General features: G+C 39.8%; 1 protein-coding gene and 1 pseudogene across 2 annotated transcripts; both read right to left on the minus strand.

Annotated features, from left to right (window-relative positions):
* Positions 1 to 24539: 24539 nt before the first annotated feature.
* Positions 24540 to 53873, minus strand: LGSN (lengsin, lens protein with glutamine synthetase domain; the record flags this gene model as incomplete). The annotated part of the gene is made up of 5 exons (XM_082633833.1): positions 24540 to 25739; positions 28081 to 28247; positions 37126 to 37323; positions 39844 to 39973; positions 53844 to 53873. 5 exons carry the CDS (start codon positions 53871 to 53873, stop codon positions 24540 to 24542), a joined length of 1725 nt encoding a protein of 574 aa, XP_082489959.1.
* Positions 53874 to 65445: 11572 nt separating this feature from the next.
* LOC309811016 (Krueppel-like factor 4) lies at positions 65446 to 66901 on the minus strand (annotated as a pseudogene). The gene has a single exon. The product of its transcript is annotated as a Krueppel-like factor 4 (transcript).
* Positions 66902 to 72089: the final 5188 nt, after the last annotated feature.

A 72089-nucleotide genomic window follows, 5' to 3' on the forward strand; every position in this document is an offset into this window, starting at 1 on the left:
CTGGAAAAGGCAGGAAGAACCCTATCCTAGAGCCTTTGGAGAGACTTCCATCCTGAAGCACCTTGATCTCAGATGTCTGGTCTCCAGGACTAGGGGAGGATGAATTCCTGTTGTTTTAAACCACCCAGCTTGTGGTCATTTGTTACAGAAGCCACAGAACAGTCACACACACCCTGCTCTGTAGGAACCTGGAAGTGCAGGTCTCACTAAAGGCCGACAGAGGCTGGATTGCAGAACCCTTAGAGTCAGCACTGAGCCCCAGAAATCCTAAAGCAGTGGCTGGACACCAGAATGTTGAGGGGTCAGTCGGAAGCCCATCCCCAAGGGTGCTGGCTGCACACGGCCTCCCCAGGTTTTTACACCTGTATATGTTGGGGATAAGGATTTCCATCCTGATTCAGGACCTCTGATGTCACCCTTCACGTTGCTAATTAAGAACCACCTAGTTACACAGAGGAAAACCCTATCAGGGCACTTGCTCCAGTGGTAAACATTTCTGAAGTTGGTCAGAGGTGGGGAATCATCTCCCATGAAGCCAGCAGCCCCCCCCCCACTGCAAGGAGCCTCCTCATTTCAAAGCTGGGGGACTGTGCCGAGGCATATGTGAGTCATCGTGAGCTGAGCCCCAGGCCAGCTGCTGCTGAACTGTTCCCACCCTTCCCAGGTAAAGCACCTGAATATGTACAAGGACTTGAAAGCCTAGAGGAAGGGCCGTGGAACCACACCAGCGACAGCACACAGGCCGACTTGGTGCCTGCAGGCCAGCCAGGATGGTCCTGGCCCTGGGCGCTCTTCTGGAAGCTTTCCACTTCCCTGCCTGAGATACCCCTCCTGTCCCAGCCCCCACTGCTTTTTTCCTTCCTCACCTCTGCCCGGGGAGAAATTCCAACGGTATGTACTGGTGACACATCCTCTTCTTTAGCAGGTGGCAGCCTGGCAACTCCTGTGGAAAGTCCAGCAGAACCCCACTCACACCGGGCCACCCACAAAGCCATGGCCTCTCACTCCTTCCCACCAGCCCAGCCCCGACACTGCTGACGGGGCAGAGAATATGGCGTCAGGCACAGCTGCAGGGGCTTTTGCTGCCTGGAGGGGTGTTTATATTGACCTCAACCCTGTGAGGTACCTGCTCAGGTGAGCTCCATATCCTGGGATGGGCCTGACCATGAGAGCCCCAGGGGCTGCTGGGTACCTGCTCCCTGGGAGGGGCCTGACTACGAGAGCCCCGTGGGCTGCTGGGTGCCGGCCCAGGTGATCTCCATATCCTGGGAGGGTGCCTGGCCATGAGAGCCCCGTGTGCTGGGAGTGGGGGCGTGTATGAGCATCCTCTCTGTGCAGCCGGCACAGAGTTGCTTAGCAACTTTCCTGTGGGCAGTGCTGGGATGAAATGAGAACCAGGAGATGCCACAGACCCCCTGAACCCCTGTCCATTTAGAGTGATGAGGTCAGTAGGTGGGTGCTGGCCACTGTGCTGCATAAGAGAGGCCCCACAGGTACCTCTTGTGTCTTCCACCTGACACCATGGAGGCCTCCCCAGGACAGAGCAGACAGCCTGCCTGGGTCAGGTGGGAGCTCCTGGTGACCCTGCAGGAGACATGAGAGGGATGGACCAGGCAGGAGTGGGTGGGAGCCCAGGCAGAGCCATAGGGCTCAGGGCCGAGGGGGCCTTTCTGGGTCTGAGCTGAGAGTGGACATGCAGGTGGTGAGTGTGATCCAGGAAATCTGCTCTGGTGATGTGAGGCTGCATCTGCTTCAGAGTGACAAGCCTTCTGTATGATCACAAAACAGGATAGTGAGACGGATCCTGTTAGAAGAAGGTAAGTGAATCCCCCCAAGAGGAGGCTCTGTGAGTTGGTCCTGGGAGGGGGGTGAAGGGAACAGGCGTGGAACCTGTGGGGAGTGGGCAGTTCCCCTGGGCGGGCGGTGGGTGCAGACCCCACTCTGTTGTCCCACATCTGTGCTTCTGGCTGCATTACTTGGCTTCTCAGAACCTCAGCTTCCTGGTCTGCTCGTGGGGTGATGGTGGCATGGATTGACTAGCAATTTGCTCAGAACAGGGTAGGAAGGGGTCTAATGGAAATTCCATGGAACACCGTCAGTATGGGAATCACGGGTCCTGTTTCCCGCAGGTCTGCCTTCAGGATCGGGAGAGCAGATCGGAGCAGACTTACTGCAGAGCCTGGGGACAGGCTCCGTTTGGTGGCCCCCCTGTGTCCTGAGTCTCAGAAGGAGCAGCTCCAGCGGGCAGTAGCAGCTTCATCCCACACCTGGGAGCATCCAGACCTCAAGGCCCAGCAACCCCAAGCCCTGTGTCTGGGCCCCCAGGAGGCAAACGGGACAGGCCGGCCTCCTCCTCGGCCCTCTTCCTGCCCAGAACATTTGGGGTCCAGGCCCTCATTAGGGAGAAGCAGGAATGGGGGTGTCCCATGTGGGAAGAGGACACGGAGCAGCTTGTGCACGCGGACGTCCACACTGGGAACGTGGGTCGGTGGGACGCGGGCACCAGGAGGGGCAGATAGTGGGCCTGAGGAAGCAGGGCTGGGCCGGGGGTCCCGCGGGGGGAGGGCGAGTTTTGCCTGTGCCGGGCCTCAGACTCCACGGGGCTTCCCTCCCCTGGTCACTGGGGAGGAAGGGCTGAGCAGCGTTGGTGGAGGGACCCCTCACGTCCCCAGGCCCTGGCAGCATCAGCCCTTCAGGCTCTGGGTCGGGGAGCCTCAGGAGTGCAGGTCCAGCTGTGCCCACAGGGAGGCCTGGAGGGGTCGGGCGGGAAGCACTGGTGTGGTCTCGCCTGTGCAGAAGCTTCCGAGCCAATGTCCAGTGGGAGCTCTCACCTCGCACGTGGGTTTCAGGTCCACAGCTCAGATCACCTTCTAGCCGCTTGGTTTGTTTTCTAGACACAAAGTCCTAATATCTCCTACGTCCACTGCTTGTGAAAAGGCACGTCTCACCTGGCACCAGGTGCTGCCTCTGGTCCCTCCTGACTGGACACCCAGCAGCCAGGGTCACCGCGTCACGACTGTCCGGGGGTGTCAGGCGTGGGGGGACGAGAGCACACGGTCCAGGCCCACGAGGGGCCGTGCCGTCCACGGAGCCAGCGCTGTGGCTGTAGGTGTTCCCTGCCCCCACCCCACGGGCAGAGACTGCCGCCCCCTTACAGACTGTTCCCAAGTGACGTCACGTGGACCCTGCTTGGGCCCCAGCCTGGCGAGGCACTCTGCCTCAGCGGGGCAGGTTTCCTTTTTCCACGTGGGTTCAAGTAGGCAAATAACTAAACCAAAGCCCAGACCACCACAGCACAGGCTCTGTTCAGTGGCCAGAGAATGGAGAAGCGGGAACTAAGTTCACAGATCAACTTCTCGCCCTCCTGGAGAGAGCGGCTTAATTTTAAAGAGTGAAGACAAAGGGAGGAGGAGCGAGGCTAGTGATGGGATGAAGAGGACTTCTGGGGAAGGGGCGGGGCTTTTCCCAAGGGGGCGGGGCACCACCTCCTTTGACCCGTTTCTGATCCTTCATGTCCAGTCATGGCCACCGGTAGGTGTGTCACTTAATATGCTGATATAGTAAATTCAACCTGTGATGAGACTCAGGGTCTGTTGGAGGTCAGATTTGTTGCCATCTTGGTCCCAGCTGGTTCCATCTGTTTGTTTGTTTGTAGCGTCCTTTCTTATCTCTGGACCCCTTAACATAAATACTTAGGTGAACTCCTGCTGAAGTTGGGGGGTGGAGGACAGCCCTGTGAAAGGTGAGTCCATGGGCTTTGAGCAAGGCCTGGAGCAGCTCTGACAACAAGAGGAGGCTGAGACGGGTGGTCAGTCTGACGACCGCACTGGAGCCTGTGGTTGGCATGCAGAGGTGGTCAGCTGGGGCACGCGTCAGGGAAGGTTCTCCGTGTTTACACAGAAGATGCAAACGTGGGTCCAGATGCAGAGATGCCTGCAGATGCCGCTACAGAAACCCCTGATTCTTTCCTGAGAAAACTTCTGGGTGGTCATTCAGGCAACAGGGCAAACTGCTTGCTCTGGAGGCCCTTGTGGGGAAGTGGGGACTTAGCAACAGGGGCTCAGCCTGCATAACCCCGGAAGCCCTCCCAGAACAGCTCCAGAACTGCTTCTGGAATGGTAAGCAGAAGTGGGTCTTCCACCTACTAGACGTGGAGGAGAGGGCTGGGGTCTGCAGGGCCGCCCTCACTTTCAGGGACTGGCTGGAGGCTCACAGGACTTGGCACATGCTCATGACTTGTGTCCTCACAGCTGAGATGGGTCACAGCACGCAGTAGGGATGCCCAGGCAGGAGGGCCCCTGCTCCAGTCACCTCATGACCCTCCATGCCCCCTCCTTCCCTCGAGGGTCTCTAGGGTGTCTCTTCCCCCAGCGATGAAGGGCAGAACCACGACAGTCACCCGCACCCCCGTGCCCCCAGGGAAGCTCATTAGAGGCTTTGCACCTGGCTGGGGGCTGGTCGCGTGGTGTTCTCTGCCCTCACCCTCCAAAATGCCGGTGCCCAGAAGGGGAGCCGGGGTTCAGCATGAACCACATGGTTTGTGCACACAGTACAGGCGCAGGGGGCCGCCCCTAACGGGAGGAGGGAGGGTTTAGATCAGGCCCTGGAGCTGCTCACCAGCTGCATTAGCTTCCCGGGGCAGCTGTGACGAACGACCACAAATGGAGGCTCAAAGCAACAGAAACCTGTCCTCTCTCAGTCCTGGAGACCAGACGTCTCAAGTCAAGGTGTCCCAGGACTGCGCTCCCTCCAGAGGCTCTAGGGGAGGGTCCTGCCTGCCTCTTCCAGCTTCTGTGGGCTCCAGGCATCCCTGGGCTTGTGGCCGCATCCCTCCCGTCTCTACCTCCGTCTTCACGTGGTGTCTCCTGTGTGTCTGTGTCTCTCCGCTTGTCTCTTAGAAGGACACTGTCACTGATTCAGGGCCACCCGGATCCCGGATGATGTCATCTCCAGATCCACAACTAATTATACCTGCAGAGACCGTACTTCCAAATACATTCTCAGATTCTGGGGGGCATGACGTGGACATAACTTCTGGGGGCCCCCATTCAACCCACTATAGCAGCAAGTTCCCAGATGCCAGCTGACCTTCCTCAGGACAGCATCAGGCTGGTGATGTTCTGTGTTTCCTCACGGAGTTGTCTCTTGTTTCCTGTGGTAACAGTGAGGTGGGGTGGGGGGCACTGCCAGCTGACCTCCCGGTCATTCCAGGGGCCATGCTGACGTGTCCTTCCCGGGAGGGTGCGAGCACGGCCAGGGCTCCCTGGGAATACTCCACACTGACCGCTCGGTGGTCAGACACCTGCATGGCTGGACCGGTCCCCACACCTCTGCAGCTTCTACCACGTCCACAGCCTGGTGGACTCTGTGTGGGCCTGTGACCAGGAGGTGTGGACCGGAAGGCTCAATGTGAGCCCTCCTGCCTGCCACATGGCCTCCAGCCCACCACAGGCCCTCCAGTCCTGCCATGGACAGCCCCATCCCATGAACCCCCAAGAGGCCTTCTGGGAGGGGTGAGAACTTGGCCATGAAGAAGGCAAGGCAGGCCCTAACTGCAGCAGGTGAAGGCAAGGACTGGGGGTGCTTGACTATTTGTCCCCCAAAGACCTAGGATGTGGGCTCTGACTTGATGGGTCCACCTCCACCTGGGCCCACCTGGGGGGTCTCTGCAGGGAAAGTGCATCCTTAGGTGATTTTCCAAATCTCCCCACCACCAGCGTCACCCTCTGGGCCCCCCTGGCCCCATTAATAGTCTTTAAATAGCATCTCTCATACATCAGGCCTGCGTGGGAGATTTTAATATCGTGTGGGAGTCCAGTGCCCAGCGCCCATGTGTCCTGTGTGTCTTGGGAGGGGAGGGAGCCTCTCTCTCACATTCCTGCCCCAGTGCACCTGGGGTCGGGGGCAGCAGACTCAGGCTCTGCTCTGGCAGAAGCTCCCTTTCTGTTAACAGGTCTTCCCCCACTCCTGTTATCCTCACTGGAGGCTCAGGAGGCCACAGCATCAGGGCACCTCCAGCACCAGGACTCCACCCTAGGGAATTTCTCAAGAGCAGGGACCAGGCCTGGGGGCTGAGGGGAGGAGGGAGACAGCCTCTTCAGGATCGCCGGAGCTAGGAAGCCTCCTACGCAGGAGGGCCTTGGACTCAGCTTAACTACCACCTGGGGTCTCCTACCCCTCCCCTGGTAGGGGGGCCCTTCAGATTCCAGGGCCCCAAGATCCTCCCCACCGATTTCTGACCCCAACTGCAGAGTTGGGGACCCAGAGACCCCCTCCCCAGCTTCTTTTTTCTTGGAGGCTCCCAGAATTCCCTGAAGCTGTTATACCCAGGGTTTATTATGGTGAAGGATGCAACTTAAAATCAGTGAGGACAGGGGGGACGAGCAGGGTCCAGCCTCCTCGGCTGTGGCAGCCCAGGGAAGCCCACCTGAGTCCTGAAGTGCAGGGTTTACTGGGGTCTGCCATGTCAATGTGGGGACCGCCATGTTGCCTGACCTTGGCCTCCAGCCCCCAGGGGACTAAGGAAGCCCCACCATGTATCACGCCATCAGCAGAGACCAGCCTGGAGTGAGGCCCACGGAGCACAGACACTCCCGTCAGACTCAAGGTGACATCCTAGAGCCAGGACAGAGGCCCAGCCTCTCTGTGGGCAGGTGAACCCACACCACCAGGGCCCTGGTGCAGTGCCCATTCTATGTGGTCAGCGTGGGTGCACACAGGTCAGCCAGTGTCTGTGTCTCTCAGCCTGTGACCACAGACCACACTGTCCTGCTCTGCTCACAAGAACGAGGCCAATGGAGGGATGACGGGGGTGGGAAAAAAGCCAGGTCCTGGTCAGGCTGGGTGAGAAAGCATCCAAGGAGCGAGAACCCGGCTGCCCTTGCCTGGTGAGCCGAGAGCTGATGTCCACCCTGTGGTCAATCCCTCTCCCCACATCCCGAGGTAGAGCTGCCTTTCCTGCACCCTGGGGCAGGGTCATGCCTTTGTATACAGCAGGATGCACAGCAGTGCATGCAGCAGGCCTGATGCCTGCCCTTGTCATGCACTTGGGGGCTTGGTGAGGGTGGAACATCCCGACAGGACGTGGGCCGACCCCGGGGAGGATGTAGGGGTGAAGCGTTTGGGAGCCTCTGGAGGGGATGCTCACCTGTCTGCACAGGTGGACTGAGGACACAGACTGAGGATGGCAGGCGGAGAGCCCAGTCCTGGGTCATCCCTGAGGCTGGACGAGGGGTGTGGAGCTGGGGGTGATGGCGGTGGGGACGAGGGGCTGATCACAGGACAGTGCGGAGAGGGACAGTCCGAGGCAGTGGGGAAGGTGAAGACTGTGCCCAACGGGAGGACGGAGAGACCAGCAGGCGGAGCTGTAGGCGTGGGTAGCAGGGCTGCTCCCCACAGGTCGGTGCCAGAGCCCTGCACCATTGGAAACCTCACAGTGTCCGGACAGAACCCCAGAGGATGGGGGCCGGATGGGCAGGAATAGTTTGGAAAAGTCACCTTATCTCCACATATCCTGGGGGAGGGGTTCCCCACTCTTTCCTTACAGTCTCCGCACCTGGAGAAGTCAGCACACTCAACAGCCAGTCGTGCACGACTGGAAATTTGTCCCGGAGGATGAAGGGGAAGGGGGGAAAAGAATGAAAAACAAGCTCTGCGTGCTTGGACAGCACATGCCACTCTAATTTCCCATCAGGAAGAGGAATTTCCCAAAGGCTCAGGCCGCCCCTGTAACCAGAATGGGGCTTGAAGCAATCCTGCCACCTTGTGGCCGGTTTCAGAAACAAGTTGAAGACAGTTGCTCAGGGGCACTGCAATCCACCACGCTTGCAGTGTTGTAAATGACAACTATCGTGGTAAAATGGCTTGGGGTAAGTAACGGAAAAGGACTTGAAAACAAGGCAGGATTGCAGGAACTGGATTGCAAGAGGTAGATTGGACTCGCCATTAAAGCATATGAAAGCTGCTCAACATTGCCTATGATTCAGTTGGCCAAAAAGGGCGTACAGGTGTAAATCCATACGCCCTTGTGCCAACCAAACATGTGGGAAATACAAATCAACACTACAAAGATGTATCATTTTGCCCCAGTCAGAATGGCCACCCTCACAAAGTGTAAAAACAAGAAATGGAGGAGAGGACGTGGAGGAAAGGGAGCCCTGCTACACTGATGGCGGGAATGTCGATTGCTAACAGCCACGTTGGAGAAGGGTATGATGTTTCCTAAAAATTCTAAAAACTAGAGCTACAGGGACTTCCTGGTGGTGCAGAGGTTAAGAATCCAACTGCCAAGGCAGAGGACAAGGGTTCGAGCCCTGGTCCAGAAAGATAACACATGCTGTGGAGCAACTGAGTGTGTGCCACAACTACTGAGCCTGTGCTCTACAGCCTGTGAGCCACAACTACGGAGCCCATGTGCCACAACTACTGAAGCCTGACGCCTAGAGCCCAGGCTCCAAAAGAAGACAAGACACTGCAATGAGAAGACCACGCACTTCAACGAAGAGTAGCCCCAACTTTCTGCAACTAGAGAAACCCCATGCGCAATAACAATGACCCAACACAGGGAAAAAAGATTAATTAATTAATTAAAAAACAATAGAGCTACAGAGCATACGGCACTTCCACTCCTGGGTGTATATCTTGGGATAACCATAAATCGATAGGACACAGGCACTTCAAATATTAGTGCAGCACTTTTGCAGGAGCCCCGATTTGAAAACAATATAAATATCCTTGGAAGGAAAAAATGGATAAAGAAGATATGGTACTTATGTACAACAGAATAGTACTCAGCCATGAAATTAATGAAATAAGGCCAGTTGCAGCAAATCAGGTGGACTTAGGTACGATCATTCTAAGTGACCTAAGTCAGACAGAAAAAGACTTTTCATAAGATATCAGTTATAGGTGGGATATCAAAATTGTGACACGTGAACTAAATGACAAAAGAGACACAGAATCACACATTTAGAAAACACAATTATGAGAGGGGGGAAGATGGTGGAAAGTAAGATGCAAAGATCACCTTCCTCCCCACAGATACATCAGAAATATATCTACATGTGGAACAACCCCTACAGAACACCCACTGAACTCTGGCAGAAGACCTCACACCTCCCAAAAGGCAAGAAACTCCTCACGTACCTGGGTGGGGCAAAAGAAAAAAGAATAAACAGAGACAAAAGGATAGGGACGGGCCCTGCACCAGTGGGAGGGAGACATGAAGGAGGAAAGGTTTCCACACACTAGGAGCCCCTTCGCGGGCAGAGACGACGGGTGGTGGAGGGGGGAAGGTTCAGGGCAGCGGAGGAGAGCGTAGCAACAGGGGTGCGGAGGGCAAAGCAGAGAGATTCCCACACAGAGGATTGGTGCCCTCAGGCACACACCAGCCCGAGAGGATTGTCTGCTCACCCACCGGGGTGGGCGGGGCTGGGAGCTGAGGCTCGGGCTTCGGTTGGAGTGCAGGGAGAGGACTGGGGTTGGTGGAGTGAACACAGCCTGGAGGGGCTAGTGCACCACGGCTGGCCAGGAGGGAGTCCAGGAAAATGTCTGGAGCTGCCAAAGAGGCGAGAGACTTTTTCTTCCCTCTTTGTTTCCTGGTGCGTGAGGAGAGGGGATTCAGAGCACTGCCTAAAGGAGCTCCAGAGATGGGTGAGAGCCACGGCTAACAGTGCGGAACCAGAGACGGGCATGAGATGCTAAGGCTGCTGCAGCCACCGCCAAGAGGCCTGTGTGCGAGCACAGGTCACTATCCACACCTCCCCTCCCGGTAGCCTATGCAGCCCGCCACTGCCAGGGTCCATGGATCCACGGACATCTTCCCTGAGAGAACGCACGGCGCACCTCAGGCTGGTGCAACATCCTGACAGCCTCTGCCACCACAGGCTCGCCCCGTATCCGTACCCCTCCCTCCCCGCCGGCCTGAGTGAGCCAGAGCCCCCGAATCAGCTGCTCCTTTAATACCGTCCTGTCTGAGCAAAGAACAGGTGCTCTCAGGCGACCTACATGCAGAGGAGGGGCCAAATCCAAAGCTGAGCCCTGGGAGCTGTGCGAACAAAGAAGAGAAAGGGAAATCTCTCCCAGCAGCCTCAGGAGCAGTGGATTAAATCTCCATAATCAACTTGACGTACCCGGCATCTGTGGAATACCTGAATAGACAACCAGTCATCCCAAATTGAGGAGGTGGACTTCGGGAGCAAAGATATATATTTTTTCCCCTTTTCCTCTTTTGTGAGTATGTATGTGTATGCTTCTGTGTGTTATTTTGTCTGTATAGCTTTGTTTTCACCATTTGTCCTAGGGTTCTGTCCGTCCTTTTTTTTTTTCTTTTTTTACTTTTTTATATTTTTTTCTTGATAATTTTTTTTTATTTTCATAACTTTATTTTATTTTACTGTATTTCTTATTTTATTTTATCTTCTTTCTTTCTTTCTTTCTTTCTTTCTTTCTTTCTTTCTTTCTTTCTATTTATTCTCCCTTTTATTCTGAACCTGTGAATGAAACCCTCTTGGTGCTCAGGTGACGCATCAGTGCTGTGCCTCTGAGGTGGGAGAGCCAAATTCAGGACACTGGTCCACAAGAGACCTGCCAGCTCCATGTAATATCAAATGGTGAAAATCTCCCAGAGATCCCCATCTCAACATGAACACCCAGCTTCACTCAATGACCAGCAAGCTACAGTGCTGGACACCCTATACCAAACAACTAGGAAGACTGGAACACAACCCCACCCATTAGCAGAGAGGCTGCCTAAAATCATAAGGCCACAGACACCCCAAAACACACCACCAGAAGTTGAACTACCCACCAGAAAGACAAGATCCAGCCTCATCCACCAGAAAACAGGTACTAGTGCCCTCCACCAGGAAGCCTACACAACCCACTGAACCAACCTTAGCCACTGGAGGCAGACACCAAAAACAACGGGAACTATGAACCAGCAGCCTGCGAAAAGGAGACCCCAAACACAGTAAGTTAAGCAAAATGAGAAGACAGAAAAACACACAGCAGATGAAGGAGAAACGTAAAAACCCACCAGACCTAACAAATGAAGAGGAAATAGGCAGTCTACCAGAAAAAGAATTCAGAATAATGATAGTAAAGATGATCCAAAATCTTGGAAATAGAATGGAGAAAATACAAGAAACATTTAACAAGGATCTAGAAGAACTAAAGAGGAAACAAGCAATGCTGAACAACACAATAAATGAAATTAAAAATTCTCTACAAGGGATCAATAGCAGAATAACTGAGGCAGAAGAACGGATGGTGACCTGGAAGATAAAATAGTGGATGTAACTACTGCAGAGCAGAATAAAGAAAAAAGAATGTAAAGAACTGAGGACAGTCTCAGAGACTTCTGGGACAACACTAAACACATCAACATCCGAATTATAGGGGTTCCAGAAGAAAAAGACAAAAAGAAAGGGACTGAGAAAATATTTGAAGAGATTATAATTGAAAACTTCCCTAACATGGGAAAGGAAATAGTTAAGCAAGTCCAGGAAGCACAGAGAGTCCCATACAGGATAAATCCAAGGAGAAACACGCCAAGACACATATTAATCAAATTATCAAAAATTAAATACAGGGCTTCCCTGGTGGCACAGTGGTTTAGAGTCCGCCTGCCAATGCAGGAGACATGGGTTCGTGCCCCGGTGCGGGAAGATCACAGATGCTGCAGAGAGGCTGGGCCTGTGAGCCATGGCCGCTGAGCCTGCACGTCTGGAGCCTGCACGTCCGGAGCCTGTGCTCTGCAATGGGAGAAGCCACAACTGTGAGAGGCCCACGTACCACACAAAAAAAATTAAATACAAAGAAAACATATTAAAAGCAGCAAGGGAAAAACAGCAAATAATACACAAGGGAATCCCCATAAGGTTAAGAGCTGATCTTTCAGCAGGAACTCTGCAAGCCAGAAGGCAGTGGCAGGACATATTTAAGGTTATGAAGGAGAAAAAGCTACAAATAAGATTACTCTACCCAGCAAAGATCTCATTCAGATTTGATGGAGAAATTAAAACCTTTACAGACAAGCAAAAGCTAAGAGAATTCAGCACCAGGAAACCAGCTTTACAACAAATGCTAAAGGAACTTCTCTAGGCAGGAAACACAAGAGAAGGAAAAGACCTACAATAACAAACCCAAATCAATTAAGAAAATCAGAATAGGAACATACATATTGATAATTATGACAATGGAGTCACGACGACCCAAAACCTATGGGATGCAGCAAAAGCAGTTCTAAGAGGGAAGTTTATAGCAATACAATCCTACCTTAAGAAACAAGAAACATCTAAAATAAACAATCTAACCTTACACCTATAGCAGTTAGAGAAAGAAGAACAAAAAACCCCCAAAGCTAGCAGAAGGAAAGAAATCATAAAGATCAGATCAGAAATAAATGAAAAAGAAATGAAGGAAACAATAGCAAAGATCAATAAAACTAAAAGCTGGTTCTTTGAGAAGATAAACAAAATTGATAAACCATTAGCCAGACTCATCAAGAAAAAAGGGAGAAGACTCAAATCAATAGAGTTAGAAATGAAAAAGGAGAAGAAACAACTGACACTGCAGAAATACAAAGGATCATGAGAGATTACTACAAGCAACTCTATGCCAGTAAAATGGACAACCTGGAAGAAATGGACAAATTCTTAGTAATGCACAACTTTCTGAGACTGAACGAGGAAGAAATAGAAAATATGAACAGACCAATCATAAGCACTGAAATTGAAACTGTGATTAAAAATCTCCCAACAACCAAAAGACCAGGACCATATGGCTTCACATGCGAATTCTATCAAACATTTAGAGAAGTGCTAACACCTATCCTTCTCAAACTCTTCCAAAATATAGCAGAGGGAGGAACACTCCCAAACTCATTCTACGAGGCCACCATCACCCTGATACCAAAACCAGACAAAGATGTCACAAAGAAAGAAAACTACAGGCCAGTATCACTGATGAACATAGATGCAAAAATCCTCAACAGAATACTAGCAAACAGAATCCAACAGCACATTAAAAGGACCATACACCATGATCAAGTGGGCTTTATACCAGGAATGCAAGGATTCTTCAATATATGCAAATCAATCAGTGTAATACACCATATTAGCAAATTGAAGGAGAAAAACAATATGATCATCTCAATCGATGCAGAGACAGCTTCCAACAAAATTCAACACCATTTATGATAAAAACCCTGCAGAAAGTAGGCACTTAGAGGGAACTTTCTTCAACATAATAAAGGCTTTATATGACAAACCCACAGCCAACATCGTCCTCAATGGTGAAAAACTGAATCCATTTCCACTAAGATCAGGAACAAGACTAGGTTGCCCACTCTCACCACTATTATTCAACATAGATTTGGAAGTTTTAGCCACAGCAATCAGAGAAGAAAAAGAAATAAAAGGAATCCAAATCGGAAAAGAAGAAGTAAAGCTGTCACTGTTTGCAGATGACATGAGAATTGCATATGACATGGCATACACAGAGAATCCTAAAGATGCTACCAGAAAACTACTAGAGCTAATCAATGAATTTGGTAAAGTAGCAGGATACAAAATTAATGCACAGAAATCTCTAGCATTCCTATACGCTAATGATAAAAAATCTGAAAGTGAAATCAAGAAAACACTCCCATTTACCATTGCAACAAAAAGAATAAAATATCTAGAAATAAACTACCTAAGGAGACAAATGCCCTGTATGCAGAAAATTATGACACTGATGAAACAAATTAAAGATGATACAAATAGATTGAGAGATATATGATGTTCTTGGATTGGAAGAATCAATATTGTGAAAATAACTCTACTACTCAAAGCAATCTACAGATTCAGTGCAGTCCCTGTCAAACTATGACTGGCATTTTTCACAGAACTAGAACAACAAATTTCACTATTTGTATGGAAACACAAAAGACACCGAATAGCCAAAGAAATCTTGAGAAAGAAAAATGGAGCTGCAGGAATCAGGTGCCCTGACTTCAGATTATACTACAAAGCTACAGTAATCAAGACAGTATGGTACTGGCACAAAAACATAAATATAGATCAGTGGAACAGGATAGAAAGCCCAGAGATAAACCCACGCACATATGGTCACCTTATCTTTGATAAAGGAGGCAAGGATATACAGTAGAGAAAAGACAACCTCTTCAATAAGTGGTGCTGGGAAAACTGGACAGGTACAAGTAAAAGTATGAAAGTAGAGCACTCCCTAACACCATGCACAAAAATAAGCTCAAAATGGATTAAGGACCTAAATGTAAGGCCAGAAACTATCAAACTCTTACAGTAAAACATAGGCAGAACACTCTATGACATCAATCACAGCAAGATCCTTTTGGACCCACCTCCTAGAGAAATGGAAATAAAAACAAAAATAAACAAATGGGACCTAAGGAAACTTAAAAGCTTTTGCACAGCAAAGGAAACCATAAACCAGATGAAAAGACAACCCTCAGAATGGGAGGAAATATTTGCAAATTAAGCAACTGACAAAGGATTAATCTCCAAAATTTACAAGCAGCCCATGCAGCTCAATATCAAAAAAACAAAAAACCCAATCCAAAAATGGGCAGAAGACCTAAATAGACATTCTCCAAAGAAGATATACAGATTGCCAACAAACACATGAAAGAATGCTCAACATCATTAATCATTAGAGAAATGCAAATCAAAACTACAATGCAGTATCATCTCACACCAGTCAGAATGGCCATCATCAGAAAATCTACAAACAATAAAAGCTGGAGAGGGTTTGGAGAAAAGGGAACCCTTTTGCACTGTTGTTGGGAATATAAATTGATACAGCCACTATGGAGAACAGTATGGAGGTTCCTTAAAAAACTAAAAATAGAACTAGTATATGACCCAGTAATCCCTCTACTGGGCATATACCCTGAGAAAACCATAATTCAAAAAGAGTCATGTACCAAAATGTTCATTGCATCTCTATTTACAATAGCCAGGACATAGAAGCAACCTAAGTGTTCATTGACAAATGAATGGATAAAGAAGATGTGGCACATATATACAATGGAATATTACTCAGCCATAAAATGAAATGAAATTGAGTTATTTGTAGTGAGGTGCATGGACCTAGAGTCTGTCATATAGAGTGAAGTAAGTCAGAAAGAGAAAAGCAAATACTGTATGCTAGCACATATACACGGAATCTTAAAAAAAAAAAAAGAAAGAAAAAGGTCATGAAGAACCTAGGGGCAAGATGAGAATAAAGATGCAGACCTACTAGAGAATGGACTTGAGGATATGGCGAAGGGGAAGGCTGAGCTGGGACAAAGTGAGAGAGTGGCATGGACATATATATACTACCAAACGTAAAATAGATAGCTAGTGGGAAGCAGCTGCATAGCACAGGGAGATCAGCTGGGTGCTTGTGACCACCTAGAAGGGTGAGATAGGGAGGGTGGGAGGGAAGGAGAAGCAAGAGGGAAGAGATATGGGGACAGATGTATATGTATAAGTGATTCACTTTGTTATAAAGCAGAAACTAACATACCATTGTAAAGCAATTATACTCCAATAAAGATGTTTTAAAAAGAAAGAAATTTAGCACTTTGTAGAATTTATTTAATTTATAGATGTTTTAGAGGTTTTTATAATCTGATTCATTTACATCAACCTCCAAATAAGTAACAAATTATAGTTAGATTTTTTTATCCTTTCATGGTTTCTTAAATAGTTAATATTTCTTTTTTAGTCCTTTTCAGACTATTTATTCCAAATACATTGCAGAGTAATCCAGAATTTTTAAAACCTGGATTAATTTCAGGCATCCCATAATGCATGTAATGTTTCCACAGTTTCATATTCCTAATGGCTCTTGAATATACCCATAGATGTCAGTAATATTATATATTTTCAATGCTCCTTTCTCCTCTCCCCACTGATATTGAGCCTGTACTTAATATCTGTTGACTTAAATATATTCACATGTAAGCTATGTGATTGTAAATGCATATGTTATTAGTATTTTAATACATTGTTTATTTTTCAAGTATAATTGACCTACAGCATGACATTAGTTTCTGGTACACAGCATAGTGATTTGATATTTCTGTACATTTCAAAATGATCATCATGATAACTCTAGTTATGATATGTCACCATACTAAGATATTACATAGTTATTGACTATATCTCCTACACTGTACACTTCATACTCATGAATTATTTATTTTGCAACTAGAAGTTTGTACCTCTTAATCTCCATCACCTATTTCTCTCAAGCCCCCACTTCTCCCTTTTGGCAACCGTCTGTTTGTTCTCTGTATCTATAACTCTGATTCTGTTTAGTTATGTTTGTTCATTTGTTTTGTGTTTTTTAATTTCACATATAAGTTAAATCATACAGGATTTGTCTTTGTCTGATTTATTTCACTTAGAATTATACCCTCTAGGTCCATCCATGTTGTCACAAATGGCAAGATTTCATTCTTTTTTATGGCTGAGTAACATCCCATTGTATATATATACCACATATTCTATATCTATTCATGTATTCATGAGCACTTAGGTGGCTTCCATATGTTGGCTATTTACAAATAGCCAAGCTATTTACAAATAATGCTGCAATGAACATAGGGGTGCATATATCTTTCCAAATTCATGTTTTCGTTTTCTTTGGAAAAATACCCAAGAGTGGAATTGCTGGATCATAAGGTAATTCTATTCTTAATTTATTGAGGAATCTCCGTATTGTTTTGCACAGTAGCTGCACTGATTTACATTCCCACCAGCAATGCATGAGGATTTCCTTTTCTCCATATCCTTGCCAACATTTGTTGCGTTTTTGATAATAGCCATTATGACAGGTGTGAAGTGATATCTTATTGTGGTTTTGCTATTCATTCTTCTGATGATTGGTGATGAATCAAGTGATCATATTTACCTTAAAAGGAAAAACTCTAAAAAGGAAAGAAAAGAAAAAAATTCTCATTGTGTGCTAGGTTCTACTCAATTCTCTTTTCACTTTAATTTATACCTTCTCCCTTCAGGTAAGCTGCCTGTTTTTTAAAGAAACATCAATGTACGTTCTTATGTGTTATTCCTTAAGCAGACATAGAGAAGTATCAAATTCTTTATGCTCTCAGTGAATGCAGACTTCTTGTAAAAGAAGATTTCTGAAGATGGAACAAAATAATTTCAGTTTAAATCCCAGGGACTTAGGGATTTCAATCAGGTATTTTAATATTCCAAAAAATGGTAAAAAACTTTTATGGCTTAAATTACTATTCTTCTCTGAGAAAAGTTCTGAATGTAATATAAATGCTATTATAGCATGATCTTCCTTTTTGATGAGATTTTCTGGCCTGTGTGGAGTAGCTGGCAGATAGCTATTACCTGAAAAATCCCACATCTGGTTTGCTGAGATTTGTTTGTATTCAAACATATTGAATAAAACTTAGTGAAACTACTTTAAATTGAAGTACATATTAACAAAAAAGAAAAGGTCCGATTATTTAGTTATCTAGAAAAAGCACCTACCTGTTGGTGCCCAGAAGCCCTAAAATTGAAATTGAAACATAACATTATTTTTAGTGACTCTGCTGGAACTCTACAGTGAATGGTGTTTCAGTATGTAGCACGGAGACCATGAGACTCAAGGGGTGGGGCCTGGATTCACCTGCTAATTGTCTCCATACTTAACTTCTCTGAGTCTTACCTGTCTTCCTATTAAAATAATGAGCATACTATTCTCATGAAATTGTAGGGAGCATCAAATAAGGCAGCTAATGAGAAAGCACCAGTGTGATGTAGCTTAATAAACTGGTACAAATCTACATCTAATATAGACATTAACTTGTTCTACTTTTCTGATTAAAGAGCACTCCCTGCTTTCCCCCTTCCCCCTGATCAAAGTGTCTTGTTCTTTCTGTGTCCTTTTATAAACTGTTTTCAGTCAGGATTCTTTTTGCAAATTCTAGCTAGCTTAAGCAGACAAGGAATGTATTAACAGATATTAGATAATTCACAGAATCTGGGAAGGTCAGAAAATCAGGTTTGGAAGATAAGTCTGACTGCTCCGAGAGGCCCTAAGTGACCGCCACTGTGGTGCTTTGGGACCACCTAGAGGGGTGGGATAGGGAGGGTGGGAGGGAGAGGCAAGAGGGAGGAGATATGGGGATATATGTATATGTATAGCTGATTCACTTTGTTATAAAGCAGAAACTAACACAGCATTGTAAAGCAATTATACTCCAATAAAGATGTTAAAAAAAACTGGATTAGTTTCACACATCACATAATGCAGTTAATGTTTCTGTAACATTATGGAAACATTACCCCTGGGTAAGCCTGAGGGATGCCAGAGTGACAAGAGTCCAAGGATGCTGCCCCTAAGACTCTTGCCACTGTGGCCTCCCTCAGGCTTACCCAGAATGGAGCCCACAAAGTTTGAATGATTGCATCTGATTGACAGTCTTTGCACCATAGCTGTGAGAGAAACTGGAAAGATGAGGTTCTGACTTCTACCTTGCAAGACAGGAGACAAAAGGAGGGAAATTCCACAAACATAAAAAGAAACGAAATTGAGTTATTTGTAGTGAGGTGGATGGACCTAGAGTCTGTCATACAGAGTGAAGTAAGTCAGAAAGAGAAAAACAAATACCGTATGCTAACACATATATATGGAATCTAAGGGAAAAAAAGTCATGAAGAACCTAGGGGTAAGAGGGGAATAAAGACACAGACTTACTAGAGAATGGACTTGAGGATATGGGGAGGGGGAAGGGTAAGCTGTGACAAAGTGAGAGAGTGGCATGGACATATATACACTACCAAATGTAAGGTAGATAGATAGTGGGAAGCAGCTGCATAGCACAGGGAGATCAGCTGGGTGCTTTGTGACCACCTAGATGGGTGGGATAGGGAGGGTGGGAGGGAGGGAGATACAAGAGGGAAGAGATATGGGAACATATGTGTATGTATAACTGACTCACTTTGTTATAAAGCAGAAACTAACACACCATTGTAAAGCAATTATGCTCCAATAAAGGTGTTAAAAAAGAAAAAAAGAGAAAGCCATTGAAGGGTTCTGCTCGGCAAATAAGCGTGACTATTTCACCCTGATCTCTGTTTTTTATGATCCCCATCAAGCTGATCAAATAGTGTTTACACATGAGTTTCTGAAAACAGAGGAAGCTAAAGAAGTTCACCTAATTGCAGAAATTTTAGCGCCAATAACAAACCAATCAGTGATTCTTTCAGTTGTCCCCATCTTTATTTCTCACTCTCTCTGGGTTCGTGCATGTGTGTGAGAGTATTATACAATACTATAGAACTGTATTATGCCTATAGCATATAAGCTGCTTGATCAATCAATTGGTTAAACAGTTATTGAATTTCAGAGTATGTGCAAGGAATAAAAAATATAATTATGAACAAGATCTGTGCCTTTCCTTCTTGGAACTCACATTCTAATTAGAAAATCTATCATGTAAACTACTAATTATAGGCAACATGAGAAGAGCTTTAACAGGGAAGATTCAAGGCACAGTGCACATATGTAACATTTAGAGATACAAGGTTTTGTTTGTTTGTTTGTTTGTTTTTTGCTGTACGCGGGCCTCTCACTGTTGTGTTCTCTCCCGTTGTGGAGCGCAGGCTCAGTGGCCATGGCTCAAGGGCCTAGCCGCTCTGCGGCCTGTGGGATCCTCCTGGACTGGGGCACGAACCTGTGTCCCCTGCATCGGCAGGCGGACTCTCAACCACTGTGCCACCAGGGAAGCCCTAGAGATACAAGTTTTAACACCTGTAATAGGAAACTCAAGATTAAAGGTATTGTCCCATAATACCCATATTACAAATATATTGGTAACCTATTTTGTCAGTTGACTGAAGATATGTCAGTAGACTGTTATGTGTCACTGATAAGTTCAGACTTTACTGTGTGCTTTCAATTTTTATTCATATTAAAGTCTTTAAATCTCTCATTGCCTTCAAATAACTGTTTCAAGCTTCATTGTTATTCAGACAATCACTGTAAAATGAAATTTTAGATCATAAAATGTCCTTGAAAACAGAAGCTTCCTACTATGATACTGATATTTCTTTTCTTGCCTTATTAGAGTCTTTAGTTTATACTTCTTATGTGTACTCACTTAACAACCAGCCTTAAATTCAGTAATCACATTTTCCCCTAATCTTTGATTAGAACAATTATAGTAATTGAAAATAAAGGAGTAATTTCGTGAAGAGATTCATAAAATTTCACAATTTGTATGGAAACTCAAAAGAACCCGAATAGCCAAAGCATTCTTGAGAATGAAAAATGGAGCTGGAGGAATCAGGCTCCCTGACTTCAGACTATACTACAAAGCTACAGTAATCAAGACAGTATGGTACTGGCACAAAAACAGAAAGATAGATCAATGGAACAGAATAGAAAGCCCAGAGATAAACCCACGCACATATGGTCACCTTATCTTTGATAAAGGAGGCAGGAATGTACAGTGGAGAAAGGACAGCCTCTTCAATAAGTGGTGCTGGGAAAACTGGACAGGGACATGTAAGAGTATGAGATTAGATCAATCCCTAACACCATACACAAAAATAAGCTCAAAATGGATTAAAGACCTAAATGTAAGGCCAGAAACTATCAAACTCTTAGAGTAAAACATAGGCGGAACACTCTATGACATCAATCACAGCAAGATCCTTTTGGACCCACCTCCTAGAGAAATGGAAATAAAGACAAAAATAAACACATGGGACCTAATGAAACTCAAAAGCTTTTGCACAGCAAAGGAAACCATAAACAAGACCAAAAGACAACCCTCGGAATGGGAGAAAATATTTGCAAATGAAGCAACTGACAAAGGAGTAATCTCCAAAATTTATAAGTAGCTCATGAAGCTCAATAACAAAAAAACAAACAACCCAATCCAAAAATGGGCAGAAGACCTAAATAGACATTTCTCCACAGAAGATATACAGATTGCCAACAAACACATGAAAGAATGCTCAACATCTTTACTCATTAGAGAAATGCAAATCAAAACTACAATGAGATATCGTCTCACACCAGTCAGAATGGCCATCATCAAAAAATCTAGAAACAATAAATGCTGGAGAGGGTGTGGAGAAAAGGGAACACTCTTGCACTGCTGGTGGGAATGTGAATTGGTACAGCCACTATGGAGAACAGTATGGAGGTTCCTTAAAAAACTACAAATAAGGGCTTCCCTGGTAGCGCAGTGTTTGAGAGTCTGCCTGCCGATGCAGGGGACACAGGTTCGTGCCCCGGTCCAGGAAGATTCCACATGCCATGGAGCGGCTGGGCCCGTGAGCCATGGCCACTGAGCCTGTGCGTCCGGAGCCTGTGCTCTGCAACAGGAGAGGCCAAAACAGTGAGAGGCTGGTGTACCGCAAAAAACAAAACAAGACAAAAAAAAAAACCCCCACCAACCCCAAACCCTTTCCCTGTTTGTCCATATTTGTCTTGGTCTCCCCTAGAGCTGTGAGTCCCAGCAGAAGGCTTAGCACACAACAGATGTTCAATAAATGCTGTTGAATGACTGCCCAGCCCTCTTAACCTAGACTAAGACAGTAGAAGCATCAGAGAAAGTCTCTTCAAAAATAAAAAGCCTGTGAACGGATAAGTAGGAAAGAAACATATAACAGAACTTGTATGTCTACTCCAATTTTTCTTTAGCTCTGAACCTTCTTGGCCAATGTTTATTTTTTGTTTGCCTTAAAAAATAAGAATATATATATATCAGCACACCCTAAAGGAAATCTCTGTGAAGATTGCCACACCAGTTTATATTATAAACCAATGGGTAACACATGGCTGAATATTTTCTGTCAACTCACTACTGTGTACTGAACACCGAGCATGATGTTCCCAGTTACATAATTCCCTCACACTGCCATCCTGAATATTGTGGGGTTTTTTAGTTATTTTGCTAATATCACATTCTAGGAGAAAAAAAAGGCTACAAACACCTTGATTAACAGAGTTTTTATGCCATTTTTTACACATTGTGGTAAAACTAAGCCAAAGCACTAGACATGTTTCATGAAAGCCCATGAGCTACATAAGGGGTCTGAAAGAAAAAGGCACAATGTAAGATCTGTGAGTTGAAGTTTTATTTAGGGTCTTACTGTGGACTATAGCCTGGGAGACAGCCTGTCAGACAGCTCTGAGGAACTGCTCCAAAGAAGTAGGGAAGGAGTCAGGATATACATGACTTTGGGCTATGGAATAAATGTAGTCAACCAAGCATACATCTCAGTAAAAGATTACCTCTAGTCACAATGAACAGGTAGTTAAGTTAATGATTTTGTGCTTTTCTATGCATGGGAAGATACAAGAATCTAGTTTCATTAAAATTCTTCCTCAGATATGCATCTGTCTAAAGGCCTGTTTTTCCAAAGCACATTTCATCCTGTTTTTCGTCCTGAATTCCTTCTGGGGTACATTGTTGGTCAGGGACTGCAGTGGCTAAAGACTTGATCCTTGTAGAACTGAAGGGTGGGCAACACTCTTTGCTGTGCAGGTCTATACAGCTCTGTTAGGGTGGGGGACAGTGTAACTTTTTTGCACGTGTGAATCCCTCTAATTCAGACTCTCCTAGAATAGAAAGGTTGAGGAACTGATCTTTCACTGGTTCTTTTATCTTTATTTTTTCATCCCCAAATCCCTCACCTTTTCCCCACACACTCAGACACACACACACACGCACACATGCACACACACACATACAATCACACTCACACACAAGCAAGAAAGGTGATTTTTGTCCAAGTAACAAAGACACAATCTCATGGTGCCTTAAAAGAGATAGAAGTAAAAATCTGCTAGAAAAAAATCAGGACAAACCTTCCACCCCGTTAGCACCCTTTACAGCTCCATTCCTCAGTGCATCACTCTAGCCACATCACCTGCAGGTTAGTCGGCAGGAAGGTGAGGGCAGAAGGATGGGGAAAGGATGGGGAACGGAGACTCTGTCCTTGAAGGAAGTTTCCTAGAGCTTCCATACAACACTTCAACTTGCATTTCTTTGGTGTGAACCTAATAACATGACCACACTCCGCCACAATGAAACCCCAGACACGTTTATATGTCACTATTGAGAACGGAGGGGAGAATAGAGACAGGGAGACAACCAGTAGCTCCTCCCCCATAGAATGTGTGGGGTTTCATTCTCTGGAGTGTTCTTGCATGTTCCTTTCCTTCTCCACACCCCCTACACTACCATTCTCTCTACCCCTTAATCCACTCAAAAAATATTATTCTTATGTATCCATACATACTTCTCCTGCTCAAAGGAAAGAGGGTGAACAATTAGAAGAAGACAGGCTGACTTTCAGTATTAAAGCTACTGAGTACCATGGATTTGAGTTAGGAGGATCTGAGCCATATTCTAATCCTGTGCCTGCGTGTTTGCTCTCTCAGCTAAGACCACAGTTGGTTTTAATTGAACATAAAATCTCCTATTTGATTCTAAGCCGTGGAATAGGGTTTTTATTTGCTAGTAAGTGGATTTTGAATTTCCTCCCCAAAGAAGCTAAACTTTGCTGATAGTTACAATAGTATCTCATTCACACAAAGGTCTAGAACATTTAAGATTCTCTGGGGAGATACCAACTTCTGTGGGCAGGGGACTCGGTAATTTAAAGACAATTTTAGCTGAAAACATTGCCCTGGTTATCAAGGCAGTTGTTTTCATGCTCCACAAAGCACCAGAGGTATCTTTGAAATCTCCAGTTTCAGAGCAGTACAAACGAGGCAGAGCCCACCCACCGCAGCCCATCCCCATTCCATCCGTATTTTATGAATTCGGCTTCTATATGAGATACTGTTTAAAGAAACATTTTCACTACTTTTAAATATTTGACCTCATTGTTCCCAGCTCAAAATCTATTTCTTGTGGATTTGTTTCTTGTGGACATTACAGCTTTGAAATTCCTTGGCCTTTTAGGAGCTGGTGATGAAGGGTAGAAAGAGAAGGGACATATGTGAAAACTTCTGCTAACTTGTCATCATGACATATTTTTGTAAAACTTAATTAACTCATTTAGAAGCATCACAATGATGCTTGCAAAATAGACCCTCAGAATGCGTTGATGAGTGAGATTAGCGGATATCTTTGTTTTGCTGGCAGTCACAACCTATGTGTATGATTGAAATTATTTTGGTTTTTTTAGTCATTTAAATTTTGCATTCTAATTCTTAAGTCTTTTTAATTGTGTGAATATATTTGTTGCTCCCACAAAATTGAATATTCCTATCTAGGTCAACATACGCGGAGGCAATGACCACTGAGTGACAAGGTTTGCTGGTTTTCACGTCACAGCTGCACCACAACTTTATTGTTTGTTTCTGAATCAGAATCCTCTCAGCAACCCCACTTCATCTGTCAAATACTCCATGGGGACAAAAAAGAGAGAAAGCATTTGTAGTCTTGTTGTTGTTGCAAAAATCCAATCTTTTCTTTCTGGCAGATCAACTACTTAAGTCAAACTCACATCGCTAAAGGAATAGTTAAGTGTTTCACACTAAATAAAATACTCTAAGAATTTATTTCTCTCAGCATCTGTTTTTTCACTTTCCAACTCATATTTCTTCATGGCAACAAAATATCGAATAAAAGTTTCCCCTAGAGCCTGTCTCAGACATTGATCTTCCTCCAGTGCCATGAGGGCATCTTCTAGTTTCAAAGGGATCTCAGAAAGTTTGGGCTGATGAAGGTCTGTGCTGTCCTCTGGAGCAGCCAAAACACCATCGTTTCTTTGAAGTCCATCCAAGCCTGAAGCCACAGTGGCGGCCAGCACCAGGTAAGGGTTTGCCGTGGCTGAGCCCAGTTTATTTTCTATTCTGGTGCCTTTCTCACCATGGCACTTGATATTAAAAGCACAGCTGTTATCGTTGTATGCCCACGTTGTTGGCACACTCTCCTTCAGGTCTTTACTCTCCTTGGAATAGCGCTTCCGGCAGCTCTCAGCAGGAGCCATCAAGCAGCTGAGAGCCGCGGAGTGCTTCAAGAGACCTGCCAACCATTTTTTCCCAGTGGTCGTGAGCTGCTCCATTCCAGAACTGCTAGAGAACATGTTTTTCTCTCCATCGACATCCCAGAGACTATGAGACAAAATTCCTGAATTGCAGAATCCAGTCTCGATGAAAAAGCTGGTGATGTAATTATATTTCCTTGCCACTTCTTTGACAGCTGTTCTAAAGGTAAATGCATTATCAGCTGAACTGATGCCAAATTCAGGCAGAAAGCAGATTTCCATCTGGCCAGGCCTGGTAGAGGAGGAAAAGCTCTCAACATTGGCCCCAGTGTGATACAACCCATCCACAAGATCCTGGATGAAAGGCTGGTCGTGATCATTTAGCAATGCTGAAGCAGGGAGAGATATGGTCTTTGAATTGATAATTTCAGGTATACCAAAAATGCAAAAATCATAGATGAAGGCAGAGAACAGGGAGAAGCCAGAGTCTTGCAGCCGGCTCAGCTGCCTCTTTGCGATGTGCCTTGGGGAAGTCATCAGAGGCTCGCCAGTCACAGTGAACGTGTCACAGATCACCCTTGCAGTCCTCTCGGCCCACGGCAAAACTCTGAAGGTCGATAGCTCTGGCATCAGGACTATGTCACTATTAAAACATGTTGCTCTTATGTGATCCACTTCATTGTCCTTAGGATTTGGTATCAATTCAAGATAACCTCGGGGCATGTAAACACCATGAATCACTTTTTCCTGAAGAATTAAAGGATAGAGCAATCAAGTTTTGAAACTTGAAAACAAACAAACACTTGGGGGGTGGAAGAACGAAAAAAAAATATTTAACATCTGTTGGTTAAAGCTAGCTTAGTATCAGACAAATTTTAAATAGTTTAAAATAGACCCCCCAAAGTTAATTTATAAACAAGGCTTAATAGCTTTAGCCTTGGAGACTTTATATGCTCATGTTCATGAAAACAGCACTCATAAAGAAAAGCTATAATGATAAAGAAAATGTCTATAGCAAATGACAAAGGTAAAACCTAACAGAATTATTTGAACTGATCATAACCAAAAATGTTTTTTAAAGCACTTTTTATCGTGTGGCATAGTGGCTAATACTTCAGATAGGGCTTATTCTATTGTAATCCCCACAGGTAACTGACTACCCAAAGTCTACAGTAAAGAATCCTCAGTCTTTCTCAGAGAGCTGACTGTTGTCACACCCGGGACACACAGGACAGAAGAGCCGGGACTGCTGACAGCTGCACTCCTCTCTTCACTCACCTTTACAACCCACTAATGAACAAACTACCTCACAGGTGCAGAGTTCCAGAAACCTTGCCCGTGAATGTGGACCTATGTTATAGTTTCCAAAATGTCGCAGCCTTCAAGTCAGCAGTCCTAACTCTGTCATTAATTCCTTGTGTGAAGTTAAGCAGGTCACAGAACTATGTTATGTGCCTCATATGTTATGTGCCTCAGCCTCCATATCTGTGAAACAGAAGTGTTAGAGTAGATGGTTGCTAAGGCACTTTCTAGTCAAATACCTCTTGGGTGCAATGCATTTAGCTTTTATTTAACTTTTCTATGTGCCATACAACATGGAAATAATGAAGTTATAATGTTGAACAGACACATAAAAATGTAGAAATTGTGTAGTAGGAATATCAATAAGGTTTCATGTGTTGACGTTTCCATTAATGGGTGGAGAAAAAGCTGACTGTAAAGTTTGGTTCCTATGATGTCAGTGAACACCGTGAGGGTAACAAAACCTACTCACATTCTGCAAGCCAAACTCTTTGTTATATTATTTCCAAATCTCAAACAGGGTGGCTAACGAGGAGGGGCTGATGCTCGCAGAAGCGACTCTTCTGCAGGTGCCGGTGAGCCACTTCCTCCTTCACTTTCCACCATCTCTGCACATTTCCAAGTGCCATTTGGCCTGGATGATCTAAATCTGCTTTTGCCAGTAGTAAAGTTGAGTAAGTCAAGCACTGTTTATTCAGTGCCTGCTTAATTTTCAACCTACTCAAGGACCTATGTACATAAACTTCGTGTGTGTGTGTTTGTGTGTGTGTGTGTGTGTGTGCAGGCAGATCTAAAGAATTTTTGAAGAAATAGATTTGAATCTTTTGGAATTCTTTAAGAAGTGTTTTGAAGATGCCCAGTTTTTCCCAATATAAAGCAAATGAGAAAAATTACAATTTGATATTGAAGTAATAAGTAAGATGTATTTAAACAATAATCTTAGAGGATGATTAATTTTTATACTTTTGTATATAATACTGATGTCCCTTCCTAAGAAATGATGTTTCAGTAACACAGTAAGTCAGTTATTAAAGTAAATACATGACATAAACTGAAAAATACTCAGAAAATCTCAAAACATATCTAAAAATATATTTCTTGATATCACTATTTTTGAGAACTTAATAATATTTATTGTCATCCAACAAAAATAGGATATAGTCTTTTTTTTTTTTTTTTTTTTTTTTGCAGTACGCGGGCCTCTCACTGTTATGGCCTCTCCTGTTGCGGAGCACAGGCTCCGGACGTGCAGGCTCAGCGGCCATGGCTCACGGGACCAGCCGCTCCACTGCATCAGCAGGCAGACTCTCAACCACCGCGCCACCAGGGAAGCCCAGGATATATTCTTATCAGAATTAGAAGCTAAAAGGGATATGCTTTTTATCTAGCAAATTCTATTTAATCTTTTTTTTTTCTCTTTGTATTTACTCCTGGGTCTTCTGTTGTAATTTTCTCATATCAAACAAATTATAATCTTCATAATTGCAATAAGAGAAAAAAAGGAGTGAAATTATTCAAGGCAGAAGGATGAAAATTACCAGTCTTAATTAGTTTTATATTTATATTGGGTAAATGAATTGCTGTTTGGTAGCTGAAAGTATACATTCAGCTCTTAGGGGAACAATAATGTGTCTGGGGAGTGGCAAGGGAAGAAGCAAAATGAATGGTTTTCAACTAGAATTGCTGTACAGATTACAATAAAATAAGAAAGAGCAATAAGGACCATGTGCTTGCAAATGAATTGAATGAAATTATATTCAATCATAACTCTACTTGCAAAACTCACTTGGAAAAAGTGTGCAGGGATACTCTTAGACCTGGACACACCATGGAGGTCTGTTGCTTCAAATCGCACAAACTGAAGGTGATTTTTGGCCATTTCTTGTTTAATGTGTTTCATTCTAGAGGAGAGTTGAGGTGCAGTAGGAATTGGACTGCTGTTCCTGGTGTTATCTGTAAAATAAAACATGGTCTAAATCATTAGATCATGATGAACTGCGAGGTAAGATGAGGCTAGAGAATAGTAAATTATTCATTATGATCATTAACAAAAGCATCATATGTTTCCATGTCTTTGGCTTATTCCTGAGAACATTGTTCCTAAACAGTCTAGGAGATTATCACCTGGGACGAGGTGAAGGTTAACTCTATTTGCTTAAGTAAATAGCAATATTATATGTAAGCACTTACTGAAAATGTCTTTGCTTATGGAAATTAGAATATATTTACATCACTGCTTTGGCACCATATAAGGCTGTATATAGATGAGTATCATCGAAAAGAATTTGAGCTTCTTGAACTAACTGGTTTTACCCAAATAAAAAGTTCCTGTATGATTAAAGGTAAAATTATTTGTTTGTTTTTATTTTCTGTGCATTTGCTTTTTTGTTTCATTTTCTTTGCCAAAAGAGCTTTATATCTTTATAATGGCATCTGAATCTAAGAAATCTACATCTCTGTCAAATTTAAAATTTGTATAAATGAGCATATAAAAGTGTTTTTCAAGAATGAGAGTGTAGGAGATAAAAAATCTAGACTGAGTACTCCATTTTAAAAAATAGAAAACTTAAAAAAAAAAAAGGTTTTTTTCAAGACTTTTAAGATAGTCTACAAATTCCAAAACTCTAGAGTTAGAAAAGACTGGAGATAACATCTAATTCAACCAACTCAGTAGCTTAAGTCCCAGAGAAGTACAACCAGGTTCCCTGAATCACGCTCTCAGTCCATCACCAAAATTGAAACTGGAACCCAGACCTTTTGATTCTCGGTGGGTGGCTCAATACCATAAAGTGACTGAATGTATCTAAAGTGTATGGGAGGATCAAGCACACAGTGCGCATCACAGATTTTGGCTACTGTCTGACTTTTAGGAGACGCAGCAGATTGTAGTCATTCAGCACAAACACTGAAGCTCATCTGCCTCCCTACAAATCCTGCCTTTGCCCTGGCAACTTTCCTTATCTTAGCTTTCTTATGTGCCTCAGCTTTCTCACTGACACAATATTACATATTTCATAGGCTTGTTATGATGATTAAACAAGTTATTTAACAGTTCTTGGCAGACAGTAAGCACCATATCAATGTTTCTTAAATGCATCAAGTGAGCACAATTACTCTAACCCTGGTAAATGGTACCATGATCATGTCTGAATCTGAATACCCATCAATCTGTCACATCACTGATGTTGAACAGATGTAATTTTAAAGTGATGCTTGAGTATCATTTTTTGAGATATAATTATGCTTTCAAAACATAAAGATTGACAGTTTAAAAACACATATTAAGTAGATTTTAAGTACATGAAGCATGTGTAGTCATTTGATTGGTTCTACCTATGCAATGACTGGTTCTACCTATGCAAATATATTAGGGATGCTGTCCCGTCACTGATAAATTTGGCTGCTCTGATGCTCCATAGGCTTTATAACTACCTTCCATTTAACAGAAACAATTAAGCTGTAGCAGTTACGGTGTTTTATGCCAAATTAGCAGTTGCTGTGTTCCCAAACTTATTCTTAAGTATTGGGTGTTCTGTCCAAGATGAATAATTCTCCTTAAAGAAAATAAAATTTATAGGCATTTTAAAATATGGAAAATTTCATATAATCAGTATTCTAAATGTAATAAACAATTACATGTAAACCATAAATATATTAATAACATAAAAAAATCAGAAGACATCTCCTATTAAAGGAATAGTCATTTTACTGGTTCACCAATAATACAATCACAGGTAATCATTAGTTCTTTGCCTTATCTGTATCTTCTACAGTTACTACAATAAATGTGTGTTATTTTAAAATAAGAAAAAGGTTTATCCACTCAATATAGATATTTTTTGTTACCACATACTATTTATACTGCACATATATTATAGGGGCAACCAGAAAAGGGCTGGGCACCCTTAGAGAGCTTTATATTATTGAGTGAGGAAACTATAGACAATAAACATGCCACCAAATGCAAAGGTGGGATAATTTATCATGGTGAAAATGCTGGGGAAAAACCCCATAATCATCTGAAATATTAATTCTGTGAGATTTGATCACAATGTGGACAGGTCCAACCACTGATTCTCTCTAATATCACCAAGTTGCACTATGGCTGGACAGTGAGTGTATGTATTAGTTTGCTAGGGCTGCCATACAAATACCATAGACCAGGAGGCTTAAACAGAAATTTATTTCCTTACAGTTCTGGAGAGTAGAAGTCAAAGACCAAGGTGACAGCAGGATTGGTTGTTTTCTTCTGAAGACCTCTCTCCTTGGCTTGTAGATGGCCATCTTCTTCACATGGTCTTCCTCTGTGTGTGTGTTTCCTAATCTCTTCTTATAGGGACACCAGTCATATTGGATTAGGGCCCATTCTACAGAACTCATTCAACATTAATTACCCCTTCTAAAACTCTGTCTTCAAATACAGTCACATTGTGAGGTACTAGGGGTTAGAACTTCAACATATGAATTCTGGGGAGACACAATTCAACCCATAATAATATACGGACCAGTTTCCATTTTCTTCAGGGTCCTAATCACCACCTGCCATGTTGTTGTGTAATACCTGTTTACTGTCTTTCACCACTTGCATGTTAGCTCCAGGAGAGCTTACTTATTATGTATTTACTTACTTGCTATTGTATCCCCAGTACCTCCAAGCAGTACAGACATATCATAGGCACTCACTGGCTATTCCTTTAATAATTTAATAATTAATGTGATTTAATTATTTAGTTAAGCAATTAATACATTGTGTGATTTGACCTTGTCTAATTAAAAAGTAAAGATCGGCATCACATTTTGATATGTATCCTAAGTATCAAATTTTCATTTAAAAGTTTAATTCTTTCACCAAATATGAGAGCCCTATTCAATCAAATTTCATTTTCATGGCATCAACTAATCTGAATTGTCTTTCTTTTCTTCAAATAAATTGTACTTCTTAGTTACAATTAAACCTTTTGGTCAGCCCTTCCCAGATGTGTATGATAGAGAATACATGTGTATGACAGAAGAGCAGACAGATATTTGCCAGTTCAGGGGCTCATTTGTTTTTCTTATACTGTGGCTCCTGAGAGGTGCTCTCCTTTCCCATCTCCTCAGAGAGTTAATAAATTAAATCAATGTGCTTTTATAGAGGCAGTTTTATGGCTGTGAGTTTTTAAGGGGAAAAATAAGAAAACATGAAAAACCAAGCAAACCTCAAAGCTCTATAGCAGCTAGAAAGCCTTGAAGAAATGCCCATGTTCCATGACAATGAGGACATGTTTCAGTTATAGAGAACAAGCCATGGTCACTTATAAAAGGCAAATTAAATAGGTGTTTGGGCTTTCAGAAAACTCATTTCAAAAGAGGAAAAGTACATTTGAGAGTACACTCTGTAATACATTCAGCTTAGGGACGGCTGCCATGTTCCTTTCCTTCATCGACCTGGCTACTCTGAGAGCCACACTGTTAATGCAGATGTGACCCCACCTTTGGCCACATCACATTAGCCCAGCAGTATTGGAAAACACGGGTGGCAGAATAACCTGGTATAAAAGCCGCGACAAAAACAAAAACAATAAAAAGTGAGGGTAGGGGGAGCTATTCTTTGAAAAAATAAATTTTTAATAAATTCAAAGTAGTTAATACAGAGAAGAAAATACCACATTGACATTCCTTACACTTATCTTGGAGAGTTATTTTTATATTCATTTTGAAATTATTTATTGGTTGTTTGTTTGGAGTTGGATACTTTCTGGTACTTGGGGCCTATAAAAAATCTAGCCCTGGGCCAAAGAAGAAGACTGTGAATTAATAAAGTTGAATCAATCAATGGTTATACCCACAGCCCTAGTCATATTTGATTGGTGAGAAGAGAGCTCATGACACAGTTCTTTTCTCAGATATTTTGACTTGAGACTAAATAATGGTAAATTCCATTTCTCCTTTATGCCTGAAACTATATAAAACAAAGGTCACAAACTGTGAAAGAGCCAGCATAATCAGCAGATATTTTCTCATTAGCCTTCCCAGTGTTTGGAAATTTTTAAAATTAGTTGACACTTAAATATCAGAAAATTTCATATAAAAATCTTGAGTTCAACCTTCTCTTGAAAAAAGAGAAAGATTTGGCAACACTGCGTGAACATTTCTCTGCAGCAACCATTGGCTGGAACTCTGAGGTGGACTTCAAATGGGGTATGTATGCATCCTCTAATTCATGGGTTGGCAAATGTTTTCTGTAAATGACCGGACAGTAAATATTCACAGCTTTGCAAGCCATGTGGTCTCTGAGTGAGTAGCACTCACTACTTTCTCACCAGCACACCTCACTCATTGGCATTATCTGCCTGGCCCCTGTGGCATTTGTATTGATAGTCCCTGATGCTTAGAGGCTGCTGGTGCTCATGTTCTTCACTTCATGGAGAAATTCGTGAAGCCAAACACAGAAAGAGACATTCATGAAGCCATGGAGAAATGCAGACATGAGAGATGGTATGAATTTCCCCTGAGGATGTTGACACCCTAAACCCTGGAACATGTAGAATATGTTAAGCTGCAGGGCAAACAGGACTTTGCAGATGTAGTTAAGGTTATGGACCTTAAAACAGGGACATTGTCTTGTATTATTCACATGAGCCCTTAAAAGCAGAGAATTTTCTCCAGCTGTAGGCAGAAAAGAGGTGTGGAAGACGAGGAATTCATAGAAATTCCAAACATGAGAAACATCTGAGGCACTACTGGCTCAGAGATATAGAACCAAATGCTTCCAGGAGCTAAGGGCCACCCCAGCTGGCAGCCAGCAAGGAAACAGGAACCTCAGTCTTATGACTGCAAGGAACTGGATTCTCCCAACAGTGTGAATGATCTTGGAAGTGTATTGTTTCCTAGAATCTCTAGCTAAGAACTAAGATGGCCAGCACCTTGATTTTGGCCTTGACATACTTGAGCAGAGAAATCAGCTGTGCAAACCTAGACTTCCGATGTACAGAACTGTGAGATAATGAATTGTGTTCTTTTAAAATGCTAAATTTGTTATGGTGGCAACAGAAAATTAATATATAAGGAGCCTGACAGTGTTCACTTTCAGTCTCTGTGTCCTTCTTAAGCCCTGTGTGTGGTAAAGAATTTAACCTTGCCCAAAGAGAGCTCTGGCCTTTACCCTTGGCCCTGACTGGTAATCTCTAAGCCCTTAGAATGTCCTGCCTGACAAGAGTGCCTTTGTTTTCCTTGTGTCTCTGGTCACACTAGAAAGTCCAGCAATGTCATTTATTACTGAGTCATGTGGCATCAGCTTGACCCCAGTGGAGCTGGAGACTGAGGTCAGCTGTGTGGCCAGTTGACTGTGGAGCTCCAATAAAGACCTGCACACCAAGACTAAGGTGAGCTTCTCTGGTTGGCAATACTCCGTTTACATTGGCACACACCTTTGCCAAGAAAATAGTGTTTGTCCATGACTTCAGTGGCAGAGGACAAGTGGGAGTTCCATGCTTAGAACTTCTTTGGACTCTTCATCATGAAACCTTTCCTTAATTGAATTTAATCTGTATTTTTTCATTGTAATAAACCATAACCTTGAGGATAATAGCCTTCAGTGAGTTCTTATAGCTAATTATCAAAACTAAGGTTAGTCTTAGGGAACTCCCAGTCTTGAAATTGGTTTCAGAAGTGAGAGTAGCCCAGTAGACAGTGTATCTTTAACCTTACACCCTGCTATATTTCTACCTTTCCAAACCTTGTTTGTTCAATCTTTTCATCATGGATTCCTATGTGGAATAAATAATTTTAAAATTAATTTCTATCACTTAGATCCCACAGATTTTTGACCAATACACTCATAGGCCAAAATAGCTATATCACTATTGATAACCCATAAATTTAGAATAACAGAATTTTTAGTATCTGGTCTTACATTTAGGTCTTTAATTCATTTTGAATTTATTTTTGTGTATGGTGTTGGAGAATGTGCTAATTTCAGTCTTTTCCATGTAGCTATCCAGTTTTCCCAGCAACACTTATTGAAGAGACTGTCTTTTCTCCATTGTATATTCTTGCCTCCTTTGTCATAGATTAGGTGACCATAGGTGCATGGTTTTATCTCTGGGGTTTCTATCCTCTTGCATTGATCTATATTTCTGTTTTTGTGCCAGTATCATACTGTTTGATTACTGTAGCTTTGTAGTGTAGTCTGAAGTCAGGGAGCCTGATTCTTCCAGCTCCGTTTTTCTTTCTCATGATAGCCTTGGCTTTTCAGGGTCTTTTGTATCTCTATACAATCGTAAAATTTTTCATCTAATTCTGTGAAAAATACTACTGGTAATTTGACAGGGATTGCTTTGAATATATAGATTACTTTGGGTATTATAGTCATTTTGACAATGTTTGTTCTTCTAATCCAAGAACATGGTATATCTCTCCATCTGTTTGTGTCATCTTCAATTTCTTTCATCAGTATCATAGTTTTCTGAGTACAGATCTTTTGCCTCCTTAGGTAGGTTTACTCCTAAGTATTTTATTCTTTTTGATGTAAATGGGATTATTTCCTTAATTTCTCCTGATCTTTCATTGTTAGTGTATAGGAATGAAAGAGATTTGGGCATATTAATTTTGTATCCTGCAACTTTACTGAATTCATTGATGAGTGGTAGTAGTTTTTTGGTAGCATCTTTAGGATTTTCTATATATAGTATCACGTCAACTGCAAACAGTGACAATTTTACTTCTTCATTTCCAATTTGGATTCCTTTTACTTCTTTTTCTTCTCTGATTGCCATGGCTAAGACTCCCAAAACTATGTTGAAAAACTCTTAGAGGAAAACATAGGCAGAACACTCTCTGACATAAATTGCAGCAAGATCCTTTTTGATCCACCTCTGAGAGTGATGAAAATAAAAACAGAAATAAACAAATAGGACCTAATTAAACTTAAAAGTTTTTGAATAGCAAAGGAAACCATAAGCAAAATGAAAAAACAAACCACAGATTAGGAGAAAATATTTGCAAATGAAGCAACCAACAAGGGATTAATCTCCAAAATATACAAACAGCTCATGCAGCTCAATATCACAAAAAACAAATAATCTAATCAAAAATGAGTGGACGATCTAAATAAACATTTCTCCAAAGAAGAAATACAGATGGGCAAGAGGCACATGAAAAGATGCTTAACATCACTAATTATTAGAGAAATACAACTCAAAACTACAATGAGGTATCACCTCACACCAGTTAAAATGACTATTGTCAAAAAAGTCTACAAACAATAAATGCTGGAGAGGGTGTGGAGAAAAGGGAACCCTTTGTTGTTGGGAATGTAAATTGATACAGCCACTATGGAGAACAGTATGGAGATCCCTTTAAATACTAAAATTAAAACCACCATACAACCCAGCAATCCCACTACTGGGCATATACCCTAAGAAAACCATAATTCAAAAAGAGACATGTACCAGAATGTTCATTGCAGCGCTGTTTACAATTGCCAGGACATGGAAGCAACCTAAATGTCCATCGACAGATGAATGGATAAAGAAAATGTTGCACATATATACAATGGAATACTACTCAGCCATAAAAAGGAAATAAATTGAGTTATTTCTAATGAGGTGGATGGACCTAGTCTGTCATACAGAGTGAAGTAAGTTAGAAAGAGAAAAACAAATACCATATGCTAATGCACATATATGGAATATTAAAAAATGGTACTGGTGTACCCAATGGCAGGGCAGATATAAAGACACAGACATAAAGAATGGACTTGAGAACATGGGGGTGGGAAGGGGGAAGCTGGAATGAAGTGAGAGAGTAGCACTGACATATATACACTACCAAATGTAAAATCGATGGCTAGCGGGAAACTGTTGCATAGCCCAGGGAGATGAGCTCGATGCTTTGTGATGATCTAGAGGGCTGGGATAGGGAGAGTGGGAGGGAGGCTCAAGATGGATGGGATATGGGGATATATGTATACTTGTAGCTGATTCACTTTGTTGTACAACAGAAACTAACACAACATTGTAAAGCAACTATACTCCAATAAAGATATAAAAAATAAAATAAAATAAAAATAGAGCTACCATATGATCCAGTAATCCCACTACTGAGCATATATCCAGAGGAGACCATAATTCAAAAGGATACATGCACCCCAATGCTCATTGCTGCACTATTTACAATAGCCAGGACAAGGAAGCAACCTAAATGTCCATCAAGAGAGGAATGGTTAAAGAAGATGTGGTACATATGTGCAATGGAATGTTACTCAGCCATTAAAAAGAACAAAATAATGCCATTTGTAGCAACATGGATGGACCTAGAGATTGTCATACTGAGGGAAGTATGAAGGGCAGAGAAAGACAAATATCATCTTATATGTGGAATCTTAAAAAAAAAAGGTACAAATGAACCTACTAACAAAATTGAGTTACAGGTGTAGAAAACAAACTTACATTTACCAAGGGGGAAAGGGGGGAGAGATAAATTAGGATTAACATATACACACTATATATATAAAATAGATAACTAATAAGAATCTTCTGTATAACACAGTGAATAGTCAACACTCTGTAATGACCTATGGGGGAATAAAATCTAAAATAATAATAATAACAATTTTACTTTTAGAAAAGTCTTGAGAGATCATGTATTGCAACCCTCCCATTTTCCAGATGAGCAGCCTAGTGGGGAAAGAAAACTGTAAAGCATTTTATAAATGATAGGTGTATAAATTATTTTAAGTGTTCTGAATTTCAGGCTAGCATCTTCAACCAACAACACAATGTCACTAATTCAAAAACAAATCTGGGATTAGCAACTAGACCCATATGCCAGTTTGTCCCAGAGTCCTTACCAGTATAGCTGGAGTTTGGGTGAAATTCACCACCAGGAGCACTAGCTGATATTTTGAGGGGCAATGGCTTTATCACTATTGTCTGATCTTTGGAGTCCTTGTCATCTTCTGGCAAATGAGATTCAGCAGAGTCAGGTCCCATGACTGGTTTGTTGGTATCTCCCAATTTGTGACACACCATTTGGTTTCTAATCCTTTCTGTAGAAATAAAGAAAAATGTTAAGGTCTTCTGCCCATTTTTGATTAGGTTGTTTGTTTTCTTGATATGGGGTTTTATGAACTGTTTGTGTATTTTTTATATTAACGTCTCCTTGGTCTCATTGTTTGCAAATATTTTCTCTCATTCCATATGGTGTCTTTTCATTTTGTTGATGGTTTCCTTTGCTGTACAAAAGCTTTTAAATTTGATTAGGTACCAATTTGTTTATTTTTGCTTTTATTTCTTTTGCCTTGGCCTAAAGAAAATATTGACCGATATAAGAAGATATTGCTACAATTCATGTCTTCTAGGAGTTTCATGGCGTCATGTCTTATATTTTGGTCTTTAAACCATTTTGAGTTTATATTTGTATATGGTGTGAGAGAATGTTTTAATTTCATTGATTTCCATGCAGCTGTCCAACTTTCCCAACACCACTTGCTGAAGAGACTGTTTCTTCTCTACTGTATCTTCTTGCCTTCTTTGTCAAATATTAATTGACCTTAGGTATGTGGATTTATTTCTGGGCCTCTATTCTGTTCCATTGATCTATATGATGCTTTTGTGCCAATACCATGCTGTTTTGATTACTGTAGGTTTGTAGTATTGTCTGAAATCTGGGACAGTTATACCTCCAGCTTTGTTCTTTTTCCTCAGTATTGCTTTGGCAATTCTGGGTCTTTCGTGGTTCCATATAGATATTAGAGTTATTTGTTCTAGTTTTGTGAAAAACGTCATAGGTAATTCGATAGAGATCACATTAAATCTGCAGATTGCTTTGGGTACTGTGGCCATTTTATCAAAATGAAATAGACATTTCTCCAAAGAAGACATACAGATGGCCAACAGGCACATGAAAGGATGTTCAATATCACTAATTATTAGAGTAGTGCAAATCAAAACCACAGTGAGGTATCACCTCACACCAGTCAGAATGGCTATCACCATAAAGTCTACAAATAAATGCTAGATTTAAAAAGGGAACCCTCCTACACCATTGGTGGAAATGTAAATGGGTGTAGCCACTATGAAAAGCAGTGTGGAGGTTCCTTAAAAAACTAAAAATAGAGCTACCATATGTTCCAGTAATCCCACTCCTGGGCATATATCCAGAAGAGATGAAAACTCTAATTCAAAAAGATACATGTACCCCAATGTTCAGAGCAGCACTATTTACAATAACCAAGATATGGGAACAACCCAAGTGTCCATAAACTGATGATTGGTTTAAGAAGGTGTGAGGTGTATATATATATATATATATATATATATATATATATATATATATATATATATACACACACACACATATATATATACATACATACACACAATGGAATATTACTCAGCCCCAAAAATGAAATATTGCTATTTGCAGCAACATGGATGGACCTAGAGATTATCATACTGGGTGAAGTAAGTCAGACAGAGAAAGAGAAATATATGATTATCACTTATATGTGGAATCTAAAAAAGACAAATCTATATACAAAACAGAAACGGACTTATGGTTTCTGTAGTAGATTTAACGGTTTTCATAGAAACAAACATATGGTTACCAAAGGGGAAAGGGAGAGTGGGGAGGGAAAAAATTAGGAGTATGAGATTGACAGATACACATCACTATATATAAAATACATAAACAACAAGGATTTACTGTATAACACAGGGAACAATATTCAATATCTTGTAATAACCTATAATGGAAATTCATCTGAAAAAATGTATATAACTGAATCACTTTGCTCTACACTTGAAACTAACACAATACTATAAATCAACTATACATCAATTTAAAAAAAGAAAGAAAAATGTTTAAAAATATTGGCACTGTTTTCAACTGTCTTTCAATATGATGTAAAGAGGAATACTTGAGAAAATAGTTTATTCCTAGGCAGTGACATACCAAATAAAGGGAAGTGGGAGTAGTTCACCCTGGTTTTCAGCCATATGGGGTTGCATTTTCTGAAGAGAATTTTAAAACAATAATAAAGTTTACAAAAGTTTAACTGCATTTTATTGTTGCCATGCACTGGCCATTTGTACTGCCCCTGCCTTGGAACATCACTCCTCCTAGAATTGAGACTGTTGTCCAAATCAACTCCTAGTTTCAGCACTGTTTCAAATCCACTGGAGTCTAGTTGGAATTCCAACATGTGTTATGAAAACTTGATCCACATCTTTATTGTGGCCTCTCTCAGTAATGATCTTTGTACTCATTCTCAGAGCAGAAATATGCTTCTCTTCTTATTCATATGTTCCTTCTGTTCTGTACTCTCTTTTGTTCACACTACTATTTTCCTAGTTCTACTCCCTTTAAATTCTAAATATTTTTATTATTTTTATATATTTATACTGCAAGCCTATATTTTCCATTTTTTATGTTGCCTATGTAGGAATAAATTTTCTTTCTTTCTTTGCTTCTCCCATAGAAGAGAATAAAAATGTTTTATGAAGAAGAGACCAAATAGAGATTGTCTTTGACTACATATTATTGGAGGATCATAGTAGCAAGATACCTTTTGAGTTGGCTATATCCACTTCTCCTATTTCAGTTGAAAACATATGTAGTTTAGTGACTTCCTTTCTTGTCTTTCTTAAGTTACTCATCCTGCTGGCTTTAGTCTCATTACCTTCATCTCTGATGTCCTGTAATAATTAATAAACAAAAAGTCAAATAACAGATCATGCATACAATGAAATTTGGAGGTCAAGAAAGAATGATGATATAAAAATGACTCTAGGAGATTTTAAAAACAAGGTAAATTTGTTTACACATCCACTTGAATAATTCAAAATTAAGAGGCTCAACATTCTGCTGACAGGATGGATTTTCTGTATCTCCTTTTATATGTGGTACAAAAAATATCACCAAATAAATTAAAATCTTGCCCAACTAGTCAAGATTTTCTATATCTTTTACTCTGGGATATTTTGCATTATTTATTCTTAAGTAATTTTACCAAACCCATTTTAGCTTCAAAAATCCCTCTTTTATAATTTTTCTCTCTCTTTTTTTAGGATCTCTAATGTTTTTGACCAGAGATATAAGTATTATACCTAAGGAATTAGATTCTCCTCTTCTTACCCTCATCCTAATTGCATCAATATTTACTTCAAAAAAGCACATGCTTTCATAAAATTCTATTTTGTGACTGTATTTTATGTGTGTGAAACAATGTCATGTTCAAACTGTTTTATAGCTTGGGAAAACCTAAAGAAAAACATATTAAAACAAAATATATAAAACAAAATAACTTCAACACTCTAGTTATAATCTTTGACAGGATCCCTTGACAGAGCTGTCAAGGGCAATTCCCCCGTGGGGAGCTGGACAGTGAGGCAGGGGCTGGGGATGGAGGGCTCTGGTGTCTCTGCCCGATCAGTGGACAGAATCATCCCTGCAGTCCTGAGTCACAACTGAAATAAATAAGAATTCTTTAAAATAAAAAGCTGACATTGATTTTTTTTCATTTATCCACTTTTATTTTTAATTCACTGAAATAATTTTTAAAAGAATCAATTATTTTCTACTCAAATGGCTTGATACTTTATACACATCATAATGTACTGACTACAGATTCTATTCTAAGTTTTGTGTAGGTGTCATTACTTCTACCAAGTCAACTTTTCTGATTTTTTTAATGAAGTGTAATTGACTTAAAATATTATATTAGTTTCAGGTGTACAATCTTAAATATTTTTATAGAGTATACTCCATACAAAGTTATTATAAAATATTGACTATATTCCTTGTGCTGCACATTACATCTTTGTAACTTATTTATTATCTGCCTAGTAGTTTGTATCTCTTAATCATCTACTCTTATTTTGCCCATCCCTCCCCACACCTCTCACATTTGGTAGTTTGTTCTCTGTATCTGTAGGTCTGTTTTTGTTATATTTGCTCATTTTTTTTAATTCCACATATAAGTGAAAATATACAGTACTTGTCTTTCTCTGTCTGACTTATTTCACTAAGGATAATATGGCATATATATATATATATATGTATATATATATATATATATATATATAATGGAATATTATTCAGACATAAAAAATGAAGTTTTGCCATTTGTAACAACTTGGATGAACCTGGATGGAATTATGCTGACACTGGTATTTTTAATTTTTTTTTTTTACAAACTCCTCATTGTGGTTTGAGGTCAGAGGGTCAGGGTCAAAAACTATATTCTAAAATGTTTCGAGCTATTTTCTTTTTGAAGAGCTATTTCTGAAGTTTCCATCCCTGGAGACAAGTTATAAATACATGTCCAGAGTGGTTGCTGGGGAACAGCTATACCATTTGTCAATTAAATCAATTCAATCTCTGAAGACTAAAAGAAGAAACATGAATTTAACTGTTTTGTGTCTACGTGTAGTTATGATACATTGTTCTTATTGCTACCATGTTTTTTAAAAAGATATATTTCATAGGATAAAGTCTTCGTGTGATTTTTTTCAAGGAACTAATATTTATTAAGCACTTAATGTATACTAAATACCAACATTATACTTTAAATTTTTTTAATTTTATTATGGTAGGAACACTTAACATGAGATCTAGCCTTTTAAATTTTGAAGCAATTTTTAAGTTGGCCATACTGTTTTTTTCTTTTTTTAACATCTTGTGTGATTTCAAATTTCACTTTTTAGAAAATTGTGGTCTTTCACTACAGATAATCTTATATTTGGATCATGTGATATTTATTGTTATAGTCATTTATTTTTTTCTAATAGTTTATAATTTTATTCAAATATTTGTGTAATTTTTCCCTATGCACTTTGGATAGGATTCTGACAGTGACATACTAGCCTTATTGTATATATTCACAATTTCTAAGATTGCATTGCCAGAAATATACATTATATAGTTGTAATTTGGGTAAATGCTTTTGCATATTCATGTCTCTAGTTATTTTTAAGAAGTCTTCTTTAGAAAATGACGTATTAGGCCAGTTACACGAATTTCAAAGGAAACTGAGCAGACTAATATTTGTGTTAGTTTGATTCATTAGGGATCCTCTCATACACAGATTGATGGAATCAAATGAAACAAATTTTAAGATTTCTTCCAGCTTCAAAGTCTAACTGCAACCAAATAACAATGTGCTACAATTGAGCACTCTGTCAGGCACATTTCTTCAGCATAACCCTCAAGATGTTAGAATCTCCATCTTACAAATGAGAAAAGTGAGACCCTGAGTAACTTGCCCAAGGTCACAAAGGTGAATGGAAAGTAGAGAGTATTGATGCAAACAGGTCCTCTGGTTTCCAAAATGCCATTCTGCTTCCTAAATTTCAGAGACTCAAACACAGAGAATGTTTATTTTAGTAATTTTCACCTGCCTTTATATAAACCAGACCAAAAGGGGAAGTTTATTAAGAGAAAAACAAGGACAATTTATCGAGTTCCTAAAATGAGAATTTCACCAAAAACCCTAGAACTAAGTCATAGTATGTGCCTCTGACTCCAAAATAGATGCTCAATTTTTTTTCAAATGAAGAATACATTTAGTTCAGTCCTTTGATTTTCCTTTATATACTAAAATGATCATTTCTATAATAGCTCAAACAATTTTAGTGGATCTCTGATTTACCTCACCTCCAATAAGTATTTGTATTCTCTTTAATCTCTTAACTACATTTAGTTACAATGTGAATGATGTTTCAGTAAAAAAAAAAAAATCTACTAGTCAAGATTCATGTGATTTGAGTCCTAATTCTGACTTTTCCACTAAGTAGCAAGTCCTCGGGAGCCTTGGTATTTTCATCTGTAAACACTGCTATAAGTACAATTCCCAAAAGCATATTAACATTTTACAAGTATTTTTATAACCAAAAAATATGTTATATATTATTTAATACTCACAACTTTTAGGGAACATTTATTATCACCTAAGTTTTGCCAAGGCAGAAACAGGTTCACCAGGGTTAAATGATTTGTTCAAGGTCATATGACTGCCAAGGAAGAATGGGAATTATCTGGGGAGCTTCCCAAATTACCATAGCAGACAGCTGAACTACATGAAATTCCACTTCTATTTTATAAGATTATCTGTATGACTTCTAAAAATTTGTTCACTCAGCTCCCTTATTTACATATTCTTCTACAATTTTATTGTGTTTTAATAACTCTTTCCTGAATAAGGGTTAAAACCATCTTAAGTCACTATCAGCTTAAACTTCATCAGTCCAAACAATGAGGACTATGGATAAGGCAAAATCAAAGACATAAAAATAAACAAAACATGGTCCCTTTCATAAAGAATCTTACAATCTAGTATAGGCAATAAAGTGTTGTTATTGAAGTTGAAGGCTCCCATGTTACAAAGAAAGAGATAGTTAGGCTACCCTAGTTCAGAGGCAGCAAACTCAATGCTGAGCTGGTAACAGAGACGCAGTGGGCTGTATGTTGAACACCAAAGCTGACATCCATCCAAGGAAGGAGCCAACGTGTGGATCTAGCCAATAGTTGCCATAACAAAATATGGCCCTAGTGATGACAGTTTTCCAAATTTCCAAGGAATGCCAGAAATCTGGATTTTCATATGAAATTTTATGATTTTTTTAAATGTTGGCAATCAATTTAAAGTATAAAGTAGGAAGTAAAGAAGAAAAGAAAGATATTCAATTCCCATATAGCCAGATCTCAAAAAGACTGGAATGTTGTTCAAAATATTCAGCAGTGCTAGAGGCCCTGGGCACAATGATAACAGCAGAGACCACCTATTTTTCCCCAGCAGTGGTGGCTAGTGCAGATGGTCAAGATATTTAACCATTAGTACAGATAATAAAAATAACAAATACTTTTATTTTACCTACTATGTGTCAGCTCTCTTCTAAATGCTCTGTGTTTCGTCTCAGAACAACCACTTGAGATAGATACATTGTCATCTCCATTTTAGAGATGAGTAAAACTGAGTCAAAGAAAGACTAATTAGCCCACACATCTTGTAAGTGGTAGAGCTAGGACTCGAACCCAGGTAATTGGCTCCAGAGCACAAGTGCTTAATGCATTGTTAATGAATACAGTCAGAATGCCCCAGAATCATTGCTGGGGTGCTGGGAAGCCAGAGCAGGATTCTAGAGGGTCCCTGAAGGACCAGGTGTTAACTCTTTAGTAGACGGATTATGGAGAGGTCTAAGGGCCCCAGGGAAACAGTAGGAGAGCTAGAGAAGTTCAGAGGGTTGGGGTACCTTTAAGGGACTCTTGTCAGCAGCTGTTTACCAACCAGTTTAGAAAAGTTTATCAAGTAGTTGACATTACAGGTACAGCTGACAAATTTCCTGGTTACACCATTAAGTCGGACAAGCCGTGCCTGATGCGTAGTAAGTACTAAATAGATGTTAGTCATGATTATCTTAACCCAGGCACTGTGCATTACTGAGGATCTTTGCTTCAAAGATACCTCTTTCTAGGCTACCTCATGGGCCCTGAACTCATGAGAGATGACTCCTATTCAGTCAGGCTCTAATCCCTCCCTTTTCTAAGCATCTCTAGACTCTGAACATAGTAAGCTAGTGGAAACTCTCAGAGAGGTGAGGGTATGTCAAGTAGTCTGAGGGTTCTCAGTGGGGAGCCAACATACTCATGCTTGTAATCTACAGCACTGCTATTAAACAGGCAGACTGTTTTATAAATAGGGTCTTCAGAGAGTCTTCAGGGAAACTAGGCCAAGCTTAAACAGCAAAGGGGACACTTGAACTAAAGATAGAAAGAAGTCAATAAACGAAGCTGGAAAAACCATGAGCATAAACACAGATATGTGTGAATATTCAAATCTAATTTATGCTTAATTTGGACAGTCTCAAAATTCTACTACAACAGGTTGACTCTGATTTCTTTTGACATTTCCACCAGAGAAGCTTTTCACACTTCAGATACTTTTCTACTATCATTCTATCAGATGACTTCAGTTCATACACAGGAATGGCCTTTAAAGAATATTTCATATTACAAGATATTTTCATAATTCATGTTTTTCTCATCACAGCATTTCCTTTGAACATTGTTTATATGGCTTAATGTGTTTGTCATTTTGCATTTCCACTCAGTGGCTGATCAAGTTAACTAAAAGACTTAACCTAAAGGGGTACTGCCAAGCATTAAATTTAGGCATAATTTTACCTAATAAGTTTCTTTCCAATAAAGTAACCAGTGTTATTTAGATTCTAGATATCACTGATTCTGTTCATTTACTTTTAATTTTCTCTGTTACCTTTTCAATGTCAATACTTTAAAAATCCTTGTTTTAACCCCTGTATACTGGCTATAGTCTGTGGTATAGTTATTAACACATTTACCATACACTCTGATTTTGTTGATGAGGGGAGATGCATGAAACAGCCAGCAAGAAAAATAAATAAATAAATCCCACATCCCTACATCAAGTTGTTTTGGGTTTTTTTGTTTCTTTTTTTATTTTTGTTTTTGTTTTTGTATTTGCTTGCTTGATTTTTCATGTACATACCCTTATTAATAAAATCAGAGTTCGGGGTTGACATGTACACACTGTTATATTTAAAATGTATAATCAACAAGGACCTACTGTACAGCACAGGGGAAAAAAAGTCAGAACAAGTTTTAACCTGTGTTAGAAATAATGTTAAAAAGGATCAGTGATTATCAAATTTAAAAGAATATATCAAAGAGAAAAAAATTTCAGTTTCCTTAAAATGTATTCTTCAAAGAAAAGGGGAAGAAATGTGTTCAAAATATTTGTAGAAAAGATATTTCAAAGAACACATTCTAAACTTACATCAGCTTATCTAAAAATATCCATACCTATTAAATCCTTTTCCTACTTCCAGCAACTTGGTCTAAGAAAATAATTCAAAATATGTAAAGTTATATGCATGTCCAGTGCCATCTTTGTTATAATAGTGAAAACTTGAAAGCAGCATAAAGTAGGAAGAGTTAAATACAGTGTGGTAATTCTGTTCAATAATTCCCCATTTAAAAGTATGTGTTTCCATTTCCCACATTTTTCTTAGATTACCACAGTCATTACCAACTTTCTCTTTACCTTCAGTGTTACCGTTCTCCTATCCATCCTCCAGACTTCTGCCCATATCACTTCTCTAAATCACAATTTTGGTCTTGTTATTTCTCTGCATAGGATACTTCCACAGTTTACCTTCTCCTTCAGGAAAAATTCAAATTAGTATTCTCTGAGGCCCTGCATAACCCAGCCTTACCAATCTCTCCAAACCCTAAGGCAATGATTAGTTTAGCCCAAGTATCATGATTCCTTAAATGCCAAGTATATACTTAGGTGCCCCTTCTAGGATTAAGAACTTCTGCAGCCATAAACCAAGGAACTACTTAGACCTCCCAATATCCACTTGGGCAATCTAGGGTAGAGATTACAGTGATCTGAACTAGGATAATGGCTGTGGAGATGAGGCAAAAAATGAGCATACTACAGATATATTTGGGAGGTAGGTTTGGAAGGTTGGTGATTGACTGGATATAGGAAATAAAGTAGACAGAAGGATTTAAGATAGCAGTAAGGTTTCTGACCAGGAAACCCAAATGAGGAGGAGACCTGAGAGGAGAGTTTCTGGGTTCTATTTTGGGTATAAAGAATCTAAGATAAGTGTGTCATCTGGAGGTATGCAGCAAATATTAGCCATATGGGTCAGAACCAAAAGATGAAACAAAAGGAAAAAAGCAAAGGCCTGACAGTGGTTGGAATTATTAAGGAAAAAAAGAGCAGAGACTGAAAAAAATAAGGACTAAGATAAAAATGAGAACAACAATATTTAATGATTAAACATAGAAATTGAATCCCTGACAGTAGTCAGAGAACAAAGGATGAGAATGTGAAAGAAAAAACTGGGACAGGATGACTTCATTGACATAAAAAGATAAAAGCTGTATTTAAAAGAAGGGAGCACCAACAGGCCATGTTACTGAAATGATAAATAAAGTTAGTATTAAAACTTGCCCATTTTTTTTTGCAACCAGGTCACTGGAGGCCTTGGTAAGAGCAGTTTCAGTGGAAGAATGTGAGCAGCAGCCAGGCTGCAGTAAACTGAGGAGGACTGAGAAGTGTTCAGTCCTGGGTCCACACACAATAAGTGCATCAGAGATGTCCACCACCATCGAGTGGGGACAGGCAGGACATACAACTCAAAAATACAAGAGAAGAAGACAGAGAGGATGGCCACTGGAAGAGTGCATAGGGGTCCAAGAAAAGTTTAAGTTGCTTTTAGGAAGAAAAGACTTACATGAATTGTATTTAAATATTAATGAAAGGAGTCTATAAAGAAGGGGATGTTGAAGAAAGGAGAAAAAGGCTAAAGTGAGATCCCTGAAAGGGCAAAAAGTATGGAAACTAGAGTTGAAATGAAGGAATAACTTTAATATATCTCCTTCCATAAGAGGAAGTAAAGAAGAAAGAAGATAGAAGGTTAGAGGAGGGGAGAAGAGGAAAAATCTGGAGGAAGAGGAGAATTAGGAGTAGGAGAGAAAGAAGGGAATCCTCAAAGTTTAATGAGTGCTTTTCAGATGACATAACTATACCTCAGTAAGATTAATTGCACCTAATGAGTGGCAGAATCTGAATTTAAAACTAATTTTAAACTTTGATCTTTCTTATCCATTCTGGGTGTGCTCAGACAGTAAGTATATGGAAAACTAAAGGTTTAAGAAGAATGGAAGTGGTTTGACATAGACATAGCAGAGAACGAGAAAAAGCCAACTCAGGAAACAAAAATGTCTAGTGTCTAAAAGAACTGAAGACTTTAAAGTTTTAGTGGCACCAATATTCACAGGTAAATTATTTTTCTCCAGCAAACCTCTGTTGGGGTTGTGAAAAACACAGCGTTGAGGTTTTGTGATGATACAAACTCAGGAAGACAATGAGAAAAATAAGTTGAAGATATTGGCAAGTAAGAGGCTAAAATAATGAGACATGAAATCCAAGACAGATGGCATAGGAAGTGAAATCAGGAAAGACTGACAAAGAGAACCTAGTCAAGGGATTGGAGAGTCCTAGAAGGGGCCATTTTAGATATACCCTTGAGCTTAATACATTGACTAGAATAAAATGGAAATTGATTAAGTATTTTCTAATAAATGAATGAATGAATGGCAACCAAGGTCTACCATGTTGAAACGCAAGGCCAGAAGGGACATTTGATTCATATCTCTCCTTCATAAATAATACCAAATGAGATTTCTTTGAATGTCCAACAGGACCTGATAGTAATCCAATAGGTTGACATAATCAAAACAGCTTTCCTAGATAAAATATTACGTGGAATCCTTCAAAGTTTTCTCGAGAAGGGCTTAGAGAAAGAGAAGCTTCTGCTGGTGACAAGCTGCTCCACAACTCTGTCCCCTCTCCTCACTAATTTCACCTTTTCTTCAGGGTTTTTTTCACCATATTTATCCCCAAAACGGCACCTTATCTCCAGGGTTATGATTACACCCTTTAAAATATAGAATCTTATTTCCAATGCTTCCTTATAGCATAGCTGAAACATGCTAATATTTAAAAAGAATGTTCTAAACATTAAAGAAGTATATGAAAGAAAATAAAGAAAACTCAGAAACATTAAAGAGAACCAAAATCTTCACTTTCTGTAGTCCTGGCAGTTAACTATGTTTGTATACTCTGATCTGTTCCATGTCTTATTTAAAACATTGGTCAATTTATTATCCTTTTAAGTTGTCTGGCTCCCCAGATAAATAAACATCATTTGGAGTTTATTTTAAAACCTCAGGGATTTCCCTGGCTGTCCAGTGGTTAAGAATCTGAGCTTCCACTGCAGGGGACACAGGTTCGATCCCTGGCAGGGGAACTAAGATCCCACATGGCAATAAATAATTAAATAGAAAAATAAAAACTTCAACACCTTTTTATGGCCTAGTGAGTAATTCATTCCTTCCACCAAGCTGTTTCTGCAAAGTCACTTTAGTCTTACACTAAATTAGAGAGTCCCTGAGATCATTATGCACAAGGACCCAACTTATAGAAAATAAGATATTCTTACAAAGACACTATACACATATCTACTTATTCTAAAAACTAGACCTTCATCTTTACATTTTAAAGAATTTTCATCCTTAAACTGTGTTGCATTTTAGGAGCCTTCATCTGAATACATGAAAAGCAATAAGAAATTTCAGTCTTTTTTTAAAACTTCACATTCCAACCTAAGAGTGCCATCTCCATCCTTTGAAGTGAAATTATGCATCGACGAAAACTACAAATAAATTTTTTGGAAGTTACAGAGAATCCAAATTTTACTTAATATAATGGGCTAAAATGGGATGGGCTATTTGGAAAACTGTCAAGTTTCTTGTCCTCAAGCTCATTTGTGGAGAGGTTATAGAGTCAAATGTCAGAGATGACCCAGATCATTTCCAGTTCTACCACCATAGATACTCACCACCTTTGCAATAAAATAATCTAAATACTAGTTGGCATATTAGGTGGAACATAATATATATCCACATCCGCCCAAGAATTATAGAGAAACTGTCATTATAAAAAGCCACTGTGTGAAGCAATTGTCACAGTGTAAATGATATGGCTGCTCCTCAAGTGAAGAGTTTGGATCTTGCTTCCATTCCCAGCAAGATGGCAAATAAGCAACATCAGCACCAAGCCCAGAGCAAATCGCAACCTTGGGGGCAAAGCAAAATCTGCAACAGTACATTCTATACAAGAAAAAAAAAAAGCCTAATCAATAGTTTCAGAGAAGGGAAACAATGCTCTTATAAAGGTCTAACAACATGTTATTTTCATAACATGAAACTAAATAACAAAGGAAGCTGAAATAATAAAGGAAGCAAAACATTCAGTCAATTCTCTGGGCTTGGTGCTGGTATACCAGTCTTACTTTGCTTTTTCATAGTGAACCAAAAAAGAAATCTCCATGTTTTCCAGAGAAATTAAGATTTTCACCTAAAAATATATTTATCTGTGTAGATAGGATCAAAGTAATTTTTGAAGGCTTTGTGGATGGGCAGAAAAGCAACAAATATACTTCAATAGGAAGAAAAGACTTGTAGAAAAATTTTAATGTACATTTAGCATATAATATAATACATATAATATTTATGATAATGGATTCTTGTAATACAGTTGAAATAAGATCCAAGAACATTATAGAACTGTTGGTGAAAATATCAACTGATAGGCTGCAGTAGATAAAAATACTGGGTCTCATCAAAAATATTTTAAACATGACAGGAGAAGGCATTCTATCTTTTTAAAAATATGATGTGCCTATAACTAGAATACTAAATATAGTTCTCATCACTATACCTTAGGAAAGACTTAATGGGATAGAAGTGAATAGATGTTTGTTTATATAAAAGTATACCACATATATTTTTTTCATTATGACAAAGAAAAGCAAATGAAGTTCTACCATGTAAAGAAAAAGTGTAAAACTCTTTAAGGCTGTAAAAATGAAAACTTAGGGAAGATATTACTAATCAGTCTAAAATATACTAAAGCATGTATGATAACTAATTCCTGTTTCATGAGTGCTCACTGTGTTGTAAGCACTATTCTAAGCACTTTGCATGTATTAAGACATTTAATCCCTCCACAATACCTCTTCCATTTGGTAATATTAATGCCCAAATGAAGCATAGAGAAGTCCAATAATTTGCCCCATGTGACACCGATAGTAAGTAATAGAGCTGAGATTAAAACAGAGACATTTTGGCTTCAGGGAATGTACTCTTAGCCACTGCATTTGAAACACAAACCTAATTTTTAACATTGAGAAAGGCACTTAATGAACTGGAAGGAGGTACATTTGAGGCAAATGAAAATAAGTATAAAATGAGATAAAAACCTTGAAATCTGAAAACAAGTCTTTGAATCCTAAAAGACAAAACACATTTAAAATATAAAAATAGAATCAAGAAGTCTTTATAAACTTGCACACCCAGTAGAATAGAGCAGGAAAAGTAGGGTAAGTTGGGGTAGGTGAATCTCTAGCCTTGAGTGCGGCCTCAGTCAGTTACAGCTTCCCCTGGTGCCACACTTGCTGCCGACATATACAGAGGCTGCAGAGGATGAGAAGCCTCTGGTCTCACCCCAGCTGGCACCCATTTCTCTTCCACATTTCAATGTGGAAGGCTCAGCCTTTTGTGTCCACCTGGGTGGATGTTTTCTCTATTGAGCCATAAGCATCTACAGGGCAGAGAGTAGATCTTACCCAGGTCTCTTGGCATATCATGCAACTCAGTGCCGCACTCAGGTTTTTGATAGATAGATTTTAATTTTGATAACTTGATGTGCTGCTATTTTCCTCAATTTCACAATGTCATACACGCATAGGGTGTATTTTGAGGAATAAGAATGTGTTTTTGATCTATATTCTTTTCACCACTGATAAGAATTTGGCTGAACGCATGACTTCATGACATTGGAGTAGGGAATGTCAGTAAAACATTCTTTAGGGACATACCATATCTAAGGTTAATAACAGTTCATTTTTACTGAAGATTCTGACAAAGAATTTGTTCAGATTGGGTACATGATCATCCTGGGGATTTTCTTTATACATCTAATCCACCCTCCTGAATCCATCAGGCCTTTGTTAACCTCGTGCTGCTGCTGCTTACTTCACCAGAGTGTCTGGTACAGCACACAATCACTGTCCTTTTCTAGACATCAGTTAACAGGAAAAGGATATCACACACCATCTCCCCTGCTCCTCCCATATTCATTCTCTCTCTGAAATATGACCCTAGGCAGGAAAGCACAGAGGAGGTTACTCAATGAAGAGTTGGGTCAAGTGGACACCAAGACTCACCTTTACTACATCTACCACATCTATTAAATATAATGTCCATCCCAGTTACAAAGGAACTTTTTCCCAAAAGGCAGAATATACCTTTTGTTGTAAAAATTGTGTACTTTAAAATCATATTGTTGGTTTTTGTATTCTCCTAAGAGTGAACTATCAACATTTGGTCTAGACTGGTCTTGGGGAGAGTGTGACTCATATATTTTCACAAAATCTGGGTCACCTGGAATCCTTAAAATTGTGGAAGGTGGGGGAGAAAACACAGTTCTGCCATGGGCTCAGGAGTAGTAAAACCTAATCCAAGAAGAAATTAAATAGTTAGAAATCAAAATTTCAAAAAGCTATTATGTGTATACTAATCACTTTCTTTCTATAAGCCATCATTTGCAGCTACAAGTTTACTTTCAGACTAATTTGTTCTCTTACACATGTCTATCATTTGATGCCTCTGACAATGACAGGACACTACTTGATAAGCCACAGCCACTCCGCAGTGGGTCCCTTCTTCACACAGTGTAAACCAGTTCCCTTGTGGAAAGTACTTGTCTCCATCCCAAAGCACACTGCTTATGCTCATTATACACAGCAGTTACCCTATTTTTCCTCAGGTGTTTCTATCTTTTTCAAAATAAATTTATTTATTCAGTTATTTAGTTTTGGCTGTGTTGGGTCTTCGTTGCTGCGTGCAGGCTTTCTCTAGTTGCGGCGAGGGGGTCTACTCTTCGCTGTGGTGCGGGGGCTTCTCACTGTGGTGGCCTCTTTCGCTGTGGAGCATGGGCTCCAGGCACACGGGTCTCAGTAGCTGTGGCACGCAGGCTCAGTAGTTGTGGCACACAGGCCTAGTTGCTCCACGTCATGTGGGATCCTCCCGGACCAGGGCTTGAACCGATGTCCCCCGCATCGGCAGGCGGAGTCTCAACCACTGCGCCACCAGGCAAGTCCTGCTTCCTTAGGTTTTAAGCTGTCTTCCCCACCAGATGGAGGAGTCTATTCTCTATTTGCCACTATTTCAAACACAGTGCATTGGTCTACCACTGTGCCTCACACAGAGTAGGCATGCTTCTTACACTGTATTTTCTTAACTTCAACCAATGAAAACCCACATACTCCCAGACTTGACCACAACATACCTCCCAGTCTACATTCTAGACTTTCAGAATGGTCTGTGAGAATAACAGGAGTCACAGCTGGGTACATACACATTAAGAAGTAATGAGAAATGCAATATGTTGACAACTGAGTTGTTTAAATATATTCTAAAACGGATGAGTGGCTATCACTATGTAAAATGACGTGCATTTCAAATATAATTTGAAAATGGCTTCTTACCTTTAGTCATTTAAACTCAAAGCATTTTTGTTTGAATGAAACAAAAACTTTGAGAAAACAAAGATTGTTCTCTCAATGACAACCAAAATTGGTATAAACATTTTTATATCATACTTATGCTTCAAACTCAGTGCCTAATGAAGTTATTTTAAATGATTCATCAAGCTAAATATGCTTTCCTAATGCTAATTCTGAATTTAGTTTTTATTACATTTATAAACTCAATGTGTAGTAGTGAGTTTCTTCATAAATTTCCCCAGTGTAGACATAAAACTAGTGTAATCACATAGTCCTTATTCATTCTGGCACTCAAACAGTTGACATAGAATAATAAAAACTTTGCTATCAGTATTTTGATAAGTATTTTTGATAAATAACACGTTAATTATTAACTTCATACCTCCTTCAGAAGGTCCCCTTCATCATTCATCTCACACATTTTTACGTAAGTTGGCTGTGGAAACCACAGTATCCCCAACAAATGCATTCAACATGTATTTATATGTATACCCAAAACAAACACTGCAGATGATGAATTGTATAGAGGCTCTTTCCAGAGGGGTCTGACAGGTAACAAAAGATAAGCACCAGACTGATGTGTCATGCCCAAGGCATAATACACTAGAAATGCACTAGAAAAGTCTAATGACGAATTTTCATTTATGCCTGACTCCCTCCAAACAAAGGATATACAAAGCTTAAAACTGGGTTGATCAACATTTTCTGCAACATACTGGTTTTGTTATATAACAATTGTATTCTGGAATGAAATCTATTGTTAAACTGAGATAATGAAATATTTATTAGACAACTATGCTACCGAAGTCCACAGACAAAAACACAATTGGAAAAACACACCTGTAAGTGACCCAGATTTTTACTGATGGCAAAGATCTACTTATTTGTAATTTCTATTTTTATTTTCCTTTCTAGCATCACTTCTAGTCTCTAAATTAATTCTGGTCCTGTGTTGTATTACTACTGTCATCTTTCTTTAGCCTTTTCAATTCTCCAAATGTCAGTCTCTGAAGAACCCCAGCCATTCCAGCTCCACAATGAGCCCAGAAATCATCTACAAGCTGCTCTACATGGTCTCAGAAACAATCCTAACTCAGTCAGAGGAAATAGGAAATGGTTTCTCAAAGGGAGTTCGCTGCCTTCAACCACAACTTCAAGTCCAGTTAATGGGGGATGGTAGGAGGCTTTTTCTGAATCTAGTCAAACCTTCTGTACCCTCCTCCTTGTGTGATGTACAGTCTTCACAGCTGATCACTCCTTTCCAGGGCGTCTAGGCCCAAGAAAGTCCAGGCCCAACTCCAACTGGTCAGCTGAGCCTGACTCTCTTGTTCTGTCTCTGCAATTGCATAGTCATTATTTTATGTTTGTTGTAATCAACTCTACCTTTTCCTTTATTTCTTTGATCATTGTTCCAGTTGTCTCTCTTTCCTACCTTATGAATGTCAATATCTTCTCTGTTTACCCTCTTTGTTTCTTTCTAATCAAACTGCAATATAAAATTCAAACATACTGTGTACAACAGTTGCTATATTGCTGAGAAATTTTTATCTCTGTTCTTAATTACAAAAATGAGTATTTGAAAGTGTTTTCATTTCCCTTTTAAAACTTAAAAAGCTTAAAATTAACCTATTTACTTGTTCACTTGGTTGTTTTTCATCCAATCTAAATGCTGATTCTCTTTATAAAACTTAATAATGCATCTATTTATTTTGTAGAACCAAGATGAAGTAAAAACTTATACCTGAAGTTGCCAGATAATCAATATTATTTACATAAAACACAACAATCTAAATACAGTTTGCATCCACATCCACAACTTTTTCCTAACCCTCCAAATTAATAACTAATCCTAATTCTAATATTTGAGATAAAATGGAAAAATTGTTGTGTCATAAAACACGGAGTTGGTACATTTCTGACAAATAAATCAGATAAACCATTAGATCTTACTAAGTTGTTAGAACTTAGTTATCCTTCATTTATAAGATTTTTCATGTCATGAAGAGCTGTCTTATCTGCCCAATAGAGGCATAAACTGCACATTATTAAGTCAGAGAGATCTTAATTCAGAGATTCTCATTTCTAGTGACAACCTACTCACTGAGCATCCTTCCAACACTGTTTTACTCATTGGGCCTGTACACCATCATCTAACCTACTAATCAAATTATCTTTAGCCCCTCCTCATTATAATTTGATTCTTCCTGCACTAAACCTCAAGATTAACTGTTTTAACAGTCCCCCCCGCCCAGCTTCTCCTCCCACCAGTCTAGTTGTATATTGACTGTGGTTATGTTCACAATTGTTTATCATAGTTGTGCTGGTTATTGCATCCATGCAATTTAATTAAATATTATGCAAACTAATATGAAGAAAGATATTTAACATTTCTTCAAATCTAAGCTGAATGTTTTAGAAAGACTTGAAAATAACATGTCTTAGTTTGGGCTTCTATAACAAAAATACCATAAAATGGGTAGCTTATAAACAATAGAAATTTATTTCTCACAGTTCTGGAGCCTGGAAAGTTCAAGACCAAGAACAGATTCAACGTCTGGGGAAGGCAGCTTCCTGATTCATAGACGGCTGTCTTCTCACTATGTCCTAACTTTGCAGAAAGGGTGAGGGAGCTCTCTGGAGTCTTTTTCATAAGGGCACTAATCCAATATATGAGAGATCAGTTCATAGCAGTATATGTCAAATACAAATTGTTGAATTCCGTTTGGGTAATACAACTGTAAAAAAAAATTAAGACAATTTGTTAAATTGGAATTCTCTTTCAGATTGTCTTACAATGGGTTTTAAGATCTAGCATCCAAAAAACAAACAAACAAACCCAAAAAATCTTATATTATTCTTATATGATGCACTATGATAATGGTTTTTTGCAAGAAAGACAATATGAGATTCAAACCAATGGATGTATACTCAAAAAAAGGCATTGTTCTAAATTCAATATGTTGGTTAACAAATGTATAATTATACAACTCAATTTAAAATAATATGTTTAAAATATTTACTTTTTTTCTTTTTTTTTATTAGTTTCTGCTTTATAACAAAGTGAATCAGTCATACATATACATCTGTTCCCACATCCCTTCCCTCATGCATCTCCCTCCCTCCCACCCTCCCCATCCCACCCCTCCAGGTGGTCACAAAGCACCGAGCTGATCTCCCTGTGCTCTGCGGCTGCTTCCCACTATCTATCTACCTTACGTTTGGTAGTGTATATATGTCCATGCCTCTCTTTCGCTTTGTCACAGCTTACCCTTTCCCCTCCCAGTATCCTCAAGTCCATTCTCAAGTAGGTCTGTGTCTTTATTCCTGCTTTACCCCTAGGTTCTTCATGACATAAAATATTTACTTTTTTTTATGATTCCTTATTTCTGCTGACTTTCTTGATTAACCAACCAATTTTCTTACCTGATTGTTTAAGATAAAATACATCTTTTACCTTTATAAACTTTTCTTTAAAATGTTGATGAGGTCTTTTGGGGAGAAATGTCACACTTAATACATGCACTTACTTACTTTTGCCTCTTTCAAAAAAAAAGTTAACAAAAAACCGTAAGCAAAAAGAGAGAAAAGAAAATGGAAATGGGGACAAAAGAAAAAAGATTTGGGTGGAATAAAGCAGAAGACAAATTGTACCAAATATTTACTCAGAAAGCTATTCCCACATAATTAGTGAGGAAAACCAGGAAACAATGCAGTGTACCACATAGAACTTTCCAAAAATAAGAGAAATAAAACAAAGAAATGGAAAATAAGAGAGAAGGGATTAAAAAATAAAAAGATGACCAATCCAGGAGGTTCAACATATGAATAATAAAAGGTTCAGAAAAAGATGAGAGAAAATAGAGGGAAATAAATCTTCAAAAATATTTATTTCCCAGAATTGAAGGGCAAGAGTTTCCAGAATGAAATGGTACACTGAAAACCTAGCTAAGTAGATTACAATTGATACAAGACTCACTGTCATAAAATTTCAGAATGCTAGCACATACCATGGATGAGGAATCAGAATGACTCAGACTTCTTTATAGCAACACTGGAACTTAGGAAACAATGGAGACAGAATTTCAGAATCATGTGGGAAATTGTCTAACCCATAATTCTATACTGAGTCAAAACTAACAATCAAGTGAAGAGAAAAATGAAGACATGTTTCACATACCACTCGTATACTTTTCTCAAAAAACTGATGAAAGATATGTTTCTCTGAAATAGGAAACCAATACAGAGGAAAACCATAAAACCAAGTAACAGGAGATGCAAATGGTGGAGAGTAAATGGAATCCCCAGGAAACTGATAAGGTGAAATCTCAGAATGACAGCTGAATGACACATGTGATAGTACTTTACTTTTATAAACAGTAAAGTACTATCAGGTATGTTCAGGACAAAAGCCCAAGAAATAATTTACAAGAAGAATAAGTTAATAAAATACCTCTTGTACATGAATGTTGGGAAATAATTGAGATTGAACTTCTAATATATATATGGGATATTAAGCAACTAGGAAAAAAAGACAATTATTAACTCTGAAACCACACACCTTGGATAAGTCTTGAAGCTAGCTGCACTTCAGATTGGGACTTAAACCCACAGTCTCTGACATAGAAGGGAACTCAAACCCACAGTCCTTTGATTGAAACTGCACACCTGTTCTCAGGACTTACTGAAGCTCAGGTTCTTTTGTCTCGGCACAGAGAGGATTCAGCAAGAGGAAAAGTGACAGGCAAAAAATGAGTTTATTAGCGAGGGATGCTTGTGAGAGATACAAGCAGGTAGGCAAGGGAGTGTAGCTCTAAGAACAAAGAGCGTTACATTTTCAAAATCAAAGAAAAAGTGGGAGGGGAGAAGACTCCCTTCTTCCTCATTTTTGGGTAGACATCAAGGCTTATGTCATTAGTTCCTCCTTTGACTCTATATCATATAACAGGGACTGTCATGGTGCTATTTAAATCATAGGTATATTAACAAAATGGTGGTAACGTATACTAAAATATGGTGATTCATCCCAGGTTTTGGTATAATGTCTCCTTTCACCTAGTTTCTTTCCCCTTTCACCTGTATTCCTGTCTTGGTTACATGCAGAGATTCTACTCTTCGAGGACCATTAACCCCTGACTTCATGTAACAAGATTCAGACCCCATATCTATTGTCATGTGTTTTAATTATCAGGGTTTGTGGCTTGAGTGTGCCTGGTGCTTAAATGCACCTGGCCTTCCTTCAAGGTAAAAATGTTGCTAGGTTACTGGATTCTTTTCTTAAGTGGTCACTGGCTTGCAACAGTCTTCCAAATTCCCTTAAAATTCCCCTTCTTCCTTTAATCTTCTAGTAGGATTTCTAAGCTATTTAATTATACTACTCTATGCCTATCAACTCTATGGAAAAGAAAAAGTTATATGGGCAAGGAAAAATTATCATATAATAATACTACATGGCTCAACTGTGGATAGCTTTACAATTGTGAATTACATTTACAATGTAAAGACTAAATATTTGTTCTACTAAAATCACAATACTTTATTAGGATGATTAGGAAAATTGAAAGTGTGCATGTGCATTCAGGGAGGAGGGAGGAAAAGAGCTAAATCCTCATTTATCCAATGTGAGAAGTCAGTAGTTAATGCCAAACAATTACAGATGAATAAATAGTAATTTAAGTACAATTTTTAGACATATTGAGTACAAACAAAAGATCTAGCTAAAGAAATTGAGAATGGATGTCTTTGGAGGAGAAAAAGAGGTGGAACAAAGAACTGTTTAACTCTTTAAACCATGGGCATTTATAACTTTAATGATTGGAGACAAGTTGGCAGAGTAGAAGAAATTGAGCTCGCCTCATCTCATGAAAACACCAAAATCACAACGAACTGCTGAACAGCCACCAACGAAAAAAGACTGGAGCCTACCAAAAAAGATATTCTACATCCAAAGAAAAAGAAGAAGCCACAATGAGACAGTAGGGAGGGGCACTTTTGCAATATAATCAAATCCCATGCCCGCCAGGTGGGTGACCCACAAACTGGAAAATAATTATATTGCAAAGGTTCTCCCACAGGAGTGAGAGTTCTGAGCCCCACATCAGGCTCCCAAGCCTGGGGTCTGGCATCAGGAGGAGGAGCCCCAGAGCATTTGACATTGAAGGCCAGCAGGGTTTCAGTTCAGGAGCTCCACAGGACAGGGGGAAACAGAGACTCCACTGTTGGAGTGTGCACACAAGTTTTCACATGGACTGGGACCCAGGGAAAAGCAGGGACTCCATAGGACCTTGGGCCAGACCTAACTGCAGGTTTTGGAGTGTCGCCGGGGAGGAGGGAGTCAGCTATGGCCCACTATGGGAGGCAAGGGCACTGGTTGTGGAAGCCCCTAGGGAATATTCCTAGGCATGATCACTTCCGTAGGTCACCATTTTGGCACCAAGACCTGGTCCCACTCAACAGCCTGCAAGTTCCAGGGTTGGGACACCTCAGGCCAAACAAGCAACATGGTGGGAACACAGCCCCACCCATCAGGCAGGCTGCATAAAGTCCTCCTGAGCCCATAGACACCTCTAGACACACCCCTTGACACAGCCCTGCCCACCAGAGGGACAAGACCCAGCTCCACTCACCAGTGAGAACCAGTCCCTCCTACCAGGAAGCCTGCACAAGCCCTTGGACCAACTTCACCCATGAAGGGGCAGACACCAGAAGCAAGAAGAACTACAATTCAGCAGCCTGGAGAATAGAGACCATGACACAGAAAACTAGACAAAATGAGATAGCAGAGAAATATGTTCCAGATGAAGGAACAAGATAAAACCCCATGGGGCTTCCCTGGTGGTGCAGTGGTTGAGAGTCTGCCTGCTGATGCAGGGGACACGGGTTCGTGCCCTGGTCTGGGAGGATCCCACATGCCATGGGGCGGCTGGGCCCATGATCCATGGCTGCTGAGCCTGTGTGTCTGGAGCCTGTGCTCCACAATGGGAGAGGCCACAACAGTGAGAGGCCTGCGTACTGCAAAAAAAAAAAAAAAGAAGAAGAAGAAAGAAAAACCAGAACACCTATGTGAAGTGGAAATAAGCAATCTGCCTGAAAAAGAATTCAGAATAATGATAGTAAAGATGATCCAAGATCTCAGAAAAAGAATGGAGGCACAGATGGAGAAGATATAAGAAATGTTTAACAAAGAGCTAGTAAATTTAAAGAACAAACAAACAGAGATGAACAATACAATAACTGAAATGAAAAATATGTTAGAAGGAATCAATAGCAGAATAACTGAGGCAGAACAATGAATAAGTGAGCTGGAAGACAGATTGGTGGAAATCACTGCTGTGGAACAGAATAAAGAAAAAAGAAATGAAGACACTCTAAGAGACTTCTAGGACAACATTAAACACACCAACATTCACATTATAGGGGTCCCACAAGGAAAAGGGAGAGAGAAAGGACCTGAGAAAATATCTGAAGAGATAATAAATGAAAATTTCCATAACATGGGAAAGTAAACACTCACTCAAGTCCAGGAATCACAGAGAGTCCTATACAGGACAAACCCAAGGAGGAACACGCCAAGACACATATTAATCAAATTGACAAAAAACAGAAAATACTAAAAGCAGCACGAGAAAAGCAACAAATAACATACAAGGGATTCCCCATAAGGCTATCAGCTGATTTTTCAGCAGAAACTCTGCAGGCCACAGAGAGTGGCACAATATATTTAAAGTGATGAAAGGGAAAAACCTACAACCAAAAGTACTCCACAGCAAGGCTCTCATTCAGATTTGAGAGAGATATCAAAAGTTTTACAGACAAGCAAAAGCTAAGCAAATTCAGCACCACCAAAGCAGCTTTACAGCAAATGCTAAAGGAACTTCTCTAGACAGAAAAGAAAAGCCCACAACTAGAAACAAGAAAATTATAAATGGTAAAGCTCACCAGTAAAGGCAAACATACAGTAAAGGTAAGAAATCATCCACACATAAATACGATATCAAAACCAGCAATTGTGAGAAGAGGAGCGTGCAAATGAAGGATATTGGAAATGCACTTGAAATTAAGAGACCAGCAACTTAAAACAATGTTGTATGTACATAGACTGCTCTATCAAAACTTCATGGTAACTTTAAACAAAAATCTACAATAGATACACACACAAAAATGAAAAAGCAACACAAACACAACACTAAAGATAGCCATCAAATCACAACACAACAGACTAAAAGAGAAAGGGGGAAAACCTACAAAAACAAATCCAAAACAATTAACAAAATGGTAACAAGAACATACATATTGATAATTACCTTAAATGTAAATGGATTAAATGCTCCAACCAAAAGACATAGACAGGCTGAATTGATACAAAAATAAGACCGATCTATACGCTGTCTAGAAGAGAACAACTTCAGCTCTAGGGACACATACAGACTGAAAGTGCGGGGATGGAAAAAGGTATTTTAGGAAAATGGAAATCAAAAGAAAGCTGGAGTAGCAACACTCATATCAGAAAAAAAGTAAACTTTAACATAAAGACTGTTATAAGAGGCAAAGAAGGACACCACATAAAGATCAAGGGATCAATCCAAGAAGAAGATATAACAATTGTAAATATATATGCACCCAACATAAGAGGACCTCAAGATATAAGGCAAATGCTAACAGCCATAAAAGGGGAAACTGACAGTAACACAAAAATAGTAGGAGAGTTTACCACCCCACTTTCATCAATGGACAGATCATCAAGACAGAAAATCAATAAGGAAACACAGGCCTTAAATGACACTTTAGATCAGTTGGAATTAATTGATATTTATAGAGCATTCCATCTGAAAGCAGCAGAATATACATTCTTTTCAAGTGAATATGGAACCTTCTCCAGGATAGACCAAATCCTGGGCCACAAAGCTAGCTTCAGTAAATTTAAGAAAATTGAAGTCATATCAACCAACTTTCCTGACCACAATGCTATGAGATTAGAAATCTCATACAAGAAAAAACCTGTATAAAACACAAACACGTGTAGGCTAAACAACATGTTACTAAACAACCAATAGATCACTGAAGCAATCAAAGAGGAAATAAAAAATACCTAGAAACAAATGAAAATAAACCACGATGATCCAAAACCTTTAGGACAAAGCAAAAGCAGTTCTAAGAGGGAAGTTTATAGCAATACACTCTTACCTCAAGAAACAAGAAAAATCTCAAATAAACAACCTAGCCATACACCTAAAGCAACTAGAGAAAGAAGAACAAACAAAACCCAAAGTTAGTTGAGGAAAGAAATCATAATGATGAGAACAGAAATAAATGAAATAGAGACTAAGAAAACAATAGAAAAGATCAATGAAACTAAAACCTGGTTCTTTGAAAAGATACACAAATTGATAAACCTTTAGCCAGCCTCATCAAAAAAAAAGGAAGAGTGCTCAAATCAATAAAATTAGAAATGAAAAAGGAGAAGTTACAAGACACCCCAGAAATATAAAGGGTCATAAGAGACTACTACAAGCAACTATATGCCAATAAAATGGACAACCTAGAAGAAATGGACAAATACTTACAAAGGTACAATCTTCCGAGACTGAATCAGGAAGAAATAGAAAATATGAACAGACCAATCACAAGTACTGAGATTGAAACTGTGATTTTAAAACGCCCAACAAACAAAAGTCCAGGACCAGATGGCTTCACAGGTGAATTCTATCAAACATTTAGAGAAGAGTTAACACCTATCCTTCTGAAACTATTTCAAAAAATTGCAGAAAAAGGAACGTTTTCAAACTCTTTCTATGAGGCCACCATCACCCTGGTACCAAAACCAGACAAAAATACCAAAAAAAAAAAAGAAAGAAATTTACAGGGCAATATCACTGATGAACAGAGATGCAAAAATCCTCAACAAAATACTAGCAAACCAATCCAACAATATAGTAAAAGGAGCATACACCATGATCAAGTAGGATTTATCCCAGGGATGCAAGGATTTTTCAATATCCACAAATCAATCACATTAACAAATTGAAGAATTAAAAACCATATGATCATCCCAATAGATTCAGAAAAAGCTTTTGACAAAATTCAACATGCATTTGATAAAAACTCTCCAGAAAGTGGGCATATGTAAGTTTCCTACCTCAACATAATAAAAGCCATATATGACAAACCCACAGTTAACATCATACTCAGTGGTGAAAAGCTGAAAGCTTTCCTCTAAGATCAGGAAAAAGACAAGGATGTCCACACTTACCATTTTATTCAACATAGTTTGGGAAGTCCTAACCATGTCAATCAGAGAAGAGAAAGAAATAAAAGGATTCCAAGCTGGAAAAGAAGTAAAACTGTCACTGTTTACAGATGACATGATACATAGAGAATCCTAAAGATGCTACCAGAAAACTACTAGAGCTCATCAATGAATTCAGTAAAGTTGCAGGATACAAAATTAACACACAGAAATCTCTTGCATTTCTATACATTAACAATGAAAAATCAGAAAGAGAAATTAAGGAAACAAATACCATTTACCACTGCATCAAAAAGAATAAAATACCTATGAATAAACCCACCTAAGGAGGCAAAAGACCTGTACTCTGAAAACTATAAGATGCTGATGAAAAAAATCAAAGATGACACAAACAAATGGAAAGATATACCATGTTCTTGGATTGGAAGAATCAATATAATCAAAATGACTATACTACCCAAGGCAATCTACAGATTCAATGCAATCCCTATCAAATTACCAATAGTATTTTTCACAGAACTAGAACAAAAAATTTTACAATTTGTATGGAAACAAAAAGACCCCGAATAGACAAAGCAATCCTGAGAAAGAAAAATGGAACTGGAAGAATCAGGCTCCCTGACTTCAGACACTACTATAAAGCTACAGTAATCAAAACAGTATGGTACTGGCACAGGGACAGAAATATCGATTAATGGACGGGGATAGAAAGCCCAGAAATGAACCCACTCACCTATGGTCAATTAATCTACGACAAAGGAGAAAAGAATATACAATGGAGAAAAGACAGTCTCTTCAATAAGTGGTGTTGGGAAAACTGGACAGCTACATGTAAAAGAATGAAATTAGAGTATTCTCTAACTCCATACACATAAATAAACTCAAGATAGATTCAAGACCTAAATGTGAGACCAGATATTATAAAACTCTTAGAGGAAAATATAGGCAGAACACTTTGACATAAATTGCAGTGAGATCATTTTTTAAAAATTTATATTACATGTTTATTAAGGCAAGGAACTATATAGAAAAAAAATTTCTGCTTAAGGCATATTTGGGAATGAGCCATTGTACAAATTATTGCCCAACTGAAACCACAGTGCATAACAGACTCTCCGCATAAAAAGGTTAAAGTAAACCAGGTGTATTTACCTGACTTAGGTCATAAATGTAGACTGGAAGACAAAAATAGATTTTTTTGTCAAAGTATGCAGCAGTTTGAGAAATTTGGCCTCCTTTGGCACCTTTAGAACCAAGACTCACCAAGCACCACTGTTTAGGCTATTAAAACACATTTTCTGTACCTGACTTTCTTCTTCTTCTTCTAAGATTGTAATAATGGCTTTTAGAAGAGAATACAAGGTGATCTTTATGCTTATATTGCATTGAAACAATTCAAGGCTTTCTGGTTTTCCCTCCCCCACACTCACTGATCTAATTTGTACCCTGATACCCACCACTTCCTGTCACCCCCTTGGTGTTTTTGAAGTCCAGGAATATATATTCAAATTGGATTTAGAATTGGAATGATAGAAGATCCAGTCACAGACCCCAACTGTCCTTTGTCATTTGGTTTCCTCAGGTCTCCTGATTATCCATTCACAAGTTCACTGGTTGGGAACTTGACCATGATTGTAGTGCTTTCCAGCTGGGTTCCTTCCCTCACTGGGAAGACAGTGTGAAAGGTAAAAAATACTGAATTCTCTTCTGGCAAGGTGGGTCATACCCACTGTTTTGGGATTTAAAAGTGCCTCTTCATGTGTAAGTTGAAGTGGTCCAAACTCGCAAATGCTTGGTCGCACTTCTGGCACTGGAAGGGGTGGTGCCCAGTGCGTTGGCGGTAGTGCCTGGTCAGTTCATCTGAGAGGGCAGATTTCTACCCATGGCCGTCCCAGTCACTGTGCTAAGGTTTCTCACCTGGGTGGGCTCACAGGTGTGTGTGCCTTGAGGTGAGAACTCTTCCTGTAGGTTTTGCCGCAGCCTGCATAATCCCAGGTGTGAGTGGCCAGCCTTTTCCGGGGCTACGATGTTCTTCCCTCTTTGGCTCAGGTTCCTCCCACATGCAGGAACTGCGTGGCATAGGCTCTTGGTAATGGAGCAGTGGGACCTGCGGCTGCACCTGGCAGGGAAGGAAGGGAGGGTAGTTGGGTGGGGATGGAAGCCTGGGGGAGCGGCAGGGCAGGATGACTGCTGCTCAGCAGTTCCTCGGCACCCAGGGTGGGGGTAGTCCTGCTGGGGAGCTGCTGCCCCAGGGGAAAGTTGTGCGCTGGCAGCTGTGGTCATTGCTGAGAGGGGGTCCAGTGACCAAGTGGGCCTCTAGGGGCCGACTGACAGGATGCATGAGGAGACAGCTTCCCGTTTGATCTTGGGGCACAAGCAGGGCAGCCCGCCACTGTAAGGCGCTGCCACCACCAACTGGCTGCCGACCAGGCTGCCTTTGCTAACACCAATGATCAGGGGCCCTCAGCAACGCCTTCAACATAAACTTGCCCATCAAGCCACCTGGCGGCTGCGGCTGCTGCCGTGGAGTGTACACTGGGTCCAATTCCGGCCACAGGAGTTCAGCCACACAGCAGCCAGAGGGGCTCACGTGGTTGATGTCTGCAAGGTTGAAGGGAGCTGTCACAGGCGGTGCAGATTCCCAGCCATAGAGCAGGCCACCGCCCCTGCTGCCTGGAGCCAAGCCTGGGTCGCCCCCAGCCTGTCCTGGACAGCTGAAGCTGCAGGTGGAGGGCACACAGGCAGGACCTCTGCTCAAAGGGGAGGACGAGGATGAGGCTGATGCTGACGACACGGTGGAGACCACTGGCTCCTGATGGGACAGCGAGTTGGAGAGGATAAAGTCCAGGCCCAGGAGATCACTGAACTCCTCCGTCTCCCTCCAGGGTAGGAGAGCCTGGTTGCTCTGTCGCAAGACGCGCTGACTCTGCCACTCTGCAGGTCGGTGGCCACGGTCGCCGCTGCCAGGTCATAGGGGCAGCCGGGAAGCCCTGGGGGGAAGTCACTTCACGTGGGAGAGCTCCCCCACCCGCAGTTATTCAGGACACCTGCTGGACGCAGTGTCTTCCCCCTTCCCTGGGGGCCGGATGCAACAGTGGAGAAGGATGGGAGCAGTGCGTCGCTGACAGCCAAGTCAGACTCTCCATGTGGCTGCCTCATTAATGTGGGTGCCCAGAAGGTCCTCAGGAGTCCGAAGCAGTGGGTGTGCCCGAACACCAAAGTCAACAAAGAGGAAAAAAGTCTTAGAAACGAGGCCAAAACCAAAAACTCCAAATTGCCTGAGATCCTTCTTCTTTGGATTAAATATAAAGGGGAAATTACTTTTAAAAAAAGTTCCTTTGTATACAAAAGTTCTTAGAAAAGTTGTAAACCCATAAAAATAGATAATCAGCAAGACGAGGAAGTAGGTCTGATGGCCGGGCTGTGCTCTCTTCCATTCAGCAGCGTCCACACCCCACCCTGTCTCCCACGTGGAGGAGGGATAAATTAGGAGTTGGGGATTGACATCGACACACTACTATCTATAAAATGGAAAATCAACAAAGACCTACTATAGCGCACAGGGAATGCTACTCAATATTCTGTGATAATCTACATGGGGAAAGAATGAATGTAGGTATATGTATAACTGAATCACTCTGCTGTGCACCTGAAACTAGCACAACATTGTAAATCAACTATACTCCAACATAAAATTAAAAATATGAAAATGAGGGCATAGAGAATTGAATAAATTGTTGACATTCTTTCTTCATAAAGCAGTTCTTTCCATTGTATTTATTTGATTCTTCTTTTTTTGATGAGATCTTATTTATGTACAGTTAGTCACTCTATTCTCTGGCTTTCATATAACTATATAGTGCTCATCAAGTTTTACTGTATTTTACCTGTTTTTATATCTCCCACCTAATCTGTGAATTCCTAGAGTTTCACATAGCAGAGGGTTCGCATCCTAGAAGTTGGATTCTATTTTGTAACTTGAGCACCTGGAACACTGCCTATTTCATAATAAGAGATCAGTATACATTTGTTGAATGAATGAATGATATATGAGAAAAATGGAATTTATTATCTAGGAAAAAACGTTACATTTCTATTATGAGAATTAAGTATATATTGCCAAAGAACAAATACTCTCTTATGCTGTACCAAATCAAATTTTTATGATGACCTAGTTTCTGGTGATATCCTCTATACTCCTGTCAATCACCATAGCCACAGTGCCTTCTTTCTATTAGATAAAAGACTGAAAACATCTACTGTCAGACATCTTCACCCGTAAGTAACTATTTATATTCATAATTTTTTTCTGATAAAGTTAGACCCCTTCACACAATTTACACACCAAACAATTTAGTGTTCTCTAACCACATTCCTGATTTAGAATGTAATCTGTATTATCTACTCCTGTTTCGGATTTGTTAAGAATCATTCTAGGGGAGTCATTTAAGATTCACAAAATTAACTTGATATTCATACCACATTGCCTCCTAGATAGTAGACAGAATTAAAGGTAAGTTGTACCTTCTACTTGAGTCTAGATGACTTATGAATAATTTTGTCTGCAAAACAGCTATAATTGTAATCTATATACAAATATTTTTTAAATGATGTTAGATTCTCAAATAATAGGGCCCAAGATCATTTGAAAACTTTAGTTTCCATTGTATACTGGCTAATATAAAGGATGATAGATAATAATCTAAATGGTACATATCACCTGTCCATTGGTGTATTTTATGTTACAACACAATAAATAAATTTCTGATGGCATCATAAATTTTAAAGAAATATGTCTTTAATTAAGCAAATATATTTTAGGAAAAGAAATAAAAAATTTTAAAAACGTCTTTCCTCTGCTCATTAACCGAGCTTCTTCAATGAAAGCCCATGTGCCTACACAGCACAGTGTATATCAGTCTCTTTACTTTGGAACAGTGACCTAGATGAAGCTGGAGTATCCACACTGCTTCCTCCACTCCAGTTGTAAAAGTTTGTAATTACAACAAAAGCTTTAAGGATTTAACAAATATTTAGCACTGCTATGTTATTGTAATGAATAAAATAAGATAGACTTACACAGTTCTTAGAGTGAACTTCTAAGTGCTTTACAGATAGTAACTCATTTAATTACCAAAACCAATGAGGTAACACCATTACTACCACCATTTTACAGAGGGGGCAACTGAGGCACCAAAATCTTAAGGGTCTTGTGGAAGCCTCACACAGCTCGTAAGTGGCACAACCAGGATATGAACTCCAATAGCCTGTGCCCAGAGTCCACACCCTCAACCACAAAGGCAAGATGGGAAGGAATCCAGACTTTTAAAAAATTCAGCACCTAAGAAAGCATAAATAGATGCATAAATATAAGGTGAGGAAGCTTCAGTAACCCTTTTCTCTTTTCATTAGTGAGACTGTCAGGAGCCATTCAGATTAAAGAAGCTCTATTTGTATCATTTCTTTGTCTCTAAAATTATCCCATCTGAGTGGGAAATTTATTTGACCACTTACAGCAAAAATCAAATTGTCAATCGATTTTATGAGGGCACAGGTGTTTTAGAGTTTTTAGGAGTGATGTTTGATATCATATTTAGCATTTCTAAATAGTAAAATCTTCAGTTGGAAGTCTACATAGGAAGAAATATAATTCTTCCATTTGTAGAAAGTGAGTGATAGCTGAAAGTTTAAGGATAGGAAAAATTTCAGAATGGCATTTATAGAGAATCTGAAACCAAAATGTATTTCATATACTTTTGTCTCTTCTTTTTCAGAAATTGCCAATTTGATTTTCTTCTCAATTTTTCAGAGAGAAAGAAAATACCTTGAAAGGAAAAGACTGCTTAAAAGGAAATGTTTAAAAGATACTTAGCAAGCACGTGTGAATCTGAAGAATAAACCTGGGGTTTTGTTGTTATTGCTCCTGTAAATTTTATAAAAATTTGATCATATAAGCAACATAATACTCCATAATGGGAAAAATCAAATTCATTTAACTATCTTTCTATGCATGGTAATCTGGTTGCTTTTTTTTTTCTTAAGATGGATTATATTCTTTTTTTTATTGAGGTATAGTTGATGTAAAAAAATATATGTTACAGGTGTACAACATAGTGATTCACAAATTTTAAACGTTATACTCCATTTATAGTATTATAAAATATTGGCTATGTTCCCTGTGTTGTACAATATATCCTTGTAGCTTATTTATTTTATATATAATAGTTTGTATCTCTTATCCACTACCCCTATCTTGCCCCACCCCCTTTCCCTCTCCCCACTGGTAACCACTAGTTTGTTGTCTGTGAGTCTGTTTCTGTTTTGTTATATTCACTAGTTTATTTAACTTTTTAGTTTCCACATTTAAGTGATATCATACAGTATTTGTCTTTGACAGACTTATTTCACTTAACCTAATACCCTCCAAGTCTATTCATGTTGTCTCAAATGGCAAACTTTCATTCTTTTTTGCTGAGTAATATTCCATTGTATATATATACCACATCTTCCTTATCCATTCATCTGTTGATGGACACTTAGGTTGCTTCTTATCTGGGAAATTATAAAGAATGCTGCTGTGAACATTGGAGTGTATGTATCTTTTCAAATTAGTGTTTCCATTTTTTTTCAAATATACACCCAGGATTGGAATTGCTGGGTCATACAGTATTTCTAGTTTTAGTTTTTTAAGAAACCGCCATACCATTTTCTACAGTGGCTACACCAATTTATATCCCCAGAAACAGTGTATGACTGTTCCCATTTCTCCACATCCTCACCAACAGTTTTATTTGTGGTCTTTTTGACGATAGTCATGTTAACAGGCGTGAGGTGAAATCTCATTCTGGTTTTAATTTACATTTCTCTGATGATTACTGACGTTTAGCATCTTTTCATGTGCTTGTTGGCCAACTGTATGTCTTCTGTGGAAAAATGTATATTCAGGTCCTCTGCCCATTTTTTAATTGGGTTGTTTGTGTTTTTGATGTTGAGTTGCATGAACTATTTATATATTTTGGGTATTAACCACTTTTCAGTCATATCATTTGCAAATATTTTCTCCCACTCAGTAGCTTGTCTTTTCATTTTGTCCATTGTTTTCTGTGCTGTACAAAAGCTTTTTTGTCTAATTAGGTCACATGTATTTATTTTTATCTCCTTTTCTTTAGGAATCAGATCTAAAAAAAATATTGCTACCATTTATGTGAAAAAGTGTTCTGTGTTTTCTTCTAGGAGTTTTATGGTTTCTGGTCTTACATTTAGGTCTTTTAATCCATTTTAAATTTATTTTTGTATATAATGTGACAAATGTTTTGATGTCATTCTTTTACATGTGGCTGTCCAGTTTTCCCAGCACCACTTATTGAAGAGACTGCCTTTTCTCCATTGTATATTCTTGCCTCCTTTGTCATATATTAATTGATCATTCTGTTCCATTGGTCTATGTGTCTATTTTTTGTGCCAGTACCATACTGTTTTGATTATTGTAGCTTTGTGGTTGTTTAAATCAGGGAGCAGGATACCTCCAGCTTTGATCCTTTATCTCGAGATTGTTTTGGCTATTCAGGGTCTTTTGTGTTTCCATACAAATTTTAAAACTATTTGTTTTAGTCCTGTGACAAATGCCATTGTTATTTTGATAGGAATTGGATTGAATCTGTAGATTGTCTTGGGTACCTTGGTCATTTTAACAACAGTAAATCTTCCAATTTATGAACACGGTATATCTTTCCATCTGTTTGTGTCATTTTCTGTTTCATTCATCAGTGTTTTACAGTTTTCTGAGTACATATTTTTACCTCCTTAGGTAGGTTTATACATAAGTATTTTATTATTTTTGATGCAGTGGTAAATGGGATTGTCTCCTTAATTTCTCTTTCTGATAGTTTATTGTTAGTGCATAGAAATGCAACAGATTTCTGTATGTTAATTTTATAACCTGAAACTTTACCAAATTCATTGCTGAACTCTAGTAGTTTTCTGATAGTGTCTTTAGGATTTTCTATGTATAGTTCACATCATCTGCAAACAGTGATGGTTTTACTTCTTCTTTTCCAATTTGGATTCTTTTTATTCCTTTTTCTTGTCTGATTAATGTGGCTAGGAGTTCCAATACTGTGTTGAATAAATGTGGTGAGTATGGCTATCCTTGTCTTGTTCCTGATCTTAGAAAAAAGTTTTCTGCTTGATAAGTATAATGAGTATGATTGTTAGCTGTGGACCTTTATTATGTGGAAGTATGTTTTCTCTATACCCACTTTCTGAAGAGTTTTTTTTTATCATAAATGAGTGTTGAATTTTGTCAAAAGCTTTTTCTGCATCTACTGAGATGATCATAGGGTTTTTATTCTTCAGTTTGTTAATGTGGTGATTGACTGACTTGCA

The sequence above is a fragment of the Mesoplodon mirus genome (assembly GCF_964341445.2).
Source record: "Mesoplodon mirus genome assembly, chromosome: 10".
In the NCBI taxonomy this organism is placed as follows: domain Eukaryota; kingdom Metazoa; phylum Chordata; class Mammalia; order Artiodactyla; family Ziphiidae; genus Mesoplodon; species Mesoplodon mirus.